We start from the raw sequence: 71,743 nt of genomic DNA, 5'->3' as shown, positions 1-71,743 counted from the left end.
CTTATACATTGCATGCAAAGGTGATAAAAAAAAAAAAAGGAATATCCCCATTATGGTTACTCATGTTGCTATAGGAGGGATCTTGGTGCACTTGGGAAAGTATGAGATTCTGCCACACACGAACAATTATTTTGGAAAAGTAATTATTACCTCTTTCAATTTCCCTATCTGTAAAATTGGGGAAATGACACTTCCCTACTTACCCCACATGACTTGTACTGAGGCTGAAATGAGAGAATGTATATTCTTGTATTCAATAAATATTTATTGATGCCTATTATATGTCAGGAACTATTCTGCCTATTATATGTCAGGAACTATTCTAAGTACTGTATCTAAAGTACAGTGAACATGACAGACAAGTTACCTGCTGTCATTGAGCTTACCTCCTAATGTGGTAAGCAGATAATACACAAGAAAGAATGGAAAAAATCATTTCAGATAGTGACAAGGACTATGAAAAAAATAAGTGGAGTAATGTGATAGACTGCCTGGAAGAGGAAACATTACATAGGGCGATCAGGGAAGGCTTTTCTACAAAGGTGACCATAAGCTCATAAAGCTGAGACCTAAATTTTGAAAAAGAGCCAGCCATGTAAAAAACTGGAATAAGAAATTTGGGAGCAGTGGAAGTTGAAAAATAAGCCATAGCCTTTGCATGTTCGAGGAGTACAAAGCTTTGCATGAACTGGGTATGTCTGAAGAATAGAAGAAAAAAGGCCAGTGTGACTAAAGCAGAGAGGTCAAGGAGGAATATGGTAGGAGACAAGGTCAGAGTGATAGTCAAGGGCTGGATCATGTAAGGCTTTGCAGGCCACAATGAGAGTTTGGATTTTACTGTGGATGTAATGTATATCCATGATCAAGGGCTTTAAGCACAAGTGGTGTTATCTGATTGACATTTTTAAAAGATGACAGGCTTGTGGGTAGAAAACGTAGTGGAGAGCGAGAGATGAAGTTGAGAGACCAGTTAGGGGGCTATTGAAGTAATCCAGACTAGAGATAAAGGTGGTTAGATTCAAGTGACAGCAAGGTAGATAAGGAGAAGTGGACCAACTTAAGATATATTTTGGAGAAATAGCCAATAGAATTTCTGATGAATTAGATACAGGAGATGAGAGACAGAGGAATTAAGAATGATTCATAGGTTTGGGGCCTTAGCAACTGGCAGATGGTGATCAATGGGGAAAACTATTCTGAACATGTTAAATTTGAAATGCCTATTATATATCCAAGGGGAAATTTCAGTAGGCAATTTGATATATATCTATAGCTTGCATGGGGCGGGGTGGGAATGAATCAGAGATGAAGATATGAATTTGGAAATCATCATCATATAAATGGTATTTACAGTCATAGGACAGATGAATTACCTAGGGAGAAAGTACTCAGAGGGAAGAGAAGGCCCAGAATAAATCCTTGGATACTTTAATATTTAGAGGTCAAGCAGAGGAGGAGAAGCCAGCAGAGACAGCTGAATTGGTGAAGGAGCCAATGAGGTAGGAGGAAATCCTGGAAAGTGTAAAGTCATGGAAGCCAAGAGAAAAAGGAATGAATGAATGTCAAAAAGATAATATGCACAAATATTTTCTCAGCTCCTGCTATGTGCAAAGAACTCTATTCGAAGTACAAGAGAAGTGTTCCCCATTTCAATGGCCTTACAATTTTGGAAGGGAGATAAAAGTAAGCCCCATAAAAATACTGCAGTACATAGCCTTCTAACTGACCTCCCTATCTCCAGATTTGCCTTTCAATCCATTCTACATAAGCCACAAGGTTAATTTCCCTAAAACAGCACTCTGATCAATTACAACTGATCAACTTTAAACCAAAACTAGAGGTCTGATCAGCTCAAGAACTTTCTTTGCCCATATAGTCAGTCCTAAATCATCATTCTGGCATTCAAGGAAGGATGGCCCCAGCCTCATCCCGTATTATTCCCTTTATGAAACCTTATAGCATTTTTTCTTGGTTGTTCAGTTTAGCATTGATTCTACCCTTTCCTGCCCTTGTATGTAATTGGTGTATATATCTTTTCTTCATCTAGATTGTGAGCTCTTTGAAAACAGGGATTAAGCCCAAGCTCCTTGCCTAGCCATTAGTAGATTAACTCATTAGCCTTATTTTTTTCTGCCAAGTAGAAAAAGACCACCAAATTTTGGTCATATGTTATAGAACATGGATGTTATAATGGAGCAAAATTTGAGTACTGTAGAACTAGATTATGAATAACAAAAAATGGAGAAGGGATGTGTCTAGAAACAGGGAAGTAGTCTGAAACCAGATTATAAAGGGTCTTTTATGCCAAACTAAGGGGTCCCTATGTTATTCTCTTAGGGGAGACCCCCTGAGGTTTTTGAGCAGGGTACTTAAATACTCATATCGGTGCTTCAGAAATGAAATAGTAAAGGGGATAAATAAGGATGGCCTCAAAATTGCAAGCAATGGAGCGCTAGTGGGAATGAATTTTTGGAGGCAGCAATACCAGCCTAACTGGCTCTGTGAGAGACCACTGGGTGTCTGGGAGTGGTGAAAAACAAGGCCAATAGAAGAGGTAGGGTAGGGCCAGCAGATGAAGGGTCTGAAAGCCAGGCAAAGCCATATGAAATGGGATCCCTGGGTTCTAATACCTGTTTCCCTACTTGGGCAAAGTCTTTTACTGTTTCCAGAGTCCAGTTTTCTTTTCCTAGGTTTTTTTTCAGCAGTAAATGTTATCATTTCTATAATACTCTGAACTGCTACAGTGTTTCTCAAAACTTCACTGCACATTAGAGTTACTTGGAGAGCTTTAAAAGCTGTTGATGCTGGATCCGACTCTGAGAGATTCGGATTTATCTGGTCTTGGATGCAGCCAAGACATGGAGAGTTTTAAAAGGTTTCCCCAGGTGATTCCACTGTGCAGCCGAGGTTGAGATCAAACTGATGTAGAAAGTAGTGAAGCACTAAGATTCTTTTAAGCATGGTAGTAATATGCTGGGGAAAAAAGTGTTTTAAGGAAGACTAATATGAGTATACAGCATAGAGGGAAAAGACTATAGAACAACCAGAATTTTTCAATGATTCAGGAGGAACAGTTACTAAGGCCTACATTAGCATGCAAGCAATGACACTGTAGGAAAGCAGATGTATGTAGGAAGAAGATGATTTAGAGGGAAGTAACACTGGGACTCAATAATAAATTGAATGTTATACCTGATCAAAGTTTCTAGTATAGAAGAATAGTGGAATCCTTGGCAAAACTAAAATAGTTGTGAAGCAGTTGGATAATCAATATTATTGACAATAAAGTAACTGACATTAAGTAATTACTACATCAGGGACTATGCTATGGGCTTTATATATATTATCTCATTTAATCTTTACAACAACTCTGTAAATACAGTTATTCCCATTTTATAGATTCAGAAACTAAGAAGAGAGAGTAGTTAAACTTGCCCAAAGTCACACAGTAAGTGGTAGAGAAGATATTTGAACTAGCTGGTCTGCTCCTTTTCCTTGTAATAGGAAGATGGTCAGTTAATACTGAGTCTGTTGAATTTGAATAAATAACAACAAAAAAAGAAAAATGGCTATAGAGGCCACACAGGAACATAAATGAGTGAATAAAGTCAGATTTCACTATGGTGGAATGAAGAGAAAACATCTAGATGAGGCAGTCACTACTCAGCTATACTTGAATGTTGCCCTTTTGGAATTTCAGGCCCAGTATTGCCATATTTTAAGATTTTTCATGAAAAGATGGAAATCTAGATTTGTATGTAAAATCTCCTAAAATTTCAATGTCAACTAATTCAAATGTTTAAAACTACTGTATGGCCTAGACTAAATATGGCTGCAAGTTTGCATCTCTGATAAATAGGCTGTTAGAAACTCAGAATTGAAGACAGTAAGAGATCTGGGCTGGAGATGTATGATTGGGGAACCCTTAAGCACAGAGAAGATAATAACCAGCATTTGACATTATTAATTAAACTAATGCAAATATCTATAAGTTAACAAGTCAGTCAGTACTCTAAGAGCTTCACAATCCTTAGAAAACTGACATAAAATGTAAGTGTTAAAATGAGCAGATTGAAGTGGGTGTATTTAAAATTCAATTTTCTATAAACTAAAAGCTAAATTCCAGATGACTTGAATTTTCATACATCCATGATGTGATGGAAATATTTCAAAATGTGAATATCTGCGCCGCCCACTGATTGAAAAGTAATTGAAAGATTGTGTTTTATCCGTATTTCTACTTTATTGCTCTTAGCCCAATTTCTCACATACACTCATACCTGCAAAGCCCATAGCATAGGGGGTTCACAATTAGCAAAAATTATATAAAACCTCTTTTATTTTTAATTATTGAGTTTCAAGTTCCTCAATTAGAAGACCATCCAGGTTTTATGATTCAGTAAATACTCTCTTTGAAGTCTAACCTAGAATAGTTTTTGAACACTATTCTTTCCTATCAGATTAATGTATTATCAATCATGAAGAATGTAAGCCAGTTATGTCACAATATCACATATATATGAAAACTTTTTTGCAAACTGTAAAGCCCTACAGAAATTATTTTAAAATATTATTCTGCTGTTATTTTTGAAGCTAAAAGGGTCCTGAAATTACAAAGTTGTACTTCTTGTATTTGAAACACAATTTTTGCCTTTCCTAAAAATAGTTTCCTTTTTTAAAAAAAATTTTTTTACATGTAACTAACTCCAAGGGTGAGAATATCTTTTCAGTTGTTAAAGTTCAAGTGAACTTGACTTGATAGCAATAATTTTAGAAAAATATAATAATGAGGGGGAATGATCAGCCTAATACACTGGCAAAGAGCTAAAGATCCTGGAATTGTGTTAGAAACCTTCAGGGCCCACCACACCCTTCAACAATCAGGTGTAAATGTCCTAGGAAAAACTGGCACCTCGGTTGAAAATCGTATTGAGGAGTAGGTACTTTCAACCCCAAAGCTGTTGACATGTCAAACAGGTTTGAACCCTTGGAAATCCTGCTCTTTGTTGGACACTTTCTTTAAACGTCATCCACGTTAAAACACCCCTCCACACACACACAGTTTCTTCCTTTAGATTACACATTATATCAAGAACTATATTCAAGATGAAGATGGAGACATTTCTGTTAAGTATATGGAAATATGACTCCATTTTTGTATAGCTAAAATGTCGCATACGATGGAATACTTCATTTTACTGCAACTCTCCCTTAAAATATTAGCCGAAAAGTATAAATAGTGCAACCTGCCGGCTTTGAAAAGCCTAATCCTATTTGTTAGGATGGACCTTCTGTAAAATGGAAATATACGGCTGTCAGTCTTCAAAGTGCTTAAAAAACAAACAAATCAGGAGCTGGCAATTGAAATCCTCCAGACTCCCGCCCTCCGCAAACACTTCTTCCAAAGAATTCTGGTATATTCTAGGTCTTCCTCCATGACCGCTGGCAGGACATTCCTTTGGGAAAAGCTGCTTCTTTAGTGAGGTACAAAGACAATAAACCCCTTCCTTTCATCCCTTTCTCATTCACTCAGCAGGGGGTGGAATCAATAGGGAACTGAATGAAGCTCTTTTAACGCTTGGAGATGCATCGTCTTTTCTCCTGAACTCTACTCTCCCGGCTCCCCGACCTAAAGGCTGCCGAAGCCGAGCACCTGGAGACCAACGATTCCCGGCGCAGCGCCGCGGGGGCGCCAGGCCTTAGCCCTACAGGCCCGTTCCAGGGAGGCCCAGCCTGCGAGGGGCAATCTCGGCTCCTCGGGGGCGCTAGGAAAAGCAGAGCTCGCACACGCCAAGGACAGGGTCGGGTAGAAGGGCGAGCTTCCTTCCCACATTCCCGGTGAGAAAACGAGGTAGAGGGGCTGGGGGGCTGTATATCTCGAGCATGGGATACAGGCTCCAGGAACAAAGAGACAGGAGGAAGACAAGGCAGCCACACCAACGCAGACTCAAAGGGCTCTAGGACTTTACGCAAATGGGCAGCAACCCGACGATGCTCAGTTCCCCTTACGCCACTGGCTTGGCCTCAGAGCCTTCGCGAATATGGCTTTGCGCACTGCGGAGGGGCTGCGCCGCAACCGAGCTTGGCCCTGTGGCTCCTCCCCGCCGCCCTGCGCTGATTGGCGGCAGACAGAAGCCGGGTCGCTGATTGGGTGGCAAAGGAGCCATTCGGGGCGGCTCTGGTGGGTTCGGCTGCCCTAGAGTGATAAGTTCGGGTTCAGACACGCCTCAGCGCCAGCAGCGAGTCGGAGCTCTATGGAGGTGGCGGCGAGAATCGGGCGGTGGCTGCAGCAGCGACTGTTTTGAGCTGAGAGTTTCAAGCCAGTCCGACTCCTTCCTCCCCCTTCCCTCCCCCTTTTTTGTTTTCCGTTCCCCTCCCCCTCCCTTCCCCGCCCGTCCCCGACGACCGGATCCTGAGGAGGCAGCTGCAGTGGCAGCTGCTGAGTTCCCGGTGAAGGTGAGTGGAGCCGCTGCCGCCGGCGCCGGCGCCGCCGCCGAGTGAAGCGCTCTAAGATGGCCGCCGCCCCTGCCCGCTTCTTCTCGAGCGGTACAAAATGGCGGTCGCAGGCGGAACCGGGCGGGGCGACCCCTTTCTAGTGTTTCCTCCGCGCTTCGGGCACCTGAAAATTCTTCCCCTTTGTTCTCCCTTCCCGTTGCTGACGGAGTAGAAGGAACTTGGCGGCCCCCGGACGTCTTTGTGGTTGTCGGTGGCCGTCCCCCGCGGAGCCGGAGCCCGGGCGCGGGTGTGCTCCGACGGGGAGAGCGTGGCGGGGCGGTGCGAGCTGTGGGGGGAGGGACGCGGGCCGGCGGGGAGGGCCCGGCCGTTGGTGCGGGACCAGCCGAGGCGGAGGAGTCCCGGAGCCCGGCCTCCCGGCGGGGAGGAGGTGTATGAGGCCCAGGGCCGGCGGGGAGCGGCCGGGCTGCCCTTGGTGGAGAAGCGAAGGGCCTGCCTGGCGAGCCCTGCCTGCGACGGGAGAGGGGAGGGAAGCGAGGGTTTTTGAGTTTTTGTCGGGTGGGGAGGGAGCAGCGAGGCGGCTGTCAGTTCCTCGGGGATTTATGGGTGGGAGGGGGCCGCTGGAGGCGGCGGGTGGGAAGGCGGCCGCCTTCCTGCCTGAGAACAAAGAGCCGGGCCGCGGGGGCGGCCTCCACTCCTCCCCGAGGCTTGCCCACGGCGGCTTCGCGAGAGGCTGTCGGAAGCACTTCCCTAACTCGGGCCTGGGTGGGAGGAATCCACTGCTCTTTTGTTCCCAGGAAAGGAAAAAATGGGGCGGAGGTTCCTGCTGCCATGTTGTGGTCCCGGTCTTCTGACGGGCCCTGTGCGCCCAGTTAAGAGTGAACAGTGGGGAAAGCCGTCTTCAGTTACCCCTTAGTGTAGTGTAGTTCGTTGTTGAGGCAGTGAAAACTTAAAACTGTTTTCCCAGGACGTGCCCGTCTTGTTAAGAGTTAGATTGTCTATTACTGATCTCAGTGCCCAGCTGTAAAGGAGGTAGAATGTGGCTTTCTTAAGGATTGGTTCTTAGCATTTGAGAGGTTCTTACATTTCTATGTAGGCACTTCCTTGCGTTCTTGAACACGAGAATTTCCAGGTGGTAAACAAAATAAAATTTTATTGTCCATTTGTGTTTCGAGTACATTCTATTTTAGTTTTATGAGATCTGCAATGCAGTGTAAGGTCAATCAACTGCAGTGTCAGGCTCTGAAATAAATTGTAATTGAAGCGGGTTTACAGATTTGTATGATAGTGTCTAATTTTGGTCCTCTTTCTCATTCTAGGTTTTTCATTTCTCCCATCCCCTTCCCTCCCCACCCCATCCATTAATATTATTCTTTTGAAGATTCTTCGTTGTCAAGCCGCCAAAGTGGAGAGTGCGATTGCAGAAGGGGGTGCTTCTCGTTTCAGGTATGTGTAGATTTATTTTGGCAATTATTGTGACAAGACTAATCACAAAACCAAAGGAATAACCACACCAAGTAATTCTGATTTAATTGTGCTGCAGGTTTAATTTATAATGTGCAGTGTACATATTTTTAAGCCCTAAAATTGTCATTGTTTTCTATTTACTATCTGAAGAATAAATGTAATTAATTACTTGGGTTTCCATTGGGCCTAAGTTCAGTCTTCATCTGTGGTGTCATTACTGAAATGCAGAATAATTAAAGAGATCCTTTATCTTTTTTGAGTGAAATATACTTGGGGTATACTTTTTTTTTAAAAAAAAAGTTTTTCTGTTAAATAGTGCTTCTTCGGGCGGAGGAGGAAGTAGGGGTGCACCTCAGCACTATCCCAAGACTGCTGGCAACAGGTATAGTAAACATGTGAAAAGAATGACTTCTGTAAATAACAGATTTAGGTTAATGATGTTTCTAATGCATTACAGCATAGTTAATAAGGCATCAGGAATCCTATCTTAACGGGTATGATTTCTGTTACATGTCCTAAATTTAGAATATCAGTTCTTAATTATTTCTTAGCCAAACCATCTAATATGAGTTGACATTCTCAACTGCTATTTTATCCTGTTACACTTTGGATTACTTTCACTGATGTTGTTTCTGAAGCCAGCCATTATTGTCCATTACTGAATTGTGGTAGTAAATCTGTATGCGTATAACATGGTCATGAAACATTAGAAGATGTTGGTTCTTGTGGTGTGGCTCCTGGACCAGCAACACTGGCATCACCTGGGAGCTTAGAAATGCAAATTATCGGGCCTTACCCCAGACCCACTAAAGCAGAAACTGGGGTGGGCCTAGGAATCGTTTAACAAGCCCTTCAGGTGATTCTGATATGCAATATTGTTTGAGAACCACTGATTGTGAGTTGCTTAGTTGTAAGGAAAGTTCAGAAAAACCTAAACTGTTTTTTCTGTTTAGAAGGATTTCTGATCTGTATGACATTTGATATGTGAGTGGATGCTATGTTTCAAGTTGTCTTAATCTTTATTTTCCTAATTTTTTACTAGCGAGTTCCTGGGGAAAACCCCAGGGCAAAACGCTCAGAAATGGATTCCTGCACGAAGCACTAGACGAGATGACAACTCCGCAGCAAACAACTCCGCAAATGAAAAAGAACGACATGATGCAATCTTCAGGAAAGTAAGAGGGTAAGTTTATTGGGGCTGTTTTGTCCTTTAAATAAAAGGAGGGAAGAAATGGATTAACTGTGTTTCTTTTGTGTGTATGCTATATTACTTAGAAGGCAATGTTCATGCCCTAAGTCTATTTTAATGAATGCCAGTGTTGACAGTTTTAAGCTGAAAATTGACACATCAGTGTTTTGGGGCTCAGTTAGTTGTTTTCAGTCATTGGGTTAAAGTGCACAAGCCCATTGTGCTGACATTTCCTATGCCTGCTGTGTACCTAGTGATGCACAGAACATAATGGTTTTAGCTCCTGGATCTAGCCTTGGTTTTGAGGATGTTTCTTGTCCAACAGCTGGGGACCCTCCAATTAGGTAGATATATTTTAAATAACAGGTTTATTTCAGTTTTGGTTAGATGGGTTAAGAACATGTCTTGATATTAAAGGGGAAAGTGATGGGGAAAAAAATGAACATAATTTAAAGGCGATTTTTCAACTAAATAATTCCTTGTGTGTTGGCTGATACCTAGTCTGAATCCTCTTTTCCTAGCATACTAAATAAGCTTACTCCTGAGAAGTTTGACAAGCTATGCCTTGAGCTCCTCAATGTGGGTGTAGAGTCTAAACTCATCCTTAAAGGGGTCATACTGCTGGTAAGTTAAATAAGTTGGCTTAATAACCGAAAGGGAGAGGAAAAGATTTAACCCAGGTTGGGGTGTGTGTGTGTGTGGTGTTGTTTTTTACATTTGCATTATTGCTTAAAACTGAGGTGTGAGTTACACATTAGATGTATGTATCTCTGCACACTGGTGGGTTTTTTTTTTTTTTTTTAAGAAAAGCACTAACTTTTAATGGTATCAGACTTAAGAGGTCATTTTAAATTGTATGTGTTATGTCGCAGGGTTAATTGGGTTATTAGGCTATTAAGGGGGTTTTTGCTTTGTTTTTCCTTATGTGAAAAATGCCATATTTTGGTTTTGGAAATGAGTTTCATGATAGTTGATGTGATTCTAGCATCTGTTCATAGTTTTTCCAAGATAATTTCAACTCCTGAGGGGGGAGGGTTTTGCTAATACGAGATCTGTGTAATTAAACTTCTTTGGTATACTGCAATAGCTTACAAAATGTAAGTGCTTATATTTTTCTAGGCTGTGTGCTAAAGCACTTTACATGCCTCACCTGATTTAGTGTACACAATAAGCCTTACACAAGAGAGATGTTCTTATTCCCAGGTTATGGATGAGGCATAGAGAATTTGTCAGAAATTTGTGAGATTCAAGATCCTTAACAAGGAAGTATTAAGTTATAAAGAAAGGTTTTTTTCAAAAGTTGTCATATTTAGTTTTAAAAAGTCATTTATTTTAGATTGTGGACAAAGCCCTAGAAGAGCCAAAGTATAGCTCACTGTATGCTCAGCTATGTCTGCGATTGGCAGAAGATGCACCAAACTTTGATGGCCCAACAGCAGAGGGTCAGCCAGGACAGAAGCAAAGCACAGTAAGTGGTAGTGTTTGCTTGCTTATTTAAAGTTGATCTGAAAGGTTTCATTAGCAAGCCCTGACAAAAGCGTCTTTTGTTTCCAATAGACATTCAGACGCCTCCTAATTTCCAAATTACAAGATGAATTTGAAAACCGAACCAGAAATGTTGATGGTGAGAATTTGTTTGGTACTATGTAGTACTGTATATGTTCAACTTAATTCTGAATGTTGACTTTATTCTTTCTTATTTCAGTCTATGATAAGCGTGAAAATCCCCTCCTCCCCGAGGAGGAGGAACAGAGAGCCATTGCTAAGATCAAGATGTTGGGGAACATCAAATTCATTGGAGAACTTGGAAAGCTTGATCTTATTCATGAATCTATCCTTCATAAGTGCATCAAAACAGTAAGTATGAGTGGGAATGTAAGCTTATATTAATCACTGGGTACATCGTTATTTGGGGGAAATGGGTCAATTATAATTTATAACTTTGCCATTTGAGAGTATTGGTAGGCTAAATATTTTAGATTGCCAGCAAAATTGTTATTTAAATGTTGTAAATATGCAGTATGTTTTGCGAGGTAGGGGTAGAACTGATTGCCTACCTATGTGTAAGTTGCTCAGTTTGGAGGGATGTCTTCAACAGAAACCAGATAAAGAGTTCTATACTAGACACTGTAGGAACTATGAGTCAATGCAAACTTAAGGGAAAGTGCTACATCTAAACCAAGAAGGATTTATTTTTATTTTTTTAATTATTTTATTTATTTATTTTTGGCTGTGTCGGGTCTTTGTTGCTGTGTGCGGGCTTTCTCTAGTTGGGGTGAGCAGGGGCTACTCTTCATCGAGGTGTGCAGGCTTTTCATTGCGGTGGCTTCTCTTGTTGCAGACCACACGCTCTAGGCACTTGGGCTTCAGTAGTTGTGGCTTTAGGGTTCTAGAGCGCAAGCTCGGTAGTTGTGGCGCACGGGCTTAGTTGCTCCGCGGCATGTGGGATCTTCCCAGACCAGGGCTCGAACCCTTGTCCCCTGCATTGGCAGGCGGATTCTTAACCACTGTGCCACCAGGGAAGCCCCCCAAGAAGGATTTATAAACATGTGACATTTGTTTCTTTTGGTAGCTTTTGGAAAAAAAGAAGAGAGTCCAACTCAAAGATATGGGAGAGGATTTGGAGTGCCTCTGTCAGATAATGAGGACAGTGGGACCTAGGTTAGACCATGAACGAGCCAAGGTATGTGTGTTGCTGACAGAAACAGTGTAAGCTTGTCTTGATATTATTCAAATCAAACCTATTTTTGTGGTATAGAGGATAGCTATTAGTCATTAACCTTGATAATACTTAGAAGCCTTAAATAGTATACATTTGCCTTTAGCGTTTTCTTCTAAAAGTGGTTTTTTTCTTTTTTCTTTCAGTCCTTAATGGATCAGTACTTTGCCCGAATGTGCTCCTTGATGTTAAGTAAGGAATTGCCGGCGAGGATTCGTTTCCTGCTGCAGGTAAAACTGGTTTCTTTAGGTATGCTGACTTTCTGTTTAGGAATATTAAAATAATACTTAATAAAACTCTTTATATTAAAGGATACCGTAGAGTTGAGAGAACACCATTGGGTTCCTCGCAAGGCTTTTCTTGACAATGGACCAAAGACGATCAATCAAATCCGTCAAGATGCAGTAAAAGTAAGTTTTGCTTTGTTTTTAATCAAGTGGGTTTTAAGTTTATAATAGCACTAAGACCTTAAACTTTTTGAGACTGTCTCATCTTACCAGTAGAGCTTAATGTTTATGGTGTCTTGTATGCCCTTTTGAGAGAAGAAGTTGTTTATAGACATTATATAAATAGCACTCTTTATAGTCCAGGGAAGTATTTCTAGTTTTCCCAATAGAAGTTGTTTAGTTTTATGTAAAACAGTGTTCAGAAATAAGTGTTTATTCACTTTATTTCTGAAGGATCTAGGAGTGTTTATTCCTGCTCCTATGGCTCAAGGGATGAGAAGTGACTTCTTTCTGGAGGGACCGTTCATGCCACCCAGGATGAAAATGGATAGGGACCCACTTGGAGGACTTGCTGATATGTTTGGACAAATGCCAGGTGATTTTGAACAAAATAGTGGTTTGGTTACATTAAAAACTGAGTTTTAACATTTTAATAGTAAAGAGTTCTTCATGTCTGTATTTTAAGGTAGCGGAATTGGTACTGGTCCAGGAGTTATCCAGGATAGATTTTCACCCACCATGGGGCGTCATCGTTCAAATCAACTCTTCAATGGCCATGGGGGACACATCATGCCTCCCACACAATCGCAGTTTGGGGAGATGGGAGGCAAGTTTATGAAAAGCCAGGTAAGAAAACATTTAAGGATGTTTAGGCAACAGGTATTAAATCTTGGAATGTATATGAATAGATTTGCTTTTTTAAAAGGACAGATATTTCAGGTCTAGGAAACCGAAAAACAATGTGTGTTTTTCTAAACCAAATTTATATGTGTGACAGTTATTTCAAACTGGGTAAAATGCTTATCCTTGAGATTAGTAAAGTATTAGTAAAGTCACATCGCTTTATGTAAGTTAGGTTAGATATTTATTCTTCCTGTTTCACCTTTTACTTTCTCTGGGCAAATTCAGTTAAGCTTTTCTATGGCTTGGCCTCATCCCTTTGGTACTTGATTACCATAATTTGTGGACCCCTTTTTATCTAGACTTTCTCTCTTTCTGAAATAGGGGCTAAGCCAGCTCTACCATAACCAGAGTCAGGGACTCTTATCCCAGCTGCAAGGACAGTCGAAGGATATGCCACCTCGGTTTTCTAAGAAAGGACAGCTTAATGCAGATGAGGTACACTTGCCTATGTTACTTATATACCATAGTTTGTCGATTCAGAAATCTATTGCCCGATGATTATAAAAAGATGCGTTATTAAGAGGACTTAATGCTGGAATTCTTTACCTTCTTTCTCTCTTTTCTGTACTATTTTTTCTTTCTTTGGATGTCCAGCATCCTGTGAGTGAAGATTATGAGATATGAGGGCAAATGTCTTAAAAGTCTTCAGTTAGAGCAAGGAAAATGGTTGATGAGATTTTTATTGTGACTTTCCTGCAAATAGAATGACTTAGAATAAAGTAAAATGTTTTCTAAACTTTTAATTAAATTTTCTGGGTTTTAATATTTTAGTGATGCTAATCCTTGGAGAATTCTGGTATAAAATTTATAACAGTATTTTATTTTTGTGTGCATCAGATCTTTAGTTTTCTTGCCAGAAATTAAACCTAACAACATGGAGTAACCTGTTTAGTTATTTAAGATACTTAAATTTCTGCCATAGATTCTATCATGCTTGTGTATGCTGAATTAACTTTAGGATGTTGGAGTGTTGCATTCAATATGCTAGCTAACTGCTTGTTAACTTGGATATCTGTTCTGATTTGTTTGCAATTCTAGATTAGCCTGAGGCCTGCTCAGTCTTTCCTAATGAATAAAAATCAAGTGCCAAAGCTTCAGCCCCAGATAACTATGATTCCTCCCAGTGCACAACCACCGCGCACTCAAACACCACCTCTGGGACAGGTATGCACTGTAGCATGACAGTGTTTTCTGTCATTCCAGTACTTTCTGAAGATGTCTGAAGGCTGCTTTTTAATGTCTTCTCTCTTCATAAGCTCCTTTTTAGTAATAAAATATTACACATTCATATCTACCATTTTGCTGTTTTTTAGACACCTCAGCTTGGTCTCAAAACTAATCCACCACTTATTCAGGAAAAGCCTGCCAAGACCAGTAAAAAGCCACCACCGTCAAAGGAAGAGCTGCTTAAATTGACCGTAAGTCTCAAATAATCCCATAGTCTGGTTCATGGAGTGTATTTGAGATAGGAAAACTCTAAAGATATTTGGACTTTGTTCTTTTCAGGAAACTGTTGTAACCGAATATCTGAATAGTGGAAATGCAAACGAAGCTGTCAATGGTGTAAGAGAGATGAGGGCTCCTAAACACTTTCTCCCCGAGATGTTAAGCAAAGTAATCATCCTGTCACTAGACAGAAGTGATGAAGATAAAGAAAAAGCAAGTTCTTTGATCAGTTTACTCAAACAGGAGGGGATAGCCACAAGTGACAACTTCATGCAGGTAGAATACTTTCCGGATTCCATAAGAACTCTTGCCTTTCAAATTTGGAAACTAATAAAACTGACTGTTATATATTCCTTCTAAGGCTTTCCTGAATGTATTGGACCAGTGCCCCAAACTGGAGGTTGACATCCCCTTGGTGAAATCATATTTAGCACAGTTTGCAGCTCGTGCTATTATTTCGGAGCTGGTGAGCATTTCAGAACTAGCTCAACCACTGGAAAGTGGCACCCATTTTCCTCTCTTCTTACTTTGTCTTCAGCAATTAGCTAAATTACAAGATCGAGAATGGTTAACAGAGCTTTTCCAACAAAGCAAGGTCAATATGCAGAAAATGCTCCCAGGTAAGAGAATGCTGGGGATTTTTTTTGTTTATTTTTAATACTAAATCTGGGGATTCCTTAGTACCCTGAGTGAATTTATATAGGTCAGTGTGATTATCTATCCTGTCCAGATAACAATAAGCATTCCCACAGACAGACTTCGTCTTTATAAAAAGAAGAGGTTATTATGATTTAACTATTTTCATTTGGTCCAAATACTGGGTTTCCTTTGCTAGGTTAGTTCCTTATTATTTTACATGAATCTTGTGCATTTGGAAAATCATTTGTAGAGCAGTTTTCTAGACCAACATAGGTAAAATGAACTACCTGATGATGGGAATGGCTTTGTCTCTTCAGAAATTGATCAGAATAAGGACCGCATGTTGGAGATCTTGGAAGGAAAGGGACTGAGTTTCTTATTCCCACTCCTCAAATTGGAGAAGGAACTGTTAAAGCAAATAAAGTTGGATCCATCTCCTCAAACCATATATAAGTGGATTAAAGATAACATCTCTCCCAAACTTCATGTAGATAAAGGATTTGTGAACATCTTAATGACTAGGTAAGATAACAGAGTTGTGGTTTTCTACATTTAGTAGAGAGTTAACCTGTGTTTTGTTTCCTAGAAAAAAGTCTACAAGGCAAGGGACTAAGAATTGTCTGTTTCTTGAGCTAGAAAATTCACTGAGGTTCTAACAAGACCTCTTTCTGTGCAGCTTCTTACAGTACATTTCTAGTGAAGTAAACCCACCCAGTGATGAAACAGATTCTTCCTCTGCTCCTTCCAAAGAACAGTTAGAGCAGGAAAAACAACTGCTTCTTTCCTTCAAGCCAGTAATGCAGAAATTCCTTCATGATCACGTTGATCTACAAGTCAGTGCCCTCTATGCTCTTCAGGTGCACTGCTACAATAGCAACTTCCCGAAAGGTGAGAGGACCAACATCAGAAGAATGATGAGTGAGGGGCAATTCTTAAACAGCACACTAAATAATGGGGTTACATTTTGTTTTTTAGGCATGTTACTCCGCTTTTTTGTTCACTTCTATGACATGGAGATTATTGAAGAAGAAGCTTTCTTGGCTTGGAAAGAAGACATAACCCAAGAGTTTCCAGGGAAAGGCAAGGCTTTGTTCCAGGTAAATCTTGAGAGAAATTTGGTTTGCTTTTTCCAGTTGGTATTGTTTTATAATAAGCCTTTTAAAATTGAAATACAAGCAAAATAGTCCTGGTAATTTGTACATACATGTGATTCTTCACTATTAAAAGCTGTGGTAGGGCTTCCCTGGTGGCGCAGTGGTTGAGAGTCTGCCTGCTGATGCAGGGGACACGGGTTCGTGCCCTGGTCCGGGAGGATCCCACATGCCGCGGAGCAGCTGGGCCCGTGAGCCGTGGCCACTGGGCCTGCGCGTCCGGAGCCTGTGCTCCGCAACGGGAGAGACCACAACAGTGAGAGGCCCATGTACCGCAAAGAAAAAGAAAAAAAAAAAAAAAAAGCTGTGGTAAAGCAGGCAGTAAGCAAAATGAAGTAAAGCTATGAAATAAAAGGCTTCAATCCTAGTAGTGTCTAAGCTGTTAGATTAGAGGTGGCTAACATTTTTTAGAAGTAAAGCTACTTATAAAGATAGGGTGATTGTACACGATTGGATTGAGACTTTTTTTTTTTTTTTGCGGTATGCAGACCTCTCACTGTTGTGGCCTCTCCCGTTGCGGAGCACAGGCTCCGGACGTGCAGGCTCAGCGGCCATGGCTCACGGGCCCAGCTGCTCTGCGGCATGTGGGATCTTCCCGGACCAGGGAATGAACCCGTGTCCCCTGCATCAGCAGGCGGACTCTCAACCACTGTGCCACCAGGGAAGCCCCTGAGACATTTTTTTAACTGTCAGTAAACATGAGATTGTTTCTGATTTCTCATACCATGATTTTTTATCTTACTTAGTGGAGTAGAATTCTAGCCATGGGGAAGAACTTGTATGTCAGGGGATTCCACAGCATACGTTAATCATCTGGAAAGTAATTTAAAAGGAAGTTCCAGGTCTGAGCCTAGACATTCTGATTTAGTAGACTTGTGTGTGTTACACAACCCAGGTGATTCTCATACTATTTTTCTAGGGGCCAGGCTTTGAGAAATGCTGGTCTATGGTATCTTTATTCCTAAGGTTCAGGAACTAGTTTCATGAGGATTATCCTCACAGCATTTGTCCGTAGTCTTGTCCTTGGGGAATCTGATCCTACAGGTCCGGGGTGGGGCTGGAGTTCTACTGCTCAGAATCTTTGTTGTCCTGTGTGCCTTTTCAGCCCCGCCACACACACACCGCATTGCTTATGTATTTAAGTTTGGGAGGAGCCACTGTCCCATATTAAAACAGTCCTGAAGTGTAATGGGAGTGGTGTCAAAGAACGACACCCAAGTTGACGGTTCCTAAGCAGCTTGTAATCCCAAATCCAAATAATAAGCCATTTTTTTAAACATCTTTATTGGAATATAATTGCTTTACAGTGTTGTGTTAGTTGCTGCTGTATAACAAAGTGAATTAGCTATATGTATACGTATATCCCCATATCCCCTCCCTCTTGTATCTCCCTCCCACCCTCCTTATCCCACCCCTCTAGGTGGACACAAAGCACCAAGCCAATCTCCCTGTGCTCTGCGGCTCCTTCCCACTAGCTAGCTATTTTACGTTTGGTAGTGTATATACGTCAGTTCTACTCTCTCACTTCATCCCAGCTTACCCTTCCCCTTCTCTGTGTCCTCAAGTCCATTCTCTACGTCTGGGTCTTTATTCCTGTCCTTAAGCCATTCTTTAAAATAACTTTACAGCTAATACACAAATGTAGGTTCTGAAGACTGTTTGCAATTACAAAATGTGTGGTACTGTCTAAAACTTTTGTCCTTAGGTAGGTTGTTTGTTCGATCTGGAATAAAAAATTCTGCTATTCTGTCTGTAAGTACTACTTATTTCATTAAATTACAAATTTACAGGTGAATCAGTGGCTAACCTGGCTAGAAACTGCTGAAGAAGAAGAATCAGAGGAAGAAGCTGACTAAAAGAACCAGCCAAAGCCTTAAATTGTGCAAAACATACTGTTGCTATGATGTAACTGCATTTGACCTAACCACTGCGAAAATTCATTCCGCTGTAATGTTTTCACAATATTTAAAGCAGAAGCACGTCAGTTAGGATTTCCTTCTGCATAAGGTTTTTTTGTAGTGTAATGTCTTAATCATAGTCTACCATCAAATATTTTAGGAGTATCTTTAATGTTTAGATAGTATATTAGCAGCATGCAATAATTACATCATAAGTTCTCAAGCAGAGGCAGTCTATTGCAAGGACCTTCTTTGCTGCCAGTTATCATAGGCTGTTTTAAGTTAGAAAACTGAATAGCAACACTGAATACTGTAGAAATGCACTTTGCTCAGTAATACTTGAGTTGTTGCAATATTTGATTATCCATTTGGTTGTTACAGAAAAATTCTTAACTGTAATTGATGGTTGTTGCCGTAATAGTATATTGCCTGTATTTCTACCTCTAGTAATGGGCTTTATGTGCTAGATTTTAATATCCTTGAGCCTGGGCAAGTGCACAAGTCTTTTTAAAAGAAACATGGTTTACTTGCACAAAACTGATCAGTTTTGAGAGATCGTAAATGCCCTTGAAGTGGTCTTTGTGGGTGTGAAACAAATGGTGAGAATTTGAATTGGTCCCTCTTATTATAGTATTGAAATTAAGTCTACTTAATTTATCAAGTCATGTTCATGCCCTGATTTTATATACTTGTATCTATCAATAAACATTGTGATACTTGATATAGTTGTGTGACTTTAAGTAGCACCTACAAATTTATGAAGAACTGATAGGTTTTGTTTTGAGATAGGTCTGTCTTAGGAACTTCTAATTCATAATCAGAAATTCACAATTTTCTGATTAGACAGAAAATTCAAGGTGGTTATTCCTCTTTAGGTCATGTTACTGGAAGTAACCAATATACGATTCCTGTAATCAAGGGCAGTGCTGAGAATCACAAGTCTTATGACTTCAAAGGGACATTGCTAATGCATAATGACAAACTTGGTGACATTTATCTTTTCGTCACCATACTGAACTATGTGGTGAACTGAGGTTCATCACCCTCATGGTCAAGACAAGTGTAACAATCCTATCATCATTCTCAGTAATTGTAATTGTCCCTGTTTCAAGGAAGGTTCCCCCTTGAAACCCCAGAGTAGCCCAGTAAAACTGGCTCCTTAATCCAACTGAAGCCCTGCATGGAGGTTTAAAATATATTTTCAGAAATCACTTAATAAACATTTGCTCAAATTGCCCTTGTTAACCAGCCCTAGGAATGTGACAGTCCTAGGCAGGCTTTGGCTTGGGTAGGGGCTCTTGAAAGTGTTGCTGGAGTTCTGGTTGCTTGTCTTAGCTTCTAAGAGCAACCTGTACTTGGTTTGGGGGGAGCCTCTAGGCAGACAGTAATACACCATACTGCTAAATCTGATTGATAGAACCTTTGTCGTCAGTGTTGCACCTGCTTATTCTCTGAGAGGGGTGGTAGGTAAAACCAGTATTTGTGTCCTCTTGGTGTCAGAAGCTAGCTCTCCCTGTGCCCTAGCAGACCTCTTCATTGAAGTTCTAACATGATTCATAGCTTTTGGTGGATATTGTAAATACCATGAAATTAAAGCTAAGTGGAGACTTGTGTAAATTAACTTTAGATAGAATATCAAGAAGCTGACTTTACTAGGCTGTAGAAATAAATGGCATTCCTGGCGCTCTGCCCAACCCTCTGCAAGGGGGAAACTGATTTTTAACCCAGCAAATGTGGCCTCTTTTGTTAGAGAGGTGGGCCTTGGCTTCAGTTTACAGCCAGAATTCTCCCAATTCAGCTAGAGAATTGGGCCAAAGGAAGTCCCAGAGTTGGACGTGGTGTGTGGCGGCTTGTCAGAAGTCAGACCTGTGTCCCCCCAACCAGTGCTTCAAGAACAACTCAAGATGCCCCTTAAAGAGCAACACCTCCCCACTCCCATCTTGTTCAAAAAACACTGAACAGGGTGTTTTACAACCTACCATACTATGGAATGACAATATTTGGATGTACTGGGCATGTGCCTTGTATGAAGGACATAATGCTTTTAGTATCAGCACACTGTCTACACTAAGTCTACAGTGACGTATCTTAAAGATAAGATTCCGCATCTTCGGGCTTCCCTGGTGGCGCAGTGGTTGAGAATCCGCCTGCCAATGCAGGGGACATGGGTTCAAGCCCTGGTCTGGGAAGATCCCACGTGCCGCGGAGCAACTAAGCCTGTGCATTACAGCTACTGAGCCTGCGCGTCTGGAGCCTGTGCTCCGCAACTAGAGGCCGTGATAGTGAGAGGCCCGCGCACCGCGATGAAGAGTGACCCCCGCTTGCCACAACTAGAGAAAGCCCTCGCACAGAAACAAAGACCCAACACAGCCAATAAGTAAATACATTAATTAAAAAAAAGATTCCACATCTTACCGCCGACGTTGGCTTTTCCTTAAAATACAGCAAAACAGGGTTGCCTGCATTTTGCCAGCTCATCCCCCACCCCCCCCAACAGGCTGCACTTCACTCCTGCACCAAAACAAGATCACCAGTAACTCCAGTACTGCCTGTTACCCAGTATGTTTTGCTCATCTAGGAAGCATTTGACAGTAAATCACTCCTTGAGACTTCTTTTCAGGACACCTCTTAGTTTTCCTTCTTCCTCTCTGTTCCTTCTTAAGTCTCTAATGGCAAATGCCTGATGTCAAACGCAATGTCCAGTTATCAAATCTTGTTAATTCTTCCTTCAAAACATTAGAAATTGGACAACTCACCTCTTCAGCTGTGGCTCATTTCTCACCTAGATACCACACCACCCCAAACTGGATTCTCTGCTTTGCCCTTGCTCTCCTTTTAGTCTCCAACACAGCAGCCAGAGGAAGAGGAATCCTTCAAAACAAAACTCGCTTAGGACAAAATGCGCCAAAACGACTTTCAACCTAGATTTTTAAGTGGAAATACTTAAAATTGATCTACACAGCCTAGGTCTGATCTAGTTTCCCCTTCTCCCTGCCTCTACCCGCACCCTGTTTCTCGGATTGTTTCCTGCCACTGGCTCTTGCTCATTCTGTTCCCACCACCCTGGCCTCCTTTGAGGTTCCTGGGACATGCCAAGCACTGGAGGTTTTCTGTTCCTGCTGCCCTCTGGAAAACTGGATGACTGGCTCTCTTCCCCTGTCAAGTCTTGGCTCAGATACCACCTTTATTAGTAAGGGCCACACCTGTCTACCATATTTTAAATGTAATGCTGAGCACATCCTTCGTCTCTTTCCTGCTGTAGGTATCTCCACGTCTACCATTGTTACGTGACGTGCTGCGTATTTGCAGTTGACTCCCTCCAGAATGTGCGGAGCATGACATTTTTGACTGTCTCATTCACTGCTGGATCCCCAGAACTTGGTGCCTAGCATGCATAAGCACTCAAGTATTTGTTAAACCAAATCACAAATTAGCAAATGATCCTACATGGCAGGATCTGGACATAGAAGGAGGAATGGAAAGAACTTGGACTTAAGCTGTAGATCTAGGGTTCATTCCTGTCACTTATTAGCAATGTGATCTTAGGCAAGATATTTCATTTCTGAGTTGATTTCTTTTGAAAACGGGGCTAATGTTTAAGGGTTGCCATGAGAACTAAATAAGGTGGTACGTGGAAAGTTACTAGCAGAGAGGCTCACACAGTAGTCCTCCGATGTATATGTGAACGACCTTAGCAGATTTTCCAAGACTTCTCGCCATGAGAACTGCTTCCAGCCTGAGCTTCCAATCGCCAGCTCAGTCCAGTGGGCATTTCTCAGTCTTCCTATTTGACCTATCAAAAGCATTCAACAGTTGACTCCTCTCTCTCCTATTTTGTTTGTTTTCCTCTCAGGCTTCTCCTTGGTCTCCTTTTACAGCTCTCTTTTGTTGCATGGTTCATGAATGTTACTGTTCTGCTTTCCTCTCTCAACACTGTCACTCCTGTAGCTCCACTTACCACCTGTGTGCTGATGACATCTGTATCTTGAGTTCACACCTCTTTCCAAAACGTCAAACTTGTGCATCCCACCAGCTTCTGGACGTTTTATCTGAGTGTAACACAAGCACTTCAAACTCAACATGTCCAGCGCTGAACTCTTTCCTTCAAACCAACATTTCCTCTTCTGGCTCTGAATGATACCCCATCCAAGCCAAAAACCCAAGTCATTCTTTACCCCCTTTTTAGCCAATCACCATGTGTTATCCATCTTACTTCCATTATAGCTCTTCAAGCCATTTACTTCCTATTTCTTCACTGCAGTGCTGTAAAACCACCCACATCAGACTCCAGAGCGTTCCCTGCCAGTATCTGAACAGATTGCCCAGTGACACCAGGTCCAGGTCAGAGGCCTGGGCAGAAGCCCACAGTTGACAGCTTGAATCATGTGTCCACCCCTTGTTGCCTTGGTTTCCTTTAGTGGATCAAGCGTCTGGGTTTTGGGGCCCCTCTTGTGTCAAGCAGGCCCTGACTCCCAGCTATATAGTGTAGGGGGGAAAAAAGGAACTTTGGGAGGGATTTGGGTGGACAGCTAGGGAAGAAAACGATCACTGTCCACTGTGAGTCCACTCTGTACCCCACTTCCCCACCTAGCACTTAACTACACTGCATTGTGACCAACTGCTTAATGCTTGTCTTTCCACTTTCTACTCCTCCAAGAGGAGGGTGGGGACTCTCATTCATTGCTCTATTCCCAGTGCCTAGCACAGTGCTGGGCACATATTAGGGAGCAGTAAATAGGTATTGAATGCGACATGAATCTAGGTTTTGAGAAACCCAAATTTTACGCAGTTGGGGGTGGGGGGGAAGTTGTGGCTCTTAAAAGAAGACAAAATTGCGTTCTGGGCCCAGAGGAGTCCTATGTAAGAAAATGGCCTTGAAATATAAGCTTCGTTGACTTCATGGTAACTCTGAGTGAGAGACTAGAGTCTATACACTACATTATAATAATTTTCAGACCTATCTGTACCCACTAGACAGAAACTAAAAACGGTATTTATCAAAAAATCCTTGTTGAAGGGACTTGACTTTTTCTCATTAGTGGCTGCCCAGCCTTACCATTTCCCAATGTTTCCAGTCCAATTACAAAGCACCCAGTTCCCCACATTACATTATTTGTACATGCAAAAGTGAGTTCCTCATCTGTGCCAGCCTGGCGCTAGGAGTTGGGACACAGCATGAGTTAAGATGCCATCTCTCCCCGCAGGGAGCCCACTGTCCAGAGGGGGAGCAGACAGGAGCAGACCCTTGTGGCCATAGAGCAGGCAGTGGACACACTGAGATGGGAGAAAGGGGCCACCTGAGGGGAGAGGAGGAAACATCCTGGAGAAGTTGAGACTTCAAGGAAGAGTTGCTTTCCCAGCAAACGTTTGAGGGAGGGCTTTCCAGTCACAGGCGGGGAACCCACCTCTGCCTTTCTCCTGGCTCTGCAGGGCTCCCATCTCCCTTCCACTCTACACCAGGACAGAGTCCACTTCCAAATGAGGGGGCATCTTTCATCTTCTGCTGGAGGATAGCAGCGGTGCAGTGGGGCCAGGAGGACAGGGAATCATTTACCTCGATAGATTCTGAGACTTCCAAGGAGCATCCTCCAAGGAAAGCCAGGGCTGTCGCCAAGGGAACTTCTCAACTCAGGGCAGAGAGGAGCAGAAGCAGGACACTGAAGTCACACGGGCTGTCCAGACCCACAGGCTGTCCTCCGAGCCTACATCACCTGGAGGATGGGATAGAGCAAGGCCACCCATCAGGATGCTGTCTCTATAGCGCCCTCTGCTGGTATCCCAGGAGAAAGACCCCCTTGGCAGGATATTGTATCCTTGTTCCACAGGAAAGGCCAAGACCTATTGGGCACGCTCATCGATGGGAGAAGAGGCAGTGAAAATTTTGGCCTCAACGATGCAACGCTGTGACTGATAAGCAGTGAATCCTTGAGGGCTGTTCACGTCTGCCCGGGACGTACAGAGTCACATACCAGAGACTGCATCCCAGGTCCCCCCTTAATTAGTTCCATGAGCTTAGGTCAATCACTTTGCCTCTCTGGGCTTCATTTGCCTTATCTGTGAAATAATCCTTGGTTTGTCCACTTTCTAGGGTTGTTGTGAGGAGACAGATAGGTAATGGAAAACAGCGTTGGACAGGTGTGGGATTGCTCTCCAAATCCATTCGTCTCATAAATATTTATTGAGTCCAAGCTATGTGCCAGGCACTATTCCAGTGCCGGGGATATAACAGTGAATGAGACAAAGTCTTCTTATGGAGCAAACATTCCAGGTGATTGGAGAGAAAGAGAACAAACACATATATAATGTCAGTAGTAAAAAGTGCTCTACATAGAGAAATAAACAGAACAAGAGTGATGTAAATGCTACTTGAAATAGGGTATTATGAGGACGTGACCTCTGAGCAAAGACCTAAATAAAGTGAGGGAGTGAACTCTGCAGATATCTGCAGGAAGAGGGGGCGCAAAACCAATGGCCTTGAGGTGGGAACACAGGTGGAGTGCCTGAGGGTCAATGCAGGGGTCAGTGTGACTGAGTAGAGTAGGGGCCTGAGGCTGGAAAGGGGCAGGGGCGACACGTGGAACTAGTAGGACATGGTAATAACTTCGGTATTTTTTCTAAGTGGAATGGACTGTCTTTGGAGGATTACTATTATTATTTATTAATGATATTAATAATGCATTAACACTATCCAGTGCTATGCTGTGGCTTATTACTATGATTATTCTAGCTAACATTTCTTGGGCATTTAGTATATGCCAGGCTGGACCAGGTACATTAATCATTCCATTTCATCTTCCCAAGCTCCTTGAGGCAGGTACTTTACCATCTGTATTTCATTGATGAGGAAACTGAGGCTCAGAGAAGTTAAGCACCTCACCCAAGATCTTTCATTTATTCAGCCAGCGTTTAGGAGCAACTTTCTTCATGCTCTTTCGAAAGTTTTAAGTCACAGCGTCGTGATTCGGACCCTGCACTGCATCTCGAGAGCCAGCCCTCACCACCACCTGCACAACTGCATGTTGAGGGGACAGAGAGGGGGAAAGAAAGGAAGAGACCCGTCCCAGCGACAGTGAGCCCCTCCTTCCTGGGGGTGTGCAGAGCTAGTGAGTATGTGAGGGTCACAGGACCTGAAGTGAGGAGCAGTCAGCCTCCAGATCCCCCTGTAATAGGTTGTTGTGTCCCCCTCAAAAGATATGCTGACTTCCTAACTCTCGGTAGCTGCCAATGTGACCTTATTTGGAAATCAGGTCTTCGCAGATGTCATGAAGCTGTGCCAGAAAGCACAAAGAAATTTAACACAGATTTAATCATTATTCCTGGGGACACTATCACACAATCTAAAGACTTAGCAAAAGTTGTAAACAAGCCATTTTAAGGATCACTTGAAAATTCTGTATGCTAGGGACTTCCCAGTCCAGTGGTTAAGACTCCGTGCTTCCACTGCAGGGGGCAGAGGTTCGATCCCTTGTCAGGGAACTAAGATCCCACAATCCGTATGTTAAATGGAGATGGAAAATACCCCACTTACTGGACAAATGGAAAGGGCAAATGTCCTAATGTGATGCAGTTGGGCACTTGTAACTCGGGTGCCAGGAGCAACGTTGCTCCTGTAGTTCTTACGTGCCGCCCCCAAAAGGACCTATGTGTTACCAGAGCTGCCGGAGCCGCTACCCCCTCGGCCCCACTCCCTGCAGCCTGAACTGGTTACATATCTTCCCACTGGGCCTCTCTCCTTCCTCAGGCCAGCAGAAGACTAAGTGCCCCCTGTCATCCACCCTGGACCCCCCGCCCCCGAACGTCTCCATACACCTGCTAATCTATGCCAATTCCCTGCCCCTGCTCTCTCAAGCCCTTCCTCCATACCCTCTGGGTCCCACAGTCCATCACCAGCAAATGTCCCTGTATCCCCAATCTCTCTCTGAACATTCCTGCCACCTTGTTCTGAAGGAAACCCAGCTGTCCCCTGATACCGTCACTTCCCCTGCTGTCCTTCCTTTCACGCCAATGGCCTCGGGTGGGCCAGTGTCCACCTTGCTTCCCACCAACGCTTTCCAGCCACGTCTGCCCTTTCTTCCGAACACCCAGATCCTTTGAAGTTTGTGCCATCAGACGTCACTACCTCCCCAGTATGTTGACTTCCCTGTTCTTCAAGATAACCATCTCACATCTTCTCCTCCTTCCCTAAGCCTTATCTGACTCTCCCCTCCCTGTCTCTCCACACCCCAGCCCTAGCTGGTGAAATTGCCTTGCCAGGCTTTTCAGCCCCAATGAAAAATAACTGTGGGTGTTCCCCCAGCGAGGGCACATTTGTAATGATATACAACCTTGCTACTCCAAGTATAGTCTTTGGACTAGTATCACCTGGGAACTTGTTAGAATCGCAGAATAACTGGTCTTACTCCAGACCTACTGGATCAGAATCCCATTAAAGTTTGATGAGCCTTGATATACAACCTAATACAGCCCCCCTTGCTGACCACGAAGGATTGTACTGTGTCCCCAGCTGTGGTGGCCTGGGACTCAGCTTCTACTTCATTGAGAAGCAATTCTATTCCCTCATCTCTTCCTACCATTGAAACTACCGACTTGCCAACAATTGTCCCCACGTGACTCTCCTCCTTTTACTATGGATCAAAGGTCCTAGCTCTTTCCGGGACTTCCCTGGTGGCGCAGTGGTTAAGAATCCGCCTGCCAATGCAGGGTGCCTGGGTTTGATCCCTGGTTAGGGAACTAGATCCCACACGCATGCCGTAAATAAGAGTTTGCATGCCATAACTGAGGACCCCATGAGCCTCAACTAAGGAGCCTGCCTGCCACAACTAAGACCTGGCACAACCAAAATAAATAATAAATAAAATAAAATAATAGTTAAAAAAATAAAAAGGTCCCAGCTCTTTCCAAAAGCCAAACCCTCTCTCCATTCTCAGACCCCATTCCCTGGGGCTAAATAACTATAAGTCACTTGCGGTCCGCACCACAGGGAACAGAGGGCCACTGGCCATAGCAGAACTGTCCCTGGGATTACAGTGTCAGCTCATATGACAACTGAGAGCTTCAAAGCTGCCTTGAATAGGGGTTTTGCACAAGATCAGCTCTATGCAACGTGAGATTGCAGCATGAAGAGTCCCTGAGTCTTCTTGGAATCAGAAGAGTGGAAATCTGACTTCTGCAATTTCTATGAACCATGAAAAAGAGGGATGCTCGTGGCTCCAATGCCAGAAAGTTCAGACTAGACCGATAAGAGGGTTGCAGGTGTTGAAGCAAGGTTTGAACATCCATTAAGCCAGCCCCAGCATTCGTCCCTCCTTTAAGTGCTCGCGGCCTAGGAATATGGTGGTGCTGCCTTCTCCCACCTCCTTGGCCCAAGAGTGCTCCTTTACACTGCTTCGCTGCCACGAACACTGGGGGCAGCCGGAAGAGAGAGAAGCGAGGAACGTGTCTGCAGGCAGGCACGGCGCATACATGCAGGTCAGGACAGCCTGGCAGCGGGCTGTGGCAGGAAATGAAGTCTCCACTTCTTTCCAGTCAAGGAAATTGGAGCCCTGGCTCCCACTGGAGAAATCAAAGCAGCATTGTTTCAAAGAACAAAACAGTCCAGGAGAGAACAAAGGTTTTGGCATTGAGCTCTCTCCGGAGAAGATGCTGTCAAAGACACTCCACCCCACTTAGAGGAATCCAGTCTGTCTGGGACTAAAAACCAACCCACAGGTTCATTTATTAGGCTTATGCTCAGAGGGGTCATCTTTCGGTAGTTTGACTAATATTTGGTGCCTTCACAATTGTCAAAATGAGACCAAAATCTGGTGGGCCGTATTGAAGGTTTCTAAGAAACTGCAACGTTACAACTGCAATTTACAACCATGTGGAGAGTCTGGCAGTGCACTTGCTGATGGCTGCCGTGTCTGGGAAGGGGCATCTGGGCTCGGACCAAATGGCTGCATTGACAGTCCAAGTGTAAACATGGCTCCAACAAAACAAATTTGCCAAAATCCATTGTAGGAGAGAAGGATGGAGTCAGCGGATACCTCAGAGCAGAGAGTCCAATCTTTTCCTGCAACCTCCGTTTTTAGATAAGAAATGTGATTTTAAGAACAAAATATAAATGAGCACCTACTTCTTGTTGTCTTATGCTGGGCCCTTGGAAAAGAGATGAAAAAGATATAATCCTGGTCCTTGAGTTCACTGTCTGGTGGGGACATATGAATAGATCCTTTCAATCAACAGTCTGGGGTCGTTCAGGGCAGAGCTAAGGAGCCTGACACACCTCACTTTCTATAGGAACACGCAACAATAACCAGTATTCAAATTATGACCCTGAATCATCACAAGAGGGTTAATACCTCACTCAAAGGTATCGTATGTGGGAATGGAGAGGGCAGCAACAGAGAAAGGGCACACAGGAAGCCTGTGGTAGGGGTATAGGTCTTGCATTGTTTTCATATTTTATTACATCACATATTCTCTGTGTTCATGATAAAAGTAACGAATGAAGCTGAGTCTTTGACAATACTGAGTCTTCTGATTGAACTGTACCTTCCTTTCCCCAAATCCCAGATGTCCAGCACAGGATACAATAAATTTTCCTTACTGTTAAATCGGTTTGAAACAGTGTTTTCTGTGACTTGTCACTAAAAGCATCCTAATTGCAATAGGACACAGCATTTTCCTAACCTATCTGGCTATGGAATTTATTTTTCAAAGAATATCTTTTGGGACTGATGTTTCATGGAAAACATTCTGGGGAACACACTGGATTAGAGTTCTACTTAGGAGATAGAATTGACAAGAAGGTGAATTCACAAATTTAGTGACCTCTGGATAAGAGGCTTGAAAAATCCAGCCCTGACGTCTTTTACCTAAAATTGTCCTCTTTGCTACTTAGCTGTGGACTACATAAAAAAAAAACAAATACAGATTTGCTCCGGGAGTGTTGCCACAGGCAATCTAGAATTGATCAGCTATGTCAAGGGAGATGAATAAAAAGTTAAGATATTTTCCAAAACTCAATATTTTCAAAATGAAAAATGTTACAAAAACATTTTTTTGCTGTAGTAAGCAGAATAAATAAGCAAAAAGAGCAAATACATATATTTCATAAGCAAAAAATATCTGTATTGATGAAAAAATGTTTCCAGTCACTCGACACAGAAAGACCTCAAGTTACTAATGCAGTTGACAAAGACTAGACAGTCTGTTTAAGATTCTCGGCAATGACCCTGGAACATATAACTTAGAAGGATCTCAATCTTATTTTATAGGTAGGGATACTGAGGCTGAAAAGTGAAGCATTTTGTCACACCAGTGCGGGTGACAGTCAGGCTAGAGGCCAGGGCAGCCTTCCTATTGCCGGCGCTTGGTGCAAAGTAAGACTCTGAGGACAGGCTGCAATCTGTTCATCTACTCCACCCAAATCAGTGGGCGCACTGAGATCTAGATGAACTGGATTAGCCTGTAACATAAACCCTTTCCTGTGCCCCTGATGTTATACTGCGAGCATCACAACTGACCTGCACTGCTCTAACTTACCCAAATGACCAGAGCATCAAAACTACCTTTAGGAAAAGGCTGTGCTGCCCTACACTCCAAATTCTAGTTTTAGGAGTTGATTCTTATCTCATTTAAATGGTCTTTCTTGCCTCTATTGGCTACTTACTCTCCCAGGGAAGAAACTATTCATTAGTGGAATCAAAACAAAGGATACTTAAAAATATTTTTCTCAACAGGAACTAGGAAGAAGCAAGCATTTTTAAAAGGATGACCTATGAAAGGGTAACTGACCCAGCCCCACTTGGTCTGAACAAGGATCCGTAAGTTTGACGAATACCGTCAGACATTCGGAACTAATTTGCTCATAGGGAGGACGTTACTGGGAATTGATCACAGGCTCATCACTGAATCTGCCTTCATAATCCTCCCAACAATCCTACGAGTTATCTATAGTCTTCTGCTATATTAGAATAGTTGCCCAATTAGGAAACTTCATGTTATAAACATAAGCAACTCCAGTGGAGGAAGTGAGTTTCAAGTCAGAATAACAAAGTGGTTTTTCTTGCCACAATTTAAGCAAAATTTATTTTAAAGCTTAACAGCTAGAATTATGGTTGTGGAACTTGGTCTGGTTCTGAATTAACATCAAAGCCAGGGCAAATAGCATTCTCTAATTGTGACAGATCCAACTGAGGCTTTCAAAACATACAGGGTAGGAGAAATGGCTCGTGTTAGAAAGTGGCCTAACTAGGTAAGTAGCTTGCCTCAGGTCCCACGGCTTGTTAGTGGCAAAAGGCGAGATTCCAGGACTCCTGGACTCCAGTATTTCTGCTCTTCACCAGCTATTCCCTGCTGCCTTCTGCTAACACCAAGTCCACTAAGAAACGGAAGGCGAAGGTTCCAGTTCAAGGAGGGGACACAGAAAGATCTTGAATTCACCTCCTCCCACAGACATGCTGAATCTACAGCTACATAGGGAACAATTTTCTCTGAAAAACAAACCCCTAAAAACTAGCAGAACAACTCCTTCCTACTGGGTACATGAGAAAAAAACCACATTAAAGTGGGTAGGAAAGGCTGAAACACCATTTTGTTATGAAGCCCCCAACCCACAATGGGAACGGCCCCCAAAGCCAGAGCTGCTCCCTGAGGAGCAGACGGCTTGAATCCCACGTTGTGCACTCCACCTTTCAAGACCTGCTCCCGAGACGAGCCCCCGAAACATCTAGTTTTGAAAACCACCGGCTCACGCTCCAAAGACCCGTGCGGCCCTGGCAAACCGAGAAACGTCTCCAGAAGAGCTCACACGGACTCGCGCACCCAGGACCCAGGGCAGGGCAGCCTTTGCAAAGTGCCCAGCCTTGAGGTGAAAGAGGTTCATCTGCTAATTTTAAAGCATCGGACTGAGGGGCCCCGGCCTGCTGGTCCGGACGGAGGCCTGTGGTTTCCTTCTGCGCTGCTTCTGCCTTGCTAAAGCCAGCAGGCACTATCTTTTTCTTTTTCTTTCTTTAAATCTCTTTATCTTTAAAAAAATATTTCTTTTTTTTTTTTTTTTTTTTGTGGTACGCGGGCCTTTCACTGTTGTGGCCTCTCCCGTCGTGGAGCACAGGCTCCGGACGCGCAGGCTCGGCGGCCATGGCTCACGAGCCCAGCCGCTCTGCGGCATGTGGGATCTTCCCGTACCGGGGCACGAACCCGCGTCCCCTGCATCGGCAGGCGGACTCGCAACCACTGCGCCACCAGGGAAGCCCCAAAATCTTTCTTTTTAAAAAATTAAAAAAATTTTTTCAGTGGGCACCATCCTTGCAACTCCCCCTTACCTGGCTCCAGCTGGGCGCCATCTTTCCTCCCCTGCTGCCTTCCAGAGCTGGGATCTCCTGGAGGGGAGCTGCTACACTCGGCCGGTGCCCCGGGTTTTACATCTGGTGACCCAGTTTTTACAGCTGTAGCCCAGGGGACGCCCCTCCATTGCCTAGCTCTGGAGGCCAGGGGGGCCTTGAGTTCCCTGGGCCCACGGGATTGTAACAATCAGAGAAACAGTTGTTGGCAGACATCCGAACCCCCAGGCAGCACAGACAGCAGATTGAAACTTACCCTGTCTTTCTGTTGAAAGAGGCCTATTTGCTTGTCCAGCAGCTGTGGCCTGAGGGGCAGACACACTTCAAGGACCCGCTCAGGGAACAGAGGGCGGTGGACGCCATCTTTGTGTTTTCCCTCTGCCTTGGCCCAGCTTACCTGAATCTGAAATACCTCCCACCCTCACGGCCAACAGACCCAGGAATTCAGCCTTTTTGTGAAAGAGGCCAATTAGTGTATCATCATTGCTGCTGCCTGAGAGTCTGGCTTCCAATCAGCCTTAATCCAGGTGCTGATTGAAATCCTCTCCTCTGGGACACTGACAGGTGTCAGCACTCCCTCAGCTACTAGGAGCTATTAAAAATAAAATAGGCTGCTTGGACAAGCACAAAGGTTTGAGAGACAACCAAGAGCTAGGGCCGGGTTAAGCGATAAAGTTTATCTGTCACCATACATCGTTACAAAAAATTTTTTTTTCTTGTGATGAGAACTTTTAAGATCTCCTCTTTCAGCAGCTTTCAAACATGCATTACAGTATTAACTATAGTCACCATGCTGTACATTACATCCCATGTCTTATTTATTTTATAACTGCAAGTTTGTACCTTTTGACCCCTTTTACCCTTTCACCCACACTCCACCACCCCCTGCCTCTGACAACCCCAATCTGTTCTCTGTGTCTGTGGGGTTAGGTTTATTTGGTTTTGTTTTTTAGATTCTACGTATAAATGATCATATGGTATTTTTCTCTGACTTATTTCACTTAGCATAATGCCATCAAGATCCATCCAAGTCATTGCAAACAGCAAGATTTTCTTCTTTTTTATGGCTGAGTAGTATTCCTGTGTGTGTGTGTGTGTGTGTGTGTGTGTGTGTGTGTGTGTGTGTGTGTGTGTATAATCACATCTTCTTTATCCATTCACCTATTGATGAACGCTTAGGTTGTTTTCATGTTTTGGCTATTGTAAATAATGCTGCATATTTACAATATAGGACATTTACAATATACAACATAGGGGGGACATATATCTTTTTAAATTAGTTTTCATTTTCTTCTGATAAATACCCAGAAGTGGAATTCCTGGATCACACGGAAGTTCTATTTTTAATTATTTGAGGAACGTCCATACTGTTTCCATTTTTGTAAATAAGATGACAGACGTTAATTAGATTAATATGGTGATCATTTTGCAATATATACAAATTTCAAATCATTGTGTTGTACACCTGAAACTAGTATGATGGTATATATCAATTACACCTCCAAAAAAAACAACAAAAAAAAAGGAAGGGGGCTTCCCTGGTGGCGCAGTGGTTGAGAGTCCGCCTGCCAATGCAGGGGACGCGGGTTCGTGCCCCGGTCCGGGAAGGTCCCACATGCCGCGGAGCGGCTGGGCCCGTGAGCCATGGCCGCTGAGCCTGCGCGTCCAGAGCCTGTGCTCCGCAACGGGAGAGGCTACAACAGTGAGAGGCCCGCATACCGCAAAAAAAAAAAAAAAAAAAAAAAAAGGAAGGCTGATTCTGACATGCGGGTAATGGAAATGCTCTGAGTCCCCGAGGACAGCGTCAGCACAGCAAAGGCAACAGGTCTGTCAAGTGTCCTTTGTCAGAAGGGCCTTTCCCATCCTCAGAGGCATTCCCTGCTGCTCGGTCCTTTCTGTCATATCCAGGCTCCAAAATGTGGCCAGAAGGAGCTGCACCTGAAGAAACTGCACTGTGGCTTCTGATATCAGCAAAGTGGCTGGCAGAGAATGTTCCTGTTCTGCTGATCTGATGGCTCGCCTGGGAGAAATATCCATATTAAGATGGAACTGATTCAAAAGTGCAAATGAGGATGTGTACTCAAAAGCACCAGTATAGCAAAACCTGAAGCGGGCAGTGAAACATTAGAGAAATCACTCTCCTCGTTAGGTTAAATCCCTCCATAAATAGCTCTCTAAGGGAACTTCTACCGATGGACTTGGGTTTAGTTATTGCTTGAAGTGAGTCACCATTTGGGAAATGATTACTAATGTCGTTGGATTTGTCATTTGGGGATTAACTAAGTCACCCCAAGTTACATGTGACATATCGGAAAAAGTAGGGAGAGAGGAGACAAAAGACCTGGATTCTAGTTTGAACCTCACCCTTACTAGATTCTGAATTTCAGGCTCTTCACCTTTCCCCGGGGGGATATCTGCCCTGCCTTCCTTAGTTATTCTAGTTCCTGGAGCTGCACATACAGCTCTCCCCTCCGAGAACACCCTCCTTTAACTTTCCACTTGGTGGGTCCTTTGAGTCACCTCAAGTCTCCCATCCTTCAGGAAACCTTGCCTTTATTTTGTTCTCCCTTCGTTCCCCAAACCTGTGCAAACATCACTCCATTTGAGGACAGGAAAGACATTTCACCTCTGTGTTCTCAACGCCTAATATAATGCATTTCATACTTGTTGACTAAACTAATTGCAGTTCTTTTACAAACAGTACAGTGCTACATAAAATAATTACCCTTAAGTTGTTAATCACAAAGTTATTAAAAATAAAAATAGATAGTAGTGCCTTAGTTTTCTTGCATCTTTAAACATTATGTTTTTCTTTTTAGTTGAAGTATAGTTGATTTACAATACTGTGTTAGTTTCAGGTGTACAGCAAAGTGATTCAGTTATGTATATATGTGTATATATATATGTATTCTTTTCCACTATAGGTTATTACAAGATATTGAATATAGTTCCCCATGCTATACAGTAAATCCTGGTTGTTTATTTTATACATAGTAGTGTGTATCTGTTAATCCCATACTCTTAATTTATCCCTCCCTGTCTTTTCCCTTTGGTAACCATACGTTTGTTTTCTGTGTCTGTGAGTCTGTTTCTGTTTTGTAAATAAATTCATTTGTATTATTTTCTAGATTCCACACATAAGTGGTGTCCTATGATATTTGTCTTTCTCTGTCTGACTTACTTCACTTAGTATGATAATCTCTATGTCTATCAGTGTTGCTGCAAATGGCAATATTTCATTCTTTTTTATGGCTGACTAGTATTCCATGGAATGTACATACCACATCTTCTTTATCCATTCATCTGTTTATGGATACTCAGGTTGCTTCCATGTCTTGGCTATTGTAAATAGTTTCTTGCATCCTTAAAAACACTCCACAAAACTACAAAAAATTACAAAGCTTGAGAGGGGCCTTCAAGATGGTGGAGGAGTAAGACGCGGAGATCACCTTCCTCCCCACAAATACATCAGAAACACATCTACGTGTGGAACAACTCCTACAGAACACCTACCGAATGCTGGCAGGAGACCTCAGACTTCCCAAAAGGAAAGAAACTCCCCACGTACCCGGGTAGGGCAAAAGAAAAAAACAGAGACAAAAGAATAGGGACGTGACCTGCACCACTGGGAGGGAGCCGTGAAGGAGGAAAGGTTTCCACACACTAGGAAGCCCCTTCGTGGGCGGAGACTGTGGGTGGCGGAGGGTGGAGCTTTGAAGCCACAGAGGAGAGCGCAGCAACAGGGGTGCGGGGGGCAAAGCTGAGAGATTCCGGCACAGGATCGGTGCCGACCAGCACTCACCAGCCCGAGAGGCTTGTCTGCTCACCCGCCGGGGTGGGTGGGGCTGGGATCTGAGGCTCGGCCTTCGGAAGTCAGATCCCAGGGATAAGACTGGGGTTGGCTGTGTGAACACAGCCTGAAGGGGGCTAGTGCACCACAGCTAGCCGGGAGGGAGTCCGGGAAAAGGTCTGGACCTGCCTAAGAGGCAAGAGACCATTGTTTCGGGCTGCACGAGGAGAGAGGATTCAGAGCACCGCTTAAAGGAGCTCCAGAGACGGCCGTGAGCCGCGGCTAACAGCACGGACCCCAGAGACGGGCATGAGATGCTAAGGCTGCTGCCACCACCAAAAAGCCTGTGTGCGAGCACAGGTCACTATCCACACCACCGTTCCGGGGAGCCTGTGCAGCCCGCCACTGCCAGGGACACTGTGATCCAGGGACAAATCCCCCGGGAGAACACATGGCGGGCCTCAGGCTGGTGCAACGTCACGCCGGCCTCTGCCGCCACAGGCTCGCCCTGCATCCGTACCCCTCCCTCCCCCTGGCCTGAGTGAGCCAGAGCCCCCGAATCAGCTGCCCCGTCCTGTCTGAGCAAAGAACAGACGCCCACCGGCGACCTACATGCAGAGGCGGGGCCAAATCCAAAGCTGAACCCCGGGAGCTGCGTGAACAAAGAAGAGAAAGGGAAATTTCTCCCAGGAGCCTCAGGAGCAGCAGGTTAAATCTCCACAATCAACATGATGTACCCTGCATCTATGGAATACCTGAACAGACAACAAATCATCCCAAACGGAGGAGGTGGACTTTGGGAGCAACTGTAGACTTGGGGTTTGCGTTCTGCATCTAATTTGTTTCTGGTTTTATGTGTACCTTAGTTTAGTATTTAGACTTTATTATCATTGATAGATTTGTTTATTAATTTGGTTGCTCTCTTCCTTTTTATATATATATATATATATATATATATTTCCTTTTTCTCTTTTTGTGAGTGTGTATGTGTTTGCTTCTTTGTGTGATTTTGTCTGTATAGCTTTGCTTTTACCGTTTGTCCTAGGGTTCTTTTTTTTTTTTTTTTGCGGTATGCGGGCCCCTCACTGTTGTGGCCTCTCCCGTTGCGGAGCACAGGCTCCGGACGCGTAGGCTCAGCGGCCATGGCTCACGGGCCCAGCCACTCTGTGGCATGTGGGATCTTCCCGGACCAGGGCACAAACCCGTGTCCCCTGCATCAGCAGGTGGACTCTCAACCACTGCGCCACCAGGGAAGCCCAAAATTTTTAATAATTTTAAAAAAATTTTATTTTAATAACTTTATTTTATTTTTTCTTCCTCTCTCCCTCTCTCTCTCTCTCTCACACACTCTTTCTTTTTTTCCTCCCTTTTCTTCTGAGCTGTGTGGCTAACAGGGTCTTGGTGCTCCGGCTGGGTGTCAGGCCTGTGCCTCTGAGGTGGGAGAGCCGAGTTCTGGACATTGGTCCACCAGAGACCTCTCAGCTCCAAGTAATATCAAACGGTGAAAGCTCTCCCAGAGATCTCCATCTCAACACTAAGACCCAGCTCCACTCAATGACCAGCAAGCTACAGTGCTGGACAACCTATGCCAAACAACTAGCAAGACAGAAACACAACCCCACCCATCAGCAGAGGCTGCCTAAAATCATAATAAGGTCACAGACACCCCCAAACACACCACCGGACACGGTCCTGCCCACCAGAAAGACAAGATCCAGCCTCATCCACCAGAACACAGGCACCAGTCCCCTCCAACAGGAAGCCTACACAACCCACTGAACCAACCTTAGCCACTGGGGGCAGACACCAAAAACAACGGGAACTATGAACCTGCAGCCTGTAAAAAGGAGACCCCAACTGCAGTAAGTTAAGCAAAATGAGAAGACAGAGAAACACAGGGCAGATGAAGGCGCAAGATAAAAAAAAACACCAGACCAAACAAATGAAGAGGAAATAGGCAGTCTACCTGAAAAAGAATTCAGAGTAATGATAGTAAAGATGATCTAAAATCTTGGAGATAGAATGGAGAAAATACAAGAAGCGTTTAACAAGGACCTAGGAGAGCTAAAGAGCAAACAAACAATGGTGAACAACACAATAAATGAAATTAAAAATTCTCTAGAAGGAATCAATAGCAGAATAACTGAGGCAGAAGAACGGATAAGTGACCTGGAAGATAAAATAATGGAAATAACTACTGCAGAGCAGAATAAAGAAAAAAGAATGAAAAGAATTGAGGACAGTCTCAGAGACCTCTGGGACAACAATAAATGCACTGACATTCGAATTATAGGGGTTCCAGAAGAAGAAGAGAAAAAGAAAGGGACTGAGAAGATATTTGAAGAGATTATATTTGAAAACTTCCCTAATACGGGGAAGGAAATAGTCAATCAAGTCCAGGAAGCACAGAGAGTCCCATACAGGATAAACCCAAGGAGAAACATGCCAAGACATGTATTAATCAAACTGAAAAATTAAATACAAAGAAAAAATATTAAAAGCAGCAAGGGAAAAACAACAAATAACACACAAGGGAATCCCCATAAGGTTAAAAGCTGATCTTTCAGCAGAAACTCTGCAAGCCAGAAGGGAATGGCAGGACATATTTAAAGTGATGAAAGGGAAAAACCTACAACCAAGGTTACTCTACCAGGCAAGGATCTCATTCAGATTTGACAGAGAAATTAAAACCTTTACAGACAAGCAAAAACTAAGAGAATTCAGCACCACCAAACCAGTTCTATAACAAATGCTAAAGGAATTTCTCTAGGTAGGAAACACAAGAGAAGGAAAAGACCTACAATAACAAACCCAAAACAATTAAGAAAATGGTAATAGGAACATACATATCGATAACTACCTTAAATGTAAATGGATTAAATGCTCCAACCAAAAGACATAGACTGGCTGAATGGGTACAAAAACAAGACCTGTATATATGCTGTCTACAAGAGACCCACTTCAGATCTAGGGACACATACAGACTGAAAGTGAGGGGATGGAAAAAGATATTCCATGCAAATGGAAATCAAAAGAAAGCTGGAGTAGCAATTCTCATATCAGACAAAATAGACTTTAAAATAAAGGCTATTACAAGAAACAAAGAAGGACACTACATAATGATCAAAGGATCAATCCAGGAAGAAGATATAACAATTGTAAATATCTATGCATCCAACATAGGAGCACCTCAATACATAAGGCAAATGCTAACAGCCATAAAAGGGGAAATTGACAATAACACAATAATAGTAGGGGACTTTAACACCCCACTTTCACCAATGGACAGATCATCCAAAATACAAATAAATAAGGAAACACGAGCTTTAAATGACACATTAAACAAGATGGACTTAATTGATATTTATAGGACATTCCATCCAAAAACAACAGAATACACTTTCTTCTCAAGTGCTCATGGAATATTCTCCAGGATAGATCATATCTTGGGGCACAAATCAAGCCTTGGTAAATTTAAGAAAATTGAAATCATATCAAATATCTTTTCCAACCACAATACTATGAGACTAAATATCAATTACAGGAAAAAATCTTACAAACACATGGAGGCTAAACAATACAATACTAAATAAGAGATCACTGAAGAAATCAAAGAGGAAATCAAAAAAATACCTAGACACAAAGGACAACGAAAACAGGATGATCCAAAACCTATGGGATGCAGCAAAATCAGTTCTAAGAGGAAAGTTTATAGCAATACAATCCTACCTCAAGGAACAAGAAAACTCTCAAATAATCAACCTAACCTTACACCTAAAGGAACTAGAGAAAGAAGAATAAAAGACACCCAAAGTTAGCAGAAGGAAAGAAATCATAAAGATCAGATCAGAAATAAATGAAAAAGAAATGAAGGAAATGATAGCAAAGATCAATAAAACTAAAAGCTGGCTGAGAAGATAAACAAAATTGATAAACCATTAGCCAGACTCATCAAGAAAAAAAGGGAGAAGACTCAAATCAATAGAATTAGAAGTGAAAAAAGGAGAAGTAACAACTGACACTGCAGAAATACAAAGGATCATGAGAGATTACTACAAGCAACTATATGCCAATGAAATGGACAACCTGGAAGAAATGGACAAATTCTTAGAAAAGCACAAACTTCCAAGACTGAACCAGGAAGAAAGAGAAAATATAAACAGACCAATCCCAAGCACTGAAATTGAAACTGTGATTAAAAGTCTTCCAACAAACAAAAGCCCAGGACCAGATGGCTTCACAAGTGAATTCTGTCAAACATTTAGAGAAGAGCTAACACCTATCCTCTCAAACTCTTCCAAAATATAGCCGAGGGAGGAACACTCCCAAACTCATTCTACGAGGCCACCATCATCCTGATACCAAAACTAAAGATGTCACAAAAAAAGAAAATTACAGACCAATATCACTGATGAATATAGATGCAAAAATCCTGAACAAAATACTAGCAAACAAAATCCAGCAGCACATTAAAAGGACGATACACTATGATCAAGTGGGGTTTATCCCAGGAATGCAAGGATTCTTCAATATATGCAAATCAATCAATGTGATAAACCATATTAACAAACTGAAGGAGAAAAACCATATGATCATCTCAATGGATACAGAAAAACTTTTGACAAAATTCAACACCCATTTATGATAAAAACCCTCCAGAAAGTAGGCATAGAGGGAACTTACCTCAGCATAATAAAGGCCATATATGACAAACCCACAGCCAACATCGTTCTCAATGGTGGAAAACTGAAACCATTTCCTCTAAGATCAGGAGCAAGACAAGGTTGTCCACTCTCACCATTATTCTTCAACATAGTTTTGGAAATTTTAGCCGCAGCAATCAGAGAAGAAAAAGAAATAAAAGGAATCCAAATCAGAAAAGAAGAAGTAAAGCTGTCACTGTTTGCAGGTGACATGATACTATACAGACATAATCCTAAAGATGCTACCAGAAAACTACTGGAACTAATAATTGAATTTGGTAGAGCAGAAGGATACAAAATTAATGCACAGAAATCTCTTGCATTCCTATACACTAATGATGAAAAATCTGAAAGAGAAATTAAGGAAACACTCCCGTTTACCACTGCAACAAAGAGAATAAAATACCTAGGAATAAACCTACCAAAGGAGACAAAAGACCTGTATGCAGAAAACTATAAGAGATTGATGAAAGAAATTAAAGATGATACCAAAAAAAAAAGAGATGATACCAATAGATGGAGAGATATAACATGTTCTTGGATTGAAAGAATCAACATTGTGAACATGACTATACTACCCAAAGCAATCTACAGATTCAGTGCAATCCCTATCAAACTACCAATGGCATTTTTCACAGAACTACAACAAAAAAATTTCACAATTTGTATGGAAATACAAAAGACCCTGAATAGCCAAAGCAATATTGAGAAAGAAAAACGGAGCTGGAGGAATCAGGCTCCCTGACTTCAGACTGTACTACAAAGCTACTACAAATCAAGACAGTATGGTATTGGCACAAAAACAGAAATATAGATCAATGGAACAGGATAGAAAGCCCAGAGATAAACCCACGCACATATGGTCACCTTATCTTTGATAAAGGAGGCAAGAACATACAGTGGAGAAAAGATAGCCTCTTCAATAAGTGGTGCTGGGAAAACTGGACAGCTACATGTTAAAGAATGAAATTAGAACACTCCCTAACACCATACACAAAGATAAACTCAAAATGGATTAAAGACCTAAATGTAAGGCCGGACACTATCAAACTCTTAGAGGAAAACATAGGCAGAACGCTCTATGACATAAATCACAGCAAGATCCTTTTTGACCCACCTCCTAGAGAAATGGAAACAAAAATAAACAAATGGGACCTAATGCAACTTAAAAGCTTTTGCACAGCAAAGGAAAACATAAACAAGACGAAAAGACAACCCTCAGAATGTGAGAAAATATTTGCAAATGAAGCAACTGATGAAGGCTTAATCTCCTTTAATATGAGCTGCTCAATATGAAAAAAACAAACAACCCAATCCAAAAATGGGCAGAAGACCTAAATAGACATTTCTCCAAAGAAGATATACAGATTGCCAACAAACACATGAAAGGATGCTCAACATCACAAATCATTAGCGAAATGCAAATCAAAACTACAATGAGGTATCATTTCACACCCATCAGAATGGCCATCATCAAAAAATATACAAATTCTGGAGAGGGTGTGGAGAAAAGGGAACCCTCTTGCTATGTTGGTGGGAATGTAAATTGATACAGCCACTATGGAGAACAGTATGGAGGTTCCTTAAAAAACTAAAAATAGAACTACCATACAACCCAGCAACCCCACTACTGGGCATATACCCTGAGAAAACTATAATTCAAAGAGTCATGTATCACAATGTTCATTGCAGCTCTGTTTACAATAGCCAGGACATGGAAGCCACCTAAGTGTCCATCGACAGAAGAATGGATAAAGAAGATGTGGCACATATATACAACGGAATATTACTCAGCCATAGAAAGAAACGAAATTGATTTATTTGTAGTGAGGTGGATGGACCTAGAGTCTGTCATACAGAGTGAAGTAAGTCGGAAAGAGAAAAGCAAATACCATATGCTAACACATGTATATGGAATCTAAAAAAAAAAAAAAAAAGGTTCTGAAGAACTTAGGGGCAGGACAGGAATAAAGACGCAGACATAGAGAATGGACTTGAGGACACGGGGAGGGGGGATGGGTAAGCTGGGACGAAGTGAGAGAGTAGCATGGACATATATACACTACCAAATGTAAAATAGGTAGCTAGTGGGAAGCAGCTGCATAGCACAGGGAGAGCAGCTTGGTGCTTTGTGACCACCTAGAGGGGTGGGATAGGGAGGGTGGGAGGGAGACATAAGAGGGAGGGGATATGGGGATATACATATACATAGAACTGATTCACTTTGTTATAAAGCAGAAACTAACACAACATTGTAAAGCAATTATAATCCAATAAAGATGTTAAAAAAATGAATTATAAAACTTTTGAGTAAACAACCTCCAGCTTAGCTCAGTTTCTTCCAAATATTTGCATATTTTTATAGATGCTAAATTTTCATATACAAATGTACTGAGCAAAAAAAAAAATGACACAAAGTTACACATAAAAGTTGGTAAAAGAATTTTATTATGTGGCTTAGGTAGGTCTTTGCATACTACTAACAGAAAAGCATTTTTCCACATCTTACTCAACCTAACAAATGATATATTTCTCGTTTTATCTACATGGCTGCAGTATTACACTATTGAAGAAAACATTCCTTTCATTTGTACTTTGGTGCAATTATACAGTAGATACCTCTTCCTCCAGAAAATAAAAATATTCCTGATCTAAACTTGAAATGGAACAAAGACATTAATACCAAGTTCCTCACACCACTTGGTAAAAGATTGCAATAAAAGTCCTAATAATATGCTGCTTAACACACAAAGAAGATGAGACATCTGCCACAGTTTCAGTCAAATCTCGGGAGGAATGGTTCAGCATGTGGGTTTATCTTCCTGGGGTTTTCACATATGATAGGTGGAACTGTACCATAATAAAGAATAGTCACCTTTTTCTCAAGAGACTCAAATATTGGACTCTCGCAAGGGAAACATCTTTTGGGACATAGTAACATACAAATGGATAGGAGAAAAAAATTGCCTTAAGAAAAATCCACCACTGTTTGACCAAACACCTGAAATGTTTTTATCACAGCTTTCATATATTAAAAAAGTTTCCTGCGGAGATGAAGCTTATTCATGAAATAAAGCCTAGTCGCTATCATCTGAACCACGTTCTGAGCCCTGATCCGAGGCCTCGTTGTTGGATCCCTCGGGTTCGGATTCATTGCCGGAGCCTCTGCCGGAGCCTCGGCCGGACCCCTCGTTGTCAGATGCTCTCTCGGAGTAGTGGTCCGACTCGGCGCTGGGGGACGCGGGCTGAGAGTCCATCTCAGAGCCCCCCGAGCGGCTCCGCCCGGACTGCAGGGATTCGTTGTCAGACTGTTCGGAGCCCGAGGGCCTGCGATTTCTGGTCGGCTGGTCGCTGTCTGAGTCCTCATCTGAGTGCTGCCTCCGGGGCCGCCGGGGGCTGCCGGCCTCGCTGCCGGACTTGTTCTGGTTCTCGTCGGAGTCGCTCTCCTCCGAGGAGGCGCCCGTCTTCCGCCGCTGGCCCTCGTCGGAGTCGCTGTCGCTGTTGCGGGGATGTCTGGCAAAGACAAACGCTCGTTAGACCAGGGTTCTGGCCAAGGGAGCCTCGACAAACCGGGAATGCGCTTGAAAAAAGAAGGGCATTTGATGTCTTGACCGGATCGCTGTTGACACAGGTGTTCGTTTTGTGCTATCCTTTGGTGTGCTTTTTTGTAAATGTGATAGGGTTATTAAGAGAGATTAAAAAGTTAAAAAGAATAAGGCACTTTAGCTCTGAGACAGAACATAGACAGTGAAGGGTGACCGCACTGGTCATCCCAGGCACCCTTCATCAGAATGAAGCATTTCTCAATTTCGTACGTAAAATTATGAAAAAGAAGGGATACATTTATTTATCTTTATAAACCAATACACAGCGGCAGAGGTGCAACCCGGGACCTCACTGGGCTGCAGAGACTCTGAAGAATGCACTCTGTCCCAAGGCTGGCTGGGAGGGAAGCTCCTCTGCGCCACTGCCATCTGTGCTAGAAGATCGCTGAGGAGCAAAGTCACCCTTTCTGTCCCAGGATCTGCTTCTGCTCCGGTGCCCTCCGCCACGACTAGACCTACTCAACATAGGAAACTGGGGCTAAATAAAAAGGTTCTGCAGCTTGTTTGTGTACTTTTGCCAGAGTTCCCTCTCTACTTATCAGATGTTAAGGGCAGGAGACCTGTGCTAATGCTTGGGGGTGCAGTGGCACCCAGGGAATCTTGGCTTCTTGGAGGAAAGAACATTCCCTTCACCACTGTCACAACTGCTCCCCCACCAGAGCTGTGGAGAGGAGGACATGCTTCTCCTCGGGCATATTCCTTAGTTTTGGTTTTCAGAACAGATACTCCAAGAAAGGAATATTAAATCCCACAGGGTCAGTCTAAGAAAGGTGAGGGAGGTGAAACATACTACTCTCCCTAGAAATGAAAACATCCCTGTAGACTGAAGAAAGGCTCTTTGTGCTTACATCCGAAAGAAGAAACCTAGACACACATCACATAACTCATTCTGTATACACGCTAAGGGCCAGTGGGCCCCGGGATCTAATTCACTCCATTCCATCTGGCCAAATAAGCAAACACTTCATTAAGGTCTAACCAACACTCTGTAATCAGTGGACCAGGGTAACACTGTGGGCAAGGGTGAAACAGTGTTTTAGGGAAAAGCAATCCAAATCTGTGTCAACCAGCATCTTCAGAGAAAAAGGGAACTGCAGATCTTTACAGACGCTTTACCCTACCAGACCAGCCCTGCACCAGGACCCTTAGCCCCTTCGACATGCTAACCTCTCACCCCTGCCTCACCTCTAACCAACCAAGACTCTCTCTTCCTTTTATTTTTTTAAAAATTCTTATTATTTTTATTTTTTATTGAAGTACAGTTGATTAGGACTCTCTATTCTTCTTCTAAGACTTAAACAGCCTTTCTTCCACAAAAAAACACCTCAATAATTCCCCCCACTACCTAAACTCCAGATTACATGTGGTCACTGAAGAGCAATAAATGCAAAATATAAGTGATAACCCTTTTCCCACTGTAATGTAGTTTTGGTTTATTTGTCATTCTCCACTGTCTCGAAAGTACAAATTCCCTGGGGGCAGGGTCGATGTCTTTATCCTCTGCAACCCCAGCTCTCAGCTTGCTATCTCATAGCATGGATGTTCAAATGTCTGTTGAATGAATGAATGAAATGATGGCTGTCAGAAGAACCCAGCATAGTATGGTATTAAGAGTCTTAGTCTAGGAATCCAAATGCAGAGCTTGAGGGGCAAGTTCAGTACAAGTAAAACAGAATATTGTTTCACCAAGTAGGCTGTGAGCTAGAGGAGTCTACGATAAGCCCTCCATAGAGCAGGCAGTGCTGAGTCATCCCTGCCTGACAAGGGAGGAAATGGTCAAGAAAGTCCCTTTCTCCCTGTGACCAAGATCAGGCTACTCTTAATACTTTAAGCCAGTCAATGGCAGTGTAGCAAAATGATAGAAAATTTCAGCTAATATTCACGAAGAAATGAGATTTCAAAATAGGTTTCCTTCTTTAAGGGACAAACATTTAGTAGGACAAAATGACAAGACTGGAACGAGATGTGTGCTCAGGCTTCTTCCTGCTCTAGGATTCTAAGAAGCTGCAGAGATGGCGCTTTGGCACAGTGGCCACTCTTGGTTATCCTTCACCAGGAGAACATAAGTGAAAACTTCCTACCCTTCATCAGCAATTTTCAGTTTATCTTCATCAGATGAATCGTCACTTGATGATATTATGGCTTTGGATTTTATTTTTCCCTTCATTGAAGGAGGCAGACGTTCTGGCTTGGGCTGAAGAAAGAAGATCAAACGTAATAGATTAGTCAAGACTCTTTATGTTAGGATGTCTTGTTAAATTGGGTTTGCACTGCAGTGATACTGATACAATCAAACTGCAACCAACAAACTTCAAAAACAAGTGCCTGTGCTTGAAGACACTGCAGGGGAAGAATGTATTCTAGAGTACCGCAGTCTTTGATGCCTACTGGGGATGAAAACCACAGAGCTGGACACTTACAGCCTTCTTCTTCTCTGCTTTTGGTAGACGGCGCTTTTTCGATTTGGGGCCATTTTCTGTTTCATCATCATCAGATCCTTCATCTCCCTTCGGAGGTCTAAAATAGTGAACACCAAGAGAAAGTCTGTCAAGATTCACTCGTGCCTATAAAACCCAAGACTTCTGTGCCATTCAAACAGTATTAGTCATTTTGAACACCCTTCTTTACAGGGGCTGGCCTCGAGCAGACTGTACACCCCTCAAGGGCAGAGACCACAACTTACTCTTGCTGCACATGGCTCGGGAGTCTGCAAAAACTGTATTTATGCCATGTCTGCTGACTAACTGAGTCACTTTTAAGCCCTCTTACTAATCTAAGATGAGCTTGAATCTTGCCCTTGGTGAGTGACAGAAGATGTGAGAAAAGACCCAGGCTCCAGACTCAACCTCCTTCCCCTCCTCTTTCTTCCCTTCCAACTACTCATCCCAGGCCTGCTAATATCCAGCCACAGCTTCAATTCCACAGGTCTGAATGAATTCCACAAGCAGAGCCAGACATGGGTTGGAAAGAACAGGTCTAGCTAACACTGGAGGTTCCCGGACACAGAAGCACCATGAGAGGAACAGACAGCTTAGGGGCACTTCCAGGTGAGAGGGGGGCAGGGCACCACTTATCCTAACAGCGGATGGCACTAGGAGGATTAAAAGGCCCTTCTTTCACATAAATTCACATTTTGTACATCCTGTAAAACCAGGAGGTGGGCCATCGCTACTTTACAGAGAGGAAACTGAAGCTCAGTGGCTTTTCTAAGATTTCAAAGATGGACAGTCAGTGTGGACACACTAACGTTTCTCATCCTAAACTGCATAGATTTTCCAATAAATATTGCAATTTTCAGTCATAAGAAAGGCAATTATTGACTGACTCGGAGCACTCAGAAGGAAAGCTGTGGACATGTGTGGAGACTCCAAGCACGCCGGGAATTTGGTAGTGGGGCCCATTTTAGGATTAAAGTAGGAAATGGGGGAATGAAAGGCTTCCCTGTCTGGGGGGATCAAGTGATAAATAGGTGTTCACAGATTCTAAACCTAAGATTCAGAAGGTGAAAGGTCTTTTGCCACTTTCATGAGGTGGTTTAAAACCCAGGTGATTTAAAAGGTTATTCCATGACACTACCTTCTCCTCTTCTTCTTCTTTCTCTCGCCACCCTCCTCCTCCTCGCCTTCTTGCTCACTACCACTGCCCTTCCTTCTCTTCTTCTTTTTGGATATAGGCAGGTCATCATCGGTGTCATCGTTGACAAACTCATCAAACTCTCCTCCCTTCTTGGACCGCTGAAACCCAAACAAGACCACAGTCATTGCTTTCCTGGCTGGTGGAATGTGGGTGGAATGCTAAGGTATGAAAGAGGCCACTTCCCATCAGTCCTCTAAGTCAGAGGTCTCCGACCCCTGGGCCATGGCCCAGTACTGGTCCATGGCCTGTTAGGAACCGGGCCGCAGAGCAGGAGGTGAGCGGCGGGCGAGCGAGCGAAGCTTCATCTGCCGCTCCCCACTGCTCCCCATCGCTCGCATTACCGCCTGAACCAACACCTCCCCCCAACCCCTCCCCACTGCCACCATCCATGGAAAAATTGTCTTCCACGAAACCGGTCCCTGCTGCCAAAAAGGTTGGGGACCGCTGCTCTAAGTCACGTGGAAGAAGTGCATGGTGAGGCCCATACTTTAAAAACTTCTAATAGGGATGAATGCCTCAAATAGCAAAAATCATCAGCTACAAAGTTGCTACAAGGTAAACTGTACTCAGCTAACAGTGAAATGCATTTCTAAATACTGGATACCATTTAAAGCAGTCTCTGTTGGAAAACTAACTTTTAGCAAAGGAGGAAGCCAAAGCTCAGGACTAAGTACTGAGTGAATTTAACCAATTAGCTTCGTTTCTAACTGGAGTCATATCTTACCCGTCCACCACTGCCACCTCTTTTCTTTTCTTTTGTTGCTTCAGTCTCTCCAGTAAACATAAGAATATTTTTGGTCTTCTCTACGTACTGGGCCCGCTGTTCCAAAAGTTTCTTTTGCTCTTCTTTTTCTCTGAGACGTTTCTCTTCCTATGAGGAAAAAGAGTAGGAAAAAACCTCATCACAATGTTCTTATGACAGAAAAAAATCATGGCTACCATCAGAACTTCTTTTTTAACATGCAAAGTGTATGTATGTACACCTTTAATTCTAATATAACTGCAAACACAATACATACCTGTTCTTTGAGAAGTTTCTGCCTTAACAGTTCTTTCTCTTGTTCTTGTTTGGCCCGCAATTCCCTTTCTTCTTCGTCCTGTTTGCGCGCCCTGGCCACGTGGTACTGGGCCTGGCTCAGTAAGTCAGAGCATTGCCTAGAACAATCCAAATTTAGAGAAATATGTATGTAGCTAGTATACTTTTTATTAAAAAACTCATAGAGCATCTGTATTCCTTACACACATTTAAAAGTTTGAAGCAGGATCATTAGGTGATACCTATGGGAAGTCTTTTTTTTTTTTTAAATTCTTCAGCCCTTTTCTTTTTTTTAATTTTTATTTTATCTTATTTTTTTGGCTGCTTTGGGTCTTCGTTGCTGTGCGCAGGCTTTCTCTAGTTGTGGCGAGCAGGGGCTACTATTCGTTGTGGTGCGCGGGTTTCTCATTGCAGTGGTTTCTCTTGTGGAACATGGGCTCTAGGCACGTGGGCTTCAGTAGCTGTGGCATGTGGGCTCAGTAGTTGTGGCTCACGGGCTCAGCAGTTGTGGCACATGGGCTTAGTTGCTCCGCGGCATGTGGGATCTTCCCAGACCAGGGATCGAACCTGTGTCCCCTGCACTGGCAGGCGGATTCTTAACTGCTGCACCACCAGGGAGTCTTAATTAGGAAAATTAACTTAGTTTCTCAGAAGCCAATACTGTCAACTATGTTAAGTTTGCAAATTATAACCGTCCTCCCAAAGCACAGCTAAAAAGATTCCCAACACTATCTTTACATGTGACAGATTCAGGAATCGTGTCTTGATTCTGACTACATAGCTGACATTAGTGAAATAGAAAAGTATTTTCCCATACAACTTAAGTACTTGAACTTTGCCATATTCCCTGAAAGGACCCTTAGGAAAAAGCCTTGGTCCAGGTTGAAGTGTCCCAGAGAGGAGTGTGAAAGACTGACCTCTGGAAGGTCAGAAACCCATTCACTACTGTGTCACTCTCCCAGTCCACACTGCTATCACTGCCTCACCCAGAGTCACCTTCCATAAATAGTATATTACCTGGCTTCTGTAGCAGCGAGGGCCAAATCAAATCTCATTTTATCTCCAACTTTACTCAAGTAACTGAAATATCTAAATAGAATGAGAAAATAAAATACTTTACTTAAAAAAAAATTAATGAAATAGACCCTTTAGATTTTTAATCTGTTCTTAAAAAAACAGTCTGAGAGGAGGCTTACATACTGATTGAAACTTAATGAATACTTAATACTTAAATGAATGTATTCATGAAGGGCTGTTATCTCAATAGGAAAAATATATATACAACTCACTTAAAAAAAGACCCTCATCAATATACCACTCAATATTAGTAAGTTCTTGATGATAAAGTTACAGTTAACGGTATCAGTAAATTCACAAACCACCAAAAATCAATTCCAGCAATGAATATTTACTAAACACCAAATTTACTAAATATGTCAGCATGGAGGTTAGGAGGCTTAAGCCATGAAAGCACTTACAATCTACTAGACAAGGCAAGGAATAATTAAACAAGAATTCAAATAAGGCTGGACAAAACCTGAAGAGATGTCAGGTTTTAATTTTACCATACACTGAATTACTAAATAAGTACTGTAAGGTTACATAAATTTTGAGCTGAGCTGAATAAATTTATTCAATATTTAAGAGGAAAGGTCTTAATCTCAGCTTAAGTAAAACTAATATCACATAAAAAGTCACTAGTATAACAAGTAAAACCAGCGTAAGTGGAGTCTAAAAATTTCTAGTGTGTAAAATGCTGGGTCATATTATTGACAGGTCAATGAAAAACCTAGGGCAAGTTTGCAAAGCCAGCCAGCCAGTTCTAGGGGTCGGACTACATGATCCAATTCTAGCAGGATCCTGGCTACGGTTGGATGCCACCTGGCGGAAGCTGTCTGCTTTGGCTTAAAAATCGCTGGAATGATTCTAATAGAGAATGATTCTCTTTTGAGCCATGTGGGTTTAAAGAAACAAAGCATTTCAAAGGTTGTTCCTACAAAATCTTACCTGTGTGCAAGCTCCAGTTCTTTCACAGCATTGAGTACTTCCTTCAGATTACTCTTTTCATCTTTCAGGACAGAGGTAGCTAATCTTTGCAGGACCAAGGCCACATTAAACATAAGAACTGTATCACTGGGTGCCACGTGTCTAGCCTATTAACAAAAACAAAGCAAATCTTTCGTATGGTATAATGACATGGAAAGGATTTTAGTCGAATAGAGTGTTAGGTGTGTAAGCATGCGTAAAACAGGATAAAAAATGCAATGCAGCATAGAATTGAGTTCTCTTTTTTACCTTCAGCAGAGTCTGTTTGCATTCCTGTAACTTGCCACACTTGAAGAGAGCCCGGGCCAAATAGAGCACAACTTCAGTGTTCTGGTGCTTATAGAACTTTCTGAGGCAGTTTTCATACTACAATAAAAGAAAACGTTAATTAAAACACAACAAAGATTAAATGATATTGTCATTTTGTGACAAAATTTCAAGCGATTTTAAAGCTATGTGAAAAGGTATTTTGTCTTTTGAATGGTTATTTTCAGAGACTAATTTGAGAACGATATTTTACACTCACCAGCATACATTTTTCACAACATAAAAACCTGGCAAGAAAAATTACATACTAGAAATAGTTTTTCCATTTGAAATTTCGACCAACACTGAAAGGTTAAACAGATTGGAAGGTCTTTTTTTGGTATCTTCAGCAATACTATCTAGAACAGGCTCACTGACAACTTATTAGAAGTCATACACCTGGCTCCTAAGGTGCTCTACCACCTTTCTTTAGGACTGGTGGAAACTACTGGCAATGAGAATGATAAATCTCACTGTTCTTGCTGTTAATTTCTTAGTAAAACCAATATAGCAATACTGGTATTAATTTTGCTGTGAACATATCACTTTCTGACCATGGAACACATCTTATCATAGGTAAGTTCTTTTTTGTGGAAGATTGTTAGACGGTTTTTCCCTGAATATCCCTAGAAATTAATTTGCAGATCAAGAAGGCCCACCTCCAAAAACACAACCTCTGAGACTACCATATGCAATCTGGGTTCTGTAAGTCCCTGTGACCAGGACCTTTCCAATATTCTGAATACAATAATACCCATCCTTTTTAGAAAAATGGTTAACCAGTTCCCAGAACCTATCTTCTTTTTTTAAAAAAAATAAATTTATTTATTTTTGGCTGCGCTGGGTCTTCCTTGCTGCACGTGGGCTTTCTCTAGTTGTAGCAAGAGGGGGCTACTCTTTTTTTTTTTTTTTGCACTATGCGGGCCTCTCACGGTTGTGGCCTCTCCCGTTGCGGAGCACAGGCTCCGGACGCGCAGGCCCAGCGGCCATGGCTCACAGGCCCAGCTGCTCCATGGCATGTGGGATCTTCCTGGACCGGGGCACGAACTCGTATCCCCTGCATCGGCAGGCAGACTCTCAACCACTGCGCCACCAGGGAAGCCCGAGGGGGCTACTCTTGGTTGCAGTGCGTGGGCTTCTCATTGTGGTGGCTTCTCTTGTTGTGGAGCGTGGGCTCTAGGCGTGCAGGCTTCAGTAGTTGTGGCTCGCGGGCTCTAGGGTGCAGGCTCAGTAGTTGTGGCTCACAGGCTTAGTTGCTCCGCGGTGTGTGGGATCTTCTCAGACCAGGGCTCGAACCAGTGTTCCCTGAATTGGCAGGCAGATTCTTAACCACTGTGCCACCAGGGAAGTCCAGAGCCTGTCTTCTAACTTTGGTCAGAAACCTGTTTTTTCTGACCATAATAATTCCCCCATAAGAGCATTTTTACTTTTTACTATGCAAAAGATGCTAAGCACGACTCTTTTACTTCAAGTTCAAGTAATCAACAAATATGAAAAGCATAATAAAATTCTACAGCCATAGGCTCTCCTGGTGGTGCAGTAGTTAAGAATCCGCCTGCCAATTCAGGAGACACGGGTTCGAGCTCGGATCCGGGAAGATTCCACATGCCACGGAGCAACTGAGCCCGTGCACCACAACTGCTGAGCCCACATGCCACAGCTACTGAAGCCCACACGCCTAGAGCCCGTGCTCTGCAACAAGAGAAGCCACTGCAACGAGAAGCCCACACACTGCAACGAAGAGTAGCCTCCGCTTGCCACAACTAGAGAAAGCCTGCGCACAGCAACAAAGACCCAATGCAGCCAAAAATAAATAAATTAAAAAAAATAATTCTATAACCATGAAAACTTATCCCCATGGAGTTTCATTTTAAGTGTAATTTAACCTTCCTGAAACTCAGTTCTCTCATCTGAGAAGTAAGAGGGTAAAACAAGCAAACGGATATTAAATCCCACTAACTTCTGGGTACTTACTGCTATGCGAGGCAAACTAGTGCCAAGTATGGTGCCAAGTATTTTTCATTCTGGATGCTCAAAAAATTCTATGAGACTAAGGTACAATTATTTCTGTTTTATAGATATGAAAACTGGCTCAGAGAAGATGTCCTTTGTCCAAGACATGCAATTAGAGGTGGAACCAGGACTCACATCTCTGTCTGGACACCAAAGACTGGCCTTAGCCATATATAATTATAAGCCTCTGAATAGACACAGTGTCGTAAGAGATAGCACCCACCTCCAAGGCAGGACCAGAATGGTTAAGGAAACAAGTGCTCAACAATGAACACAAAATAAAAATATCTTGAAAAATAAGACATTACCATCTGAACGGCGCTGATATATTGCTTTTGTTCCACGTAGATGTGTGCTAGGTTCAACCACACATCACTGATATCTGCCGTTGCTTCTCTTACTTGGGCAAATACATCACGAGCTTCACGGAAATATCCTTTGTGGGCCAAAACAGCTCCTAAAGTTATAAAAAGGTTCACAGAATTAGAATTTTCTAATTGTAGCCAGAAAAACAACTAGAGAGAAATTCTGATCTGCAAACATCCCTCCAAAAGCATTCATTTCACAAATTATTATGGATATCCAAACTGTATAATTACCTATGCCATTAGCAGCATACAGATTCTTTGCATCATTTCTGAGTACTTGTTTGTAGATGGCCAGAGCACGATCTTGATGACGCTTTTCCTATAAAAAGATACAAACATTATAAAAAAATTCAAACAAGAATCAAATAAGTATCAATTTTGTTTTAAAGAGATGAAAAAAGATTACCTTTTCTCTATCTCGGGTGGGCTGATGCAAAGTTTGGAGCCAGACGTTGCCAAGGGCTAGCATAGAATAAGTGTCACTCTGAGTAGCTGGTTGTTTTAATATCCTCTCGAATTTCTTCTGGCCTGGACCCCATTCTTGTTTTGCCAAATGAAGATTACCAATCAAAGACCAAGCATCCGGATGGTCCTAAAAACACATGTATAAAAAGAAGCAAAATCTGTAATTTGGATTCAGAGAGATCAATCATCTTTCCACAACAGCTGATTACTGGAGAGGTTTACAAGCTACATTTACAACAGTGTTTTTCAAACTGAGAGTTGAGATGGATCAGTGACTTGTAACATCAATTTAGTGTTTAGTTATCACCATAAGAAATGCAACAGAATGGAATACAGTAAAAATGTCAATGTACTGCCTATGGAAAGAGCACAAAATGATTTGTAAAACTTTGATTTCAGTTGTCTGTATACACATGTGTGTATGTACTAGGCTGTAGTGTGAAATCTATTTCTTATCGTGGGCCACAATCAAAATGTTCAGATGACTTCTATACCCTTTAGTATCTTTAACAAGTAAATGAAAAAAACAGGGAGATGCCAAGTCTAGAAATATGATAGCCATTAAAAGGAAAAATTGATTTACTGGGGGGAAATGGTGAAATAATTATTTTTCAAATCTAAGAGTTAATATTACCAACCTGATTAATCTGAAGAGCTTCCTTAAACCAATCTGAAGCCTCATAAAAATTTCCTTTATCTCTAGCCATGGCTCCTAGGCGCAGATAGCCTGAAAATATACAAGTTTTCATGTTTAAAATATTAGCTGTAAAGTAGAATCATAATTTTAAAGTCATACTTTTGAAACAATTGTTTTTCATTAATACATTAATAATGAACAGAAAAGTCCCACAGGTGAAACTATATCAAGCATCAATATAGCTAATTAATAACCTAATAAATTGAAGAGCAACTCTGCCACCATCAAGTCTTCCTGTTTGAAATCTCAGATTATCTCTTCCATTCCATTCCCCAGGCTAGCACCCTGGACCAAGTCATCATCTCAAGTTAAGTTATTTTAAAAGCTTAGCATTGTTCTGTTTCCAATTTCTCTCTGATGCACAGCACTGTGCTTGGCATATGGCACTACAGTGAAAGCACAGACTACTAGGGATTACTGGTTAGAAAACCTGGGCTCTAACTGCAGCTCTTCCACTTAAATAAAAAAAGTGCCATACAAATGTTGTTATTTTCTCCAAAAAATGTCACTCTCTCCAGGAAACAACAATGGCTTACTACTGCCTATCAACTCAGTTCAAATTTAGCCTGACATTCAACTAAAATCTTATTTATTTTAAATCACTTTTGCATCCATAACAGTACGACAGGGGCCAAATTGGTAGCCCCTAATTTGACCAGAGTCAAAACCTCATAGCTTTAGGTTCTTTTAAGGGAAATACAGCATATAAAATACTTTTAGTTAAAAACCTACCAAATTTCACATTGTCTAGGTTGTAAAAACTCAAGGTAGGACATTTTTAGTAATAATTATTTCCAGGAAAAGCACTGTTCTTTCTATTATAAACATTGCAAAATGTTTATATGAATTCAAAGCAGGACCCATCATAAAGATAAACCCATCACCAAATATGCCAAGGAGTTGTTAAAAGCCTAATAAAGGTAGCTGACCCACTGAAGATGGCCTAGTCTACAAAATATGGTCCAACTGGTTTTTAGTTGTTTCTTTTTGTTTCTAGCATAAATTTAACTGAAGCTGCATCTTTTTTTCTTTTTTTTTTTTAAGGCCACAAATTTGCCTTGAAGAAAAGGGGGCAGGCATATAACCTTCAAAACTGTTGAACTTTTTTCTTTGGTCGCACCGCAGCTGCACTGTGGGGCTTACAGGATCTTAGTTCCCTGACCAGGGATCGAATCCAGGCTCCCTGTAGTGGAAGCATGGAATTCTAAACCACTGGACCGCAAGGGAATTTCCTAAAACTGTTTACTACTGGTTCTAAGAAAGATTTTTTTCAGGCTAAATTTTTTGCTGCTGTTGTGGACATTTTAATACACACAAAAAAAGTTTAAAATTCCTACAGTCAACATAATTAGGATGTTCCCGTAAGATGTTTTTATATAGTTTTTCTGCTTCATGGAATTCACACATCGCCTCATACAGCCTGGCTAAATTGTATGATGTTGTAACAGAAATGGCATTGTAATAATGTTCATCATGCTCAGCTTCTGCCTTTGCACGATCCAATGATGCCAAAAAGTATTTCTAGGAGAAAGAAAAGAAAATTACATTGTTAAAAGACTTGGTTGATACATAGGAAAAAGTGTGCATTGAACTTGATAGTATAAAAGAAGGGAATATTTCTACGTTCCTACCTTTGCCTCTCCCAGATTTCCAAGCCTGAAATGGAGGGCACCCACGTTATTCAGAATCTCTGGGGGGACATCAGCCTGCACTTTCTCCTGAAGGATCCGTGTCGCTGTTCCATAGGCTGACAGGGCACCCTGTATTTTCATGGTGGACAGAAAGTGTAAGTGAAAATGAGAGGAAGAGAAACACTGCATTAGGCTTACCAAAAACACATCAGGTAGCAGATGGAAAACATGGCTAAATACCTGTATATCGGTCTGTTCTAAGATTTGTGCCAACTCAATCCAAGCTTCAACGTCATCAGGATACTGTTCTGTGACCTTCTTCAAATGGCCCTGGGATGAAAGAGATCATTAAGCTAAAGCATTCCAACTCTAGGGTATGACATTCAAATGTGGTGGCTACTCTACCCTGTTTGATAAGTCAAATGTTAGTTCGACTACAACAAACTCAGCTAACAAAACTGTGTCCATCATATTTCTACCAGCGATAACAAGAAATGAGGAACACGCATCTAGAGATAGCTAACAGAAAATAAAATTTTTAGATATTTAAAACATACCTTGGCGATATCTCGTTTTTCTTGGTCTTCTGAGGCGGCATATAGAGAGCCAAGAATTTTCATAGTCTCATAATTATTAGGATAAGCTTTCAAGACTTTCTCAAAGCACTGAGATGCATTCTCTTTGTCACCTCGATAAATGTACATTTGTCCCAAACCAAAAAAAGGCAGCACAAAAGAGGATGAGGCAAACTGTGTGGCTTGATAGTAGTACTGGAAAGCTTGGTCATAATCTTCCTAAAAAATGAAATAAAACAAGGCCAACAATATGTACAAAAGTTTTTAAATGATTTGGAAAACCATTAAAGAATTAGATATTTAGAGAGGGTGTAAAGTTAACTTACCTGGACGTGGAATGATCTAGCCAACTGATAGCAACTTTCTGCTTGCATGGCCTCCACTTCTGTATTATGGAATGCATGGAGAGCCAAGTGCTGGACTTTACTGTAATCCTGAACAAGGAAGATCCAAAACTCAACTGAGTGAACCCAAACAACTCTACCAGTCTCAGTCATAAGGCTTCCCCAAATTTCACTTTTAAAATTTGTTCATTGAATGAACAATAGCAGCACTGTATCCAGAATTACAAATCATTTTCCTCATTCCCCTTCCTGATAAATTCAGGGAAGATGGGAACTAACAGTTGTACAGTACTTAACATTTCCCCAGTACTATTACTTCATTTAATCCCCACAACAATTCTTTGAGGCATTAGTCCCTATTTTTGTGATGAGAAAACCCAAGAGAGGTTAAGTTCTTTATTAACAGTAATGGAAGCAGTTACAATTTATTGAGAACTATTATAACCAAAGCCCTCTGCTAAGTATAATACTTATATTAGTTCTAAGCTTAATCAACCTCCCTGCAAAGTGTGTCATTATTACCATTTTATTGATGGGAAAATAGACACTTAAAGAAATAAAGTTTGTTATCTAAGGTGAAAAGCCAGAATCTCGATTTAGTGGGTTGTTGTTTTTTCTCTGACTCCAAGGCTATGTTCTATCACATGAGGGTAGCAAGTGCCAGCACTTGGACTTGTACTCAGCTCTATTTGAATGCATGGGTCATGACCTTTCTATTAGGCCTGACTTTCCTTTGGATTAGTCTCCCAAGTTTCTCAAAGTCAGAGTTCATACATCAGGGGTAGAAACAACTTTCCAGTTTTAATAGGAATGTGTTTTATTCATTTGACTAGAAATCTGGTCTGAAGTAGAGTTTTTGTTTGGTCAATGACCACTTTTGACATTTTTTTTTTTTTACATTAGAAATAATAATGGGATTGCAGCTTTTATCAGGAAATGAGTGTTTCACATTATATAAGTATTTAATATGCATATTACATTTAATCCTAACTACCATCCCTCACATCCTATACAGTAGGTATTATTACTATTTTATAAGTGAGGCAATTAAAGTTTAGGGAAATTATTAGTTTATTTGCGCAAAGCAACAGAACTATATACAATGGTGATGCCAGAATTTGAACCAAGTGATTCAAACTCCACACTTTTAATTACATGACACAGCCTTCTGGCTTAATTTATATACTGTTCACTGGAATGAGTGTATGGAAATACCCTGCCTACCTTCTAGGGCTGTTGTAATGACAAACTGAGAAAACATATGTAAACATGCTCTGTAAACCTTAAAGACATATATCCAGTGCAAGATGACCTCATGACACCTGGCACAGTGCTGATCACAGATCAGGTGTTCAGTAACACCCAAATATACTGGCGTTATTTACATATTTCACCTACGTAATCTTTTCTTTTTTTTTTTTTTGTGCGGTACGCGGGCCTCTCACTGCTGTGGCCTCTCCCATCGTGGAGCACAGGCTCCGGACGTGCAGGCTCAGTGGCCATGGCCCACGGGCCCAGCCATCAGCATGTGGGATCCTCCCGGACCGGGGCATGATCCCACGTCCCCTGGATCGGCAGGTGGACTCTCAACCACTGCGCCACCAGGGAAGTCCGTCACCTATGTAATCTTTAAGGTTCTGAATATACTGATTGTTCTCAGTAGAAGCAAGTCTTTATCTTCTGCAGTGGAAGGGTGACTAGCACTGAAAATTAAAAACTGAATTATTCTCATTTGGTTCAAGGAAGCTGTCCCAACTGCTGTGAGCACTGACTACTAGATATGCCCTCAAATATTTAGAATCATCCATCCTCTGTTTTTGTGCTGTTGCTGTTTTTCCAGTAAAAACCAAACTAACTTGTGTAGCTGTTTTATCTTAAACAGTAACACTTCATTTACATATGAGATACATTTCCATCCTCTCCTTAAGTAGTTGCCTTTTAGTACTAAAACAGCTATAGCATAAAGCTTAATTAATAATTCATTATGAAAGGGGAGTATGCTTCTACAGCCAGAGAGAGTAAAGCATCATGGTGAATAGCTGTGTGACCTCAGGCTATTAACTCTTGCTTCCATTACATCCACAAAATGAGGAAAATATTACCTACCACATAGGACTATTGTGAATAACATATAAATTCATAGCATGCACTTTTAACAGTACTTGGCATTTTACAAGCATACGATGCATATTAATAGCAACAATAACAGCAACATAGCATCTATTACTAATAAGGATTGATGCAGTTTTGTGAACTCTTACCTAAACTGTTTTTTAATTAAAGTTCTTGGTATAATTTAGTACCTGGTTTAAAAATGATTGATTAAACTCATGCTTACTAACTATATAAAAACTCTTTTAGTATTTGAGAAACCTAGAATGCCACTGCTTCCACAGAGTTAGTGGCAACTTAAAAAATTACATCACGATCAACATGTGAAAATAAACAAGCAAAAATTTCACCATATGCTACACTCTTACTAAACTACTAAGACCATTTCATAGATCTGTGCCTGTCTTCTTTCAGCTACCTAGTGACCTTCTTCTAAAAACATAGTTCAAGAGCTCTCTCATTCTTGGTGATGAAAACTCTCCTTAATCACTTCCTCTTTCATTTCTTTACCACAGCAGGGCAGAGACCTTTATTTTTACATTTACATTTGTTCCCATATCTGTGTTTTCTATGAAATGACTCCTTGAGTACAGAAACCACATCTTACTGAACTCCACATCCCTATCGCAATGTTGGGTACAGTATACAGGGTCAATAATTATTAAATGAATGAATGAATGAATGAACAAACATACCCAGATACTAATTAGTATCCCCAGATACTAATCCAAACTCTAACTTGAAAAAAACCTCTTGATTCAAATTTCTTTCCAAGTTAAAAAGATAAAGTATCACCTGCAGTACAGAAAAACAAAAATCAGGATTTAAAATTAAACAATTTTAATAAATGATTTCTCCTACCTTTTTGAAGAAAAAGTGATTTGCCAAGTGGTTCAATACCATAGGGTTGCTAGGATCAATAGTATAGGCTCTGGAAAGAAGTTGGACACCATTTTTGATGGAATCAGCCTAAAAGAAAAACAATGATGGCAGGGTTGAGTGAAATATTACTTAAATAGCACTTTTTCAAAGCTTCCTTTATAGTTGAAGAAATAAGATTATACAAATCTAAGTTCAGATAGCAAAATATAGCTCTTGTTTTAGTTAACTTTCATCAGGGATTAAAAAATTTCCAACAGTGATGGTGAGAATGAAAATTGGCATAGCCACTGTGGGAAACAGTATGAAGGTTTCTCAAAAAACTAAAAACAGAACTACCATATGACCCAGCAATTCCACTCCTGGGTATATATCTGAAAAAAACAAAAACACTAATTCGAAATGATACATGCACCCCAAAGTTCATAGCAAGATATGGAAACTGCCAAGATAATGGAAACAACCTAAGTATCCATTAACAGATGAATAGATAAAGAAGATATGGTATATATATATATATATAATGGAATACTACTCAGCCATAAAAAAGAATGAAATTTTGCCATTTGCAGCAACATGGATGGACCTGGAAGGCATTATGCTAACTGAAGTAAGTCAGAGAAAGATATATAATGTATGATATCACTTATATGTGGAATCTAAAAAATACAACAAACTAGTGAATATAACAAAAAAGAAGCAGCCTCACAGATATAAAGAATAAACTACTGGTTACCAGTGGGGGGGAGGGGGGAGGGGCAATACAGGGGTGGGAAAGTGGGAGGTACAAACTACTGGGTGTAAGATAGGCTCAAGGATGTACTGTACAACATGGGGAATATAGGTAAGATTTTGTAATAACTGCAAATGGAAAGTAATCTTTAAAAATTAAAGACAAAATAATAAAAATAAATTCAAATAGTGAGGTAAACTTTTAGAATTTAGCTTTCTTAACAAACTTAACTGCAGAAACACTGCCACTGGAAAGCATTTCCTGCCCTTTGAAATTGGATGCATGTAGTAAATATACTTGATATCACTGTCCTAAATAATTTACTGCTAAGGCAAATAATAGAAAAGACTCCAAAAGATTGCATTTTTTAACAGCTCTGTTGAGATATAATTCAATATATATTCAATATATTGAATATATATTGAATATATAATTCAATATATTGAATATATATTGAATATATAATTCAATATAATTCAATATATAATTCCTGACAAATCAGTCAGGAACTAGACAGTTTTTTCACTCACATACCTCTTTATTGTTGAGTTCTAGAACAGCCAGTCCCACCAATGCTCCCACACATTTGGAATTGAGTTCCAGGGCTCTGCTGAATGCCAGACGAGCCTTCTCCAATTTGTTAAGTTTGACAAAGCAATGGCCCATTCCTAAACGAACTTCCGCTACAAAAATAAAATCAAGTCATTCAGTTTGTCAAACTAGGGCATTTTTAGGATTAAAATTTTTTTAAATGCTTAAACATTCTCTATTTACAAGTTGCAAAATCGCAGAATTAACTTCAATATAACTACACTATAAAATCTTCGGGTGTATCACAAACTTGGTTTCACTGGAGGTCAGAGCATACCACTCTCCCCTCACACCTCCCAACACTTACCCCCTCATCAAGGATACCTTTCTCACCATAGAACAGAACACCTATAATAGTGGTATTTTTCTTGTCTTCCAATGCTCCTGGCTACACTGTACCTTCATTATCTAATTTTTAAAGAGCAATTTTTAAACAGAGAACAAAAAGCTTCATTAAGGTCTTAAATATAGTGACTGACTACATGCACATCTGCAGAGCTATGCTTATAAATGCTTCCCAATTCCAAAGCTATGCCAAAACACAACCATGTTTCTAAGGATGACCTCTCCACTGCTCACTAGTTCCTACCCCTTCTCATCTAAGGACACTGCTCCTGCAACCCTGCCCTATTTTTCCCACATCACCAAATTTTCCCTCTCAACTAGATCATTCTCATCCATATACATTCTCGCATCTTAAAAAAATCCCCTCTTGATTCCATTTCCCTTTCCAGTTGTCAATTCATTCCTACTCTTCCCTAGATAGTAAAACTCCTTGAGAGATCTACATTTGCTGCCTCCCAATTCCCTTCCTTCCCTTTTCTCTCTTGACTCCACCCTAATGAGTATCTCACCTCCACCATTCCAGTAAAACTGCTTTATCAAGGTCACTAATGATTTGTATGCTGCCAAATCCAATGATCAACTTTCATTCCCTATTTTACTTGGCCTAACAACAGAATTTGACACTGACACCCTCTCCTTCTGGAAACATTTTACATTTGACTTCAAAATTTGCTAAATGAATGAGATTTTGGAAAGAAAACTAGTATAGGGCAAAAAGATTATATTATGATCTACTATGCAGCTTTTGAATCAAATATCAATATTTTAAGTTGGATCATACACAGCCTAGACTTACAGTTTTTCTCTTACCTGGACATCCTGGGTTAGTTCGCAAGGCTTTCTTATAGTAAGCGAGAGCTCCTCTGTAATCCTTCTTGTTGAATGAAATGCAAGCTTTACCTGTAATGATTTTTAAAAATAAACATGCACTTATTAAAGAACACAAGTCTCATATGCTCTCTACTAACTCACCTAAATCAAATATATCTCTCAGTAAGAAATACTTGAAAATAGCAAAAATGATTTCATATCTAAACTTGTTTTCCATGAGGGTATATTAATCTATGCCTATAAATAGAACGGTACTATATTATGTTAAATGTTATAAAATAATTAAAGTAGCTTAGAGTTGTCCAAATAGATTGTTTATTGACGCTTTAGAAGTGTATAACAAATTATGCTTAACTGGTATATATCTTATTTCTGTAATTTCAACAGAAACAATGATCTATTGTAATAGTTTTATTTTTAATAAGGTAAAGCTCTTCTACTTTGCTGCCCAGCCCAGTTACTAAGGAGTCATCAACAAAGAAATACATTCTAGGCACAGATGAAAAATATAGATTCCTAAGATGGTTGCCAAAAATGACTTACCAAGAAGGGCTGGAATATTATTTGGAGACTGGTTGAGTACGAAATGAAATTGTGCATCAGCCTGATCCATTTTGTCACCTTCAAGTAGGCAGAAGCAGGCTCTTCCCAACAAATGGTTCTGAAAAAGTAATGCATCATCTTAGACTTGACTTTATCCAGGACTAACCACAATTTAACACAAATGTGTAACATGAAAATAAAAACCATATAGGAAGGAAGCAGATCATCACACAAATTCCTTTATCACTGTAATGTGTTTAAACTACCAGTAAGCAATTCTTAATTGCAAATTGAGGAACTATCCCAAAATGCAAGTTGTCTGTGCCAGGAACGATGACAAAAAGAAAAGTTCAAACTCCTTAAAATATGCTTGAAGTTCACCTGAGGATGTTGGAATTACCAACTCAACATGTGGATAAGTTTCACATGCTAAATTTGCCCATATTACTTCAACAGTACCAGGACCAAAGAAATTTCTATTTTATTAAGGAACCCTTCTTTTTGACTATTCTTATCAACTATGTTATTTTAAGAAAAACTGAAAGAAAATCTGTTGCCTATTATACACATTTTACTTTCATGTGGTATTTTTTCCCTTTCATAAATGCAAAGATATCTGATTTAATTTACCTGATCATACATAATAATTTTATCTGCCATCGTATACAATAGGGTTGCCTGTGTAATAAGATCTTTCTTGTTGTCCTTATTCTTCTCCTTCCGAGCCTGTTGTACATAATAGGCTGCCAATGTATCCAAGCAAGTCATCTGGTCTTTTTCATGGTCTCTATAGTCCAAATTGCCATCTATACGCGCTGCTTCCAACAACTTTACAAACTCTTCTGTTTTTCCTTGCTTGTAGTATTCCAGCTATAAGGTAAAAAATCAAACTAGAATTACTGGAGGATATGTCAATACAAAAAGTTGTACACAAATGTTTATAGCAGCTTTATGTGTAATAGTCCCAAACTGGAAACAACTAAATTGTTGAGCAAAAGGTGAATGGACAAACTGTGGTCTATCTGTATAATGGCTACTGCTCGGCAGTAAAAAGGAGCTATTGGGTACATGCTACAACATGGATAAATCTCAAACTAATCTTTAGTGACAAAAAGCAGATCAGGGGTTGCCTGGGCACTGTGGAGGGGCAAGGGAGAGGTGGGAGGAAAGTTTAGGGGTGATAGATATATTCATTATCTTGATTGTGGTGATGATTTCACAGGTGTACATATATGCTAAAAATTCTCAATGGTACATATGAAATATGTGCAGTTTACTATAGATGAATTATACCTAATAAAGCTGTTTAAAAAATTATAATCACTACAAATGCTTCCATCTTCTTACCTAGCAATAGCTGATTTCAAACTAAATCAGAGCCCAAGAGAGAAAGCAATAGTGAGAGGGTATAAAGAATACCAAACAGAAAACTTGGGTTCCAGTTATAGATCCATCAAAAATTGTCTATGACTTTGGGTCTGCTGAATAACTTCCCTGGGTATCTGTTTCATTTATTAATAATAAAAGGAATAGCCACCATTTATTAACCCCTTACTGTGGGCCACAAACAATGCCAGGAGCTTCATATACATTATCTCTAATCTGTACAACCACCCTTAAGGTGAGTGCTAACAACCCCCTATTTTAGATGAGGAAATAGGCTCAGAAGGTAGATCATTTGTCTAGTTAGTAGCCGAGTTGGAATTTGAACAAAGGACTCTCTAATCCCAAAGCCTACATTCTTTCTAGTGTAACAACCTACAGCCCACAATGCTTTATGAATTTATTTTACTACAGGTTCCATGCTAACCCTCCAAGACTTCAATTTTCATGTAAGTGCTGTTAAAGGAGGCATTTGTACTAAAAAAATACTAAGTTCCCTTCTGGTTTTAAAAAATATGTGACAAGCATTAATGTCTTGTTCTCCAAAGACTAGGAAAACTTAGCACTTCAAGTCAGGAGGGCACTGCTTGTCACTGAAAGTCTCTCTCTGTAAATCCATACTTAAGAAACTCTTTAAGAGTTAGGCTTTAAAAAAAAAAAAAAAAAAAAAAAGAGTTAGGCTTGAGCACTGGACACAAGCCCGATTCCAGATCTACTTCTCTGACTCTTCAAGGTCAGGGGCCTCCTGTATATCTTTATGTGAAAGGGACCTGTGACAAACTTGCTTAGGAATAATGATCAAAGTATTTACTATATTTTATTCATAATCATTTACTATAATGTTCCCACAAAAAAGAAACATCATTATGCAGCTGGTGCTGGGGAGGGTAGAGGGTGTTAGATTGTTTAAATTGTGGCACCTCGTTTTTTCTCAGTTTATCTACAAACCATAAGCCAGTCTTCACTGAGTAATCACTAAATAATCAAATGCTCAATATAGAGTACTCTTTAACTTAAATGAATTCTGCTTTCACCAACATATACTAATTTACCAGAGGCCAACACATCACTTAGTAAACTTGCCTTTAATACAATTAAGTTCCATATACATGGTACTATCTATCATTCACCCAAGCTGGCTATTACTGTAACTGAAAACAGAACCACGTATTTTTTCCAGTCAACATATAAAAAATATTTGTTACATGAATACTCACCGCCAAAGCAATCCATATGTGCAATTGTGTGTGTTCCTGTTTCAGAATACTGATAACTTCATCTCCCTCCGGTAACTGATCGAAGTCAAGTTCGATGACCTAAAATACAAAATGTAGGTTTTAACTCTTATTTTTCTTTTTAAAATTCACATTTCTTCTTTGACTGCTGCTTTCCTAAAGATACATCAGTATGGTTATACATAGGATTTGTGTTCACTTTCAATAGGGCTGAACAAGCATACGTTAAGAAACGTTTAAGGAGCATATGACAAATACGTTATATGGTAATATTAAAGCATAGCAAACAAACGCTGACATTTGTCCTCAAATCACTAGAACTATAAAATGCTACAAAAGCTTTTCTTACTGAAAAAACTAAAAGGAAACCCTGCGTAACGTATAATGCAGGTAAAGTACAGATAAACACCCCAGAGACTCAGGCCACAGACCCTGAGACTCGGTCTGACAACTTTTTTTTTTTTTTTGGCTGCATTGGGTCTTTTGTTGCTGCACGTGGCCTTTCCCTAGATGTGGGGAACGGGGTCTACTCTTCATTGCGGTGTGCGTGGGCTTCTCCTTGCGGTGGCTTCTCTTGTGCCTAGAGCACAGGCTCTAGGCATGCGGGCTTCAGCAGCTGTGGCTCGCGGTCTCTAAAGTGCAGGCTCAGTAGTTGTGGCGCACGGGCTTAGTTGCTCCGCAGCATGTGGGATCTTCCTGGACCAGGGCTTGAACCCGTGTCCCCTGCATTGGCAGACGGATTCTTAACCACTATGCCACCAGGGAAGTCCCAGTCTGACAACTTGAGAAGCACAGTCCTAGAGGCAATGCAAAGTTGAGTGCCACCGTACACACTAATCATGGAGGCATCATTTGTGTCACACACACTCCTGAATGTGGCACAAAAGTAACAGTAGGAAAATGTTCTGGAATTAGATAGTGGTGATGGTTACACTACTAAAAACCACTGGATTTTACAGTAAGTGAAACATATCTCAATATTGTACCTCAATCAAAAGTAAGAGTATGAGATATCGAATGAGACAACATCAATTCTGAGGACTTTACTCAGACAAGCCATAGGCCACCCATAAAAGAGGCGACAGGAAGGGAAATGGGGTTAATTGTATCAGCACACTGCAGCGGCTATTATCTTGGGGTCTCTATTTCGTTGATGGAGCCTTGTGTGGCAGATGTGGTGCACCATGATACTCGAGTTTCTAAGGGAGGAAGGGCGACATCCTATATATTCCCAGGGAGAGACACTTAGTTTGAGTAGCAGAGAGAACACAGTGACATCTGCGCCCACCTCTGCGATCTATGAGGTGCCTTACATTTTATCAGGCACTGTCACACCCCTGCGCTCCTGAATTAGGAAAAGAGCAGAGTACTGTCAAATACGGACAGGTTGGTGAGGAACTTTCAAGAACTCCTTCTCGGGTGGCTTCGAGGTTGCGCGAACCTGATGTTCCCAGCCTGGGAGGGCGCTGGGGCTGGGGAAAGACGTGATAGGAGCTTCGGCCGGGTAGCTGGATCTGGGGAGAGGGTGCTCTCGCTTCGGAAACGAAGTCGAGAGAAAGGGGGAGGGGGAGATCTCCAAGTTCAAGGTCCCCACCCTCCCCCATTCTCTACACTTACCTCGTCAGTGTCCCGGAGGGGAATCTCAATGGAGCCCCGCGACATGGCGAGATCAGAAGGCGAGCGGGCGTTCGGCCCCGCCGCTCCGCAGCTGGTGCTCCTGGCTTCTGGCTCGTCCAGAGGCTAGCGGCGGCTCGGGCTCCGGTCGTGACTGCCGCCCCGCGGCGCAGCCGAAGCTCGGGCTTTTCCTTCCCGTCAGCAGCTCAAACAACGAACAGCAGACGGCGACCGGCGACTTCCGGCAGCCCCGCCCCCTGCCCCGGAAACTTTCCCCGCGGGAGGGCCTGTCCGATGGGAGGGTTCCTCCTGTGGCTCAGGTTCTCCGACTTTAGGAGGAGCCTTTCAATAGGATAAGTCTTTGCAGGTGAATTTTTAAATTGTGCTTTACCTTGTCATTTATTAAAATAAGGATTGTTTCTGAAGTAGTAGGACATCTGATCATTAAAACATTTTAGGCTTATAATTTGTCATTATATTTTTCTGGGCAGTTGTTTTATGATCTATGTCATAGTTTCTTCTAGGTGTTTTTTTTTTTCCTTATCCCTTCCCCACCTCTAGGGTTTTTTTTTTTTTTTTTTTTTTTTTGCGGTACGCGGGCCTCTCACTGTTGTGGCCTCTCCCGTTGCGGAGCACAGGCTCCGGACGCGCAGGCTCAGCGGCCATGGCTCACGGGCCCAGCCGCTCCGCGGTATGTGGGACCTTCCCGGACCGGGGCACGAACCCGTGTTCCCTGCATCGGCAGGCGGACTCTCAACCACTGCGCCACCAGGGAAGCCCCACCTCTAGGTTTTTGATAAACTTTCATCTTTAAAACATGAGCTTATTTTCAGGAATTTAAAACTATATAAAATGCTCCCTTAGGTAAGAACTGGGAATGTAAAGATTAACAGAACTAATTTGATTGTCAGTAAAAAAAACTATGATAGAAATCTTAGTTCTGGCAAATTAGAATAACCAGAAAATCCTCCTGCTATAAACACCTAGATATGCTGAATTAAAAAACAACAAGAACAGCGTAGCATAGCATGTCCTTGTAGATACATAGCTGAGAGATCTACTAATCTGAATAACAGAAATTGAAGCCTGTACTAAGACTACCCAGATAGTGGTGGGTACAAGCAGGATTCTGTTTTCTATTACTGCAGGGCATTGAGTTTTAATGCTCACACAGGGACAGAGTTAGAGGCTTTGGGTTCATGCTAGAAGTCTTAAAAGGCTATTCCCTACGTAAAAGGGGGTAAGGAGAAAAATCCCTAAAGAAAAAAAATCCCACCAATACAGGTAACAGTCTGGCCTCAGGATATAAAAGTTGCAGCTGGTGATGGGAGATGAGTCGGGTGGGAGAGGGGTGGGAGAACTTCCCTGGTGGTCCAGTGGTTAAAACTCCACGCTCCCAAGGGAGGGGGCACGGGTTCGATTCCTGGTCGGGGGAATAGCATCCCACATGCCACCCGTCTCGGCCAAAAAAAAGAGAGAAGTTGCAACCACGGGTCTGTATATCAGGTACGTTGGGTGCTGGACATTTCCCACTTGGTCTGGGAATTCCCAAGACAAGAAATTAGCACAGGAATTATCCCTAAGTGTGTGATATCTCTGGCATGTTTGGGCAAGTTACTTAATACTTTTGATTGATTGGTCCTTACTTCCCCTAGTGGGAATTAAATAATTGTGACTAAGAGGTATTGAATGTTTACTTGTTTCAGCACTTTACCTGCCAAAACTCATTTAATCTTCAGAACAGCCCTATGACATGGATACAGTAATCTGCCAATGGTGCGAGGCCATGGTGGGTGGTCATATCTGTCTCCTGGGACCGTTATGGAAATAAGATGAGGTGTAAAGTGATAGGCCAATACTCATGTGACTTTACTTTGGAAACTGCAACCAACTCTCTATCCCTTGGAGTTTGCTCATTCAGATAGGACACACACTCTCAAACTCTTCACTTCCTCTCTTTCTTTTTGTCCCCAAAGGTAGGAAGCACAAGATCCCTTCTTATTTTAAGGATTTTATTATTGATCCTTGTTGAAGGAAGGAAAGAAGATGGACTTTGAAGTGGCTTTGAAAGATGGGTAGGATTTGAGTAGGCAGAATGTGGGAAGCGTTTCAAGCAAAATCTTAATGGCAAGAATTACATTCTTTAAAGGCCAGTGACAAATGAATACATCCCAGCATTAAAACTTACCAATTCTTTGACATCCATCATGTGTCTGTCGACAAATATTCAATTAGCAATCAAGTTAAGAAGAAGAAAGAGGATTTTATTTAAGCCAAACTGAAGCTTATAACCCACGAGACAGACTCTCAGAAGTTCTGAGAACTGTTCCACCTGTTAGAAGTCGAAGGCACAGTCATATAGCAATACGTTTGCAAGACAAATACATCAAAATGGTACACTGATATTTTACCTAAAGTTCACCAAAGATACATAGTCCAGATAAACATGTACAAATCGAGCTGTTAAGTCACTATGACCACCTACAGAGTTAGGAAGAAATGTGAATCTTCTGAGAAGTTATGTTGCTCGCATCAGAAGAAAGAAAAAAAATTGATGTTTAGTGTCGAGTAGGCATTCCCATCTTTGAGGAGCTCTGGTTAACGTGTGATGCAGATGCACACTGCACATTAGGGAGGGAGGGAGGAGGCCCAAATGGACAGAAAGAATTTTATGTTTCTTTAAAATATAAATTTTATTTTATCGTGTCCCATCTCCTCCAGGAAACCTTCCTTGTTAATATCATTCAAGAATCTGTCGCCTGTTCGTCTTATTGTCTCCAAAAATAGCTTGGCATTGAACTATATTCAGTTTGGAAGACAGTATATATCACAGTATACTTGTTTATTTTTTTTACATTTTTAAAAATTGAAGTATAGTTGATTTACAATGTTGTGCTAATTTCTGCTGTACACCTAGAGGGGTGGGATAGGGAGGGTGGGAGGGAGGCACAAGAGGGAGGGGATATGGGGATATATGTATACATATAGCTGATTCTCTTTGTTATACAGAAGAAACTAACACAACATTGTAAAGCAATTATATTCCAATAAAGATGTAAAAAAAATTTCTTCTGTACAGCAAAGTGATTCAGTTACACATATATATACATTTTTAAAAATATTCTTTTCCATTATGGTTTATCACAGAATATTGAATATAGTTCCCTGTGCTGTACAGTAGGACCTTGTTGTTTATCCATTCTATATATAATAGCTTACATCTGCTAATCCCAGCCTCCCACTCCATCCCTCCCCCGACCCCCTCCCCCTTGGCAACCACAAGTCTGTTCTCCAAGTCCGTATATCACAGTATATTTAAAATACCTATTTTTTAAAGTAAACAATCTCAAATTTTTATTGTCTTCATAATAAAACAAAATAAACTCAGAACTGGGTCACTTGGCCCTTTCTTTTTTTATCTCCTCCCAGCACAAAGTGCTTATTACACCTCTTGATAGCCAGCATTCTCTTAGATCTGCAGTTGGGCTCAACGCATGCAAGCCTCAGCACAATTGTCTTTGTAGTTTTAGCCTTTTTCTGGAAAATCGACTTAGTCTGGCCACCATAGCCACTCTGCTTCCTGTCATAATGCTGCTTTCCCTTGACCTTCTCATACTGTGTGACTTTGTGGGGTTGGTGCCTGCCACACTTCTTGCAGAAAGTCCGGCTGGTTTTAGGAACGTTCACCGTGTTTGCAAGACTGCTATCAGCAGGGAAACAAGCTAAAATACCTTTTCTTTTTTTAAAGATTTTAAAAAATATATTTATTTTATTAATTATTGTTTATTTTTGGCTGCGTTGGGACTTCGTTGCTGCGCGCGGGCTTTCTCTAGATGCGGCGAGCAGGGGCTACTCTTCGTTGTGGTGTGCAGGCTTCAGTAGTTGTGGCACGAGTGCTCAGTAGTTGTGACTCGCAGGCTCTAGAGTGCAGGCTCAGTAGTTGTGGCGCATGGGCTTAGTTGCTCCGTGGCATGTGGGATCTTCCACAGCTTGAACCTGTGTCTTCTGCATTGGCAGGTGGATTCTTAACCACTGCACCACCAGGGAAGCCCTAAAATACCTATTTAAAAAAATATATTTTATTTATTTATTTGGTTGTGCTGGGTCTCACTTGTGGCAGGCAGGCTTCTTAGTTGAGGCTCACCTGCTCCTTAGTTGTGGCATGCATGGGGGATCTAGTTCCCTGACCAAGGATCGAACCTGGGCCCCCTGCATTGGGAGCTCAGAGTCTTAACCACTGCACCACCAGGGAAGTCCCTAAAATACCTGTTTTGAATGCAGTCTCTTCTCCCCTCTGACTTTCCTCAAGGTCAAAATATTTTTCGAATACTCCCCTCTCACAGTGTAAGGAGCCTAGAATTCTCAGTACATAAATAGATTTTGAATTGCTTGATAAAAGCCACAGTTGGAAGCACAGCAAAGGATATTGCTTCCAAAAGCAAACGTACACAAGGAATTTGCATACTATTGCTTTGTGTAGATGAAGCTTTCTGCTTGAGTGTTTAAATAAATATTTTGAAGATATTCTCAGAACTTTGAAAAGTGAAGATTGTTCTTCTCATTCATCCCTAAAAATCATGAGAAGCATTTCAAATGCAAGGAAAGATGGATTATTTTGACTGAGTTATCTTAGAGTTTGTATATTAAAAGATGTCTGTTTATAAAATGAGTTTAGAACAGTTTAAAAATACTTTTACCTGATTCTTTGTCCAGATTTGTGTATGTGATAAACATACCACTATATTCTGGGACTTGTTAGGGCAGAGAAAAAATTAATGTGCACTCCAGTGAGAATTCTTTTTACTTACCCTCAGGGTGATTTTCCGCCTAAAGAAGTATGTTATA

The 71,743-nt window shown here is 41.6% G+C and overlaps 3 protein-coding genes across 4 annotated transcripts; 1 reads left to right on the top strand and 2 right to left on the bottom strand.

The window, feature by feature from the left end:
• Window positions 1-6,041: 6,041 nt before the first annotated feature.
• EIF4G2 (eukaryotic translation initiation factor 4 gamma 2) lies at window positions 6,042-18,832 on the top strand (the record flags this gene model as incomplete). Its single annotated transcript, XM_082845000.1, has 23 exons — window positions 6,042-6,139; window positions 6,201-6,456; window positions 7,835-7,899; window positions 8,237-8,302; window positions 8,963-9,103; window positions 9,631-9,733; window positions 10,446-10,577; window positions 10,667-10,733; window positions 10,815-10,966; window positions 11,682-11,792; window positions 11,975-12,058; window positions 12,140-12,238; window positions 12,509-12,650; window positions 12,741-12,901; window positions 13,280-13,393; window positions 13,997-14,122; window positions 14,272-14,376; window positions 14,465-14,680; window positions 14,766-15,024; window positions 15,361-15,565; window positions 15,720-15,931; window positions 16,019-16,140; window positions 17,985-18,832. The coding sequence occupies 23 exons, from the start codon at window positions 6,042-6,044 to the stop codon at window positions 18,048-18,050; spliced, it is 3,102 nt and encodes a 1,033-aa protein (XP_082701126.1). The 3' UTR covers window positions 18,051-18,832.
• A 23,517-nt stretch (window positions 18,833-42,349) lies between these two features.
• On the bottom strand, window positions 42,350-67,092 carry CTR9 (CTR9 homolog, Paf1/RNA polymerase II complex component). Of its 2 annotated transcripts, XM_082844800.1 has the most exons (25): window positions 66,902-67,092; window positions 65,267-65,365; window positions 63,297-63,536; window positions 62,667-62,784; window positions 62,103-62,192; window positions 60,891-61,039; window positions 59,606-59,713; window positions 56,615-56,722; window positions 56,271-56,507; window positions 55,954-56,043; window positions 55,714-55,842; window positions 55,420-55,603; window positions 54,024-54,112; window positions 53,327-53,512; window positions 53,152-53,239; window positions 52,861-53,009; window positions 50,483-50,599; window positions 50,195-50,340; window positions 49,205-49,276; window positions 48,171-48,306; window positions 47,876-48,022; window positions 47,092-47,249; window positions 45,936-46,032; window positions 45,597-45,709; window positions 42,350-43,423 (listed from the first exon to the last, which is right to left on the bottom strand). In XM_082844800.1, the coding sequence occupies exons 1-25, from the start codon at window positions 66,944-66,946 to the stop codon at window positions 42,988-42,990; spliced, it is 3,531 nt and encodes a 1,176-aa protein (XP_082700926.1). In that variant the 5' UTR covers window positions 66,947-67,092; the 3' UTR covers window positions 42,350-42,987. The 2 variants fall into 2 exon arrangements, with proteins under 2 accessions (XP_082700926.1, XP_082700925.1); XM_082844799.1 differs by having other exon boundaries at window positions 55,714-56,043.
• A 3,190-nt stretch (window positions 67,093-70,282) lies between these two features.
• On the bottom strand, window positions 70,283-71,062 carry LOC309965474 (large ribosomal subunit protein eL42-like; the record flags this gene model as incomplete). The annotated part of the gene is made up of 2 exons (XM_082844999.1): window positions 70,283-70,598; window positions 71,043-71,062. 2 exons carry the CDS (start codon window positions 71,060-71,062, stop codon window positions 70,283-70,285), a joined length of 336 nt encoding a protein of 111 aa, XP_082701125.1.
• Between the last annotated feature and the right edge of the window lie 681 nt (window positions 71,063-71,743).

The sequence above is a fragment of the Leucopleurus acutus genome (genome assembly GCF_964270905.1).
Source record: "Leucopleurus acutus genome assembly, chromosome: 8".
Taxonomy (NCBI): Eukaryota; Metazoa; Chordata; class Mammalia; order Artiodactyla; family Delphinidae; genus Leucopleurus; species Leucopleurus acutus.
The sequence above is the reverse complement of the archived record's forward strand: the minus strand, read 5'-3'. Positions and strand labels throughout refer to the sequence as shown.

Coding starts and splice junctions, on each gene's coding strand:
- CTR9 (XM_082844799.1), bottom strand. CDS start 66,946: ATGTCGCGGGGCTCCATTGAGATTCCCCTCCGGGACACTGACGAG. Junction 53,513..54,023: donor AAGCTCTTCAGATTAATCAG/GTTGGTAATATT, acceptor ATGTGTTTTTAG/GACCATCCGGATGCTTGGTC. Junction 46,033..47,091: donor AAGAAGAAGAAGAGGAGAAG/GTAGTGTCATGG, acceptor TCACTATTTTAG/ACCTCCGAAGGGAGATGAAG.